The sequence below is a fragment of the Ranitomeya variabilis genome, chromosome 1 (genome assembly GCF_051348905.1).
Source record: "Ranitomeya variabilis isolate aRanVar5 chromosome 1, aRanVar5.hap1, whole genome shotgun sequence".
Classification (NCBI taxonomy): Eukaryota; Metazoa; Chordata; class Amphibia; order Anura; family Dendrobatidae; genus Ranitomeya; species Ranitomeya variabilis.
Window position 1 is genome coordinate 158,963,722 of NC_135232.1, and position 72,089 is coordinate 159,035,810.

The window sequence follows — 72,089 nt, forward strand, 5'->3', positions numbered from 1 at the left end:
CCTGTACATTTTCATACCCAAAAATAACACCTGCATCAAAATACATCTGCTCTTTAGTCTGCATCTAAAAAGGAGTGATCACACCTTGGAGAGCTGTTGTACCAAGTGGACTGACATGAATCATGGCTCCAACACGAGAGATATCAATTGAAACAAAGGACAGGGTTATCATATTCTTAAAAGAGGGTAAATCATCATGCAATGGTGCAAAAGATGTTGGTTGTTCACAGTCAGCTGTGTCTAAAATCTGGACCAAATACAAACAACATGGGAAGGTTGTTAAAGGCAAACATACTGGTGGACCAAGGAAGACATCAAAGCGTCAAGACCGGAAACTTCAAGCAATATGTCTCCAAAACAGGAAATGCACAACAAAACAAATGAGGAACGAATGGGTGGAAACTGAAGTCAACGTCTGTGACCGAACTGTAAGAAACCGCCTAAAGGAAATGGGATTTACATACAGAAAAGCAAAATGAAAGCCATCATTAACACCTAAACAGAAAAAAACAAGGTTACAATGGACTATGGAAAAGCAATCGTGGACTGTGGATGACTGGATGAAAGTCATATTCAGTGATGATTCGAGAATCTGCATTGGGCAAGGTGTTGATGCTGGAACTTTTCTTTGGTGCCGTTCCAATGAGATTTATAAAGATGACTGTCTGAAGAGAACATGCAAATTTCCACAGTGATTGATTATATGGAGCTGCATTTCAGGTAAAGGCACTGGGGAGATGGCTGTCATTACATCTTCAATAAATACACAAGTTTATGTTGATATTTTGGACACTTTTCTTATCCCATCAATTGAAAGGATGTTTAGGGATGATGAAATCATTTTTCAAGATGATAATGCTTCCTGCCATAGAGCAAAAACTGTGAAAACATTCCTTGAAAAAAGACACATAAGGTCAATGTCATGACCTGCAAATAGTCCGGATCTCAATCCAATTGAAAATCTTTGGTGGAAGTTGAAGAAAATGGTCCATGACAAGGCTCCAACCTGCAATGCTGATATGGCAACAGCAATCAGAGAAAGTGGGAGCTAGATTGATGAAGAGAACTGTTTGACACTCATTAAGTCCATGCCTCAGAGACTGCAAGTTCTAAAAGCCAGAGGTGGTGCAACAAAATACCAATTATTTTTTTTCGTCTGTTTGTTTTTCATGATTCCATAATTTTTTCCTCAGAATTGAGTGATTCCATAATTTTTTCCCTATGCTTGGCTTAAAAAAGTAACCATTACTAACTACCAAATTTTTTGTTCTTGATTTCTTTTAGTGTTTCTTAAAGCCAGAAAGTTGCCATTTGAAATTACTTTAGTTTTGTGCCATGACTGTGATCTGCTTTTTTTCTACAAAATTAAACAACTGAATGAACATCCTCCAAGGCCGGTGATTCCATAATTTTTGCCAGGGGTTGTATTCGCTTGTGTCTACTCATAACGACCTGGAGAATCATAATGGCAGGTCAGTTTTAGCATTTCGTGAACATGGTAAAAAAAAAAAAACCTTAAAAAAAAAACCTGTGGGATTGTACTTTTTTTGCAATTTCATCGCACTTTAGATTTTTTCCTGTTTTCCAGTACACGATATGTTAAAACCAATGGTGTCGTTCAAAAGTACAACTTGTCCTGCAAAAAATAAGCCTTCACATGGCCATATTTACAGAAAATAAGAAAAAGTTATGGCTCTGGGAAGAAGGGGAGCAAAAAACGAAAATGCAAAAACGGAAAATGGCCCAGGGATTAAGTGGTTCATAATATAATGATTATATTAATATTAAAATTGAGCAGCATAAATTTCAGCCTATTCATTCGGCCCTCCACAACAGTCCTGGTCTCTCATGTGGCTTCTCGGGAAAATGAATTGCCCACCCCTAGTTTGCCCCATTGTTTGCTACAGCATTACAAACTTCAATTTAGAGACTATTCACATCATGCTGCAACCAAATCCACCGTTTTCCTCAATATGTGCTTTTCTGTGTTCATATACCCTCCTAGTTCTGTGGGGTTTGGCGAGTTCTGTCTTGATTGTCTGCCATCCAGCATAGTCTGTTATCCAGGGTTTCATTGTTTCACATGCCTTCCAGTTTGCTATGCTAATGGCTTGCATCCTTATGTTCACTTTGACCTATGGCATCATGAATCCACCTCTACAAGCAAACTCAAACAAGGCTTGTTCATGCTAATCTATATTCCAATCCAAATATAAAGTATCTCCTGCTCAGGTCAAGCACAGCCTTTATTAATCAATTTTACACTATCTATCTACTGTATCTATTTATCTACCCCATATCAATCTATATCTTTGCACATCATACCAAAGAGAGACAAAAATGCATGAGTCAAAAATGCATGCAAAACCGCATACAAAAACACAAGGAAAAACGCAACTGAGCTGAGGTGCTGGATTCATCCTGAAATTCAGCTGCGCGAAAGCCTGAACAAACACTCATCGTTCGAACTTACCCTAAAACAAAAGTCCTTAGAAGGGTTACATACTGTCCTTTCTCTAGTAAAATAATGTTACCTGATTTCACTTGTTACGATAAAATCATCTTCCCCTTTTTTAAATGTCCATATAGGGTCGATCATTGCTTCCTCTTGCTGTAGGGCATTTCACAGAATGACTAATTTAAGACTGCATGTTGTGGCTAGGGTTGAGCGACCTTTAGTTTTTTAGGGTCGAGTCGGGTTTTGTGAAAGTTATGTCTTAAAAGTCGAGTCGAGTGAAATCGGCCGACCACTGTTAAAAGTCGTGTTTCGTCCGAAACACGAAACCCGATGAAGGAATTTAATTTTTTTTTTTTCCCTCCTCCTCCTCCTCCTCCTCCTCCTCCATCCCAGCACAGAAAATTTCGTATTGCACATTCCAAATCCCTACTGCGCACAAGCGAGAACATGACGATAGGTGTTCACTCCCCTAAGACCTATGTCATCACTCTGCCCACACTCATTCATTGGCTGAAAAAATGGTGCTAGACGCATCATACGACACGCGACTTTGCCGCCAAGATCGCGTACCGCATGGCCGACCCCCACAGGGATCGGGGTCGGGTTTCATGAGACGCCGACTTTGCCAAAAGTCGGCGACTTATGAAAATGCACGACCCGTTTCGCTCAACCCTAGTTGTGGCCCTTATACCTTTTCTGAACTATGGCAAAAAATGTACCGGTGTTTGAAAAAGGCAGGAAAATATTTGCTTTTGCGACCAAATCCACATCAGTTCCACAATTTGTAAACTCAACCTAACTGGAAAGTGTAAACAGGTATGCGAATGTAACAATGCAGAAGATGGAGACTCAGTAGTATCTTGAACCAATTGATTTACTTACTACAAACAATTTAGGTGAACAGAAATCAAAGGTCCAAAAGTTTAGGGATTTCCAAGATACTTTAAACTAGTTCACAGTACTAGGGATTATTAATCTAGGTATGCAGGACATAAATAATATCACACAAGCCCCACTAGAGCCAGTGCTGACACCAACACCAGAGGAGAGTATACAGGTGCTTCTCACAAAACTAGAATATCATCAAAAAGTTAATTTATTTCAGTTCTTCAATACAAAAATTGAAATTTATATATTATATAGAATCATTACAGAGTGATCTATTTCAAGTGTTTATTTCTGTCAATGTTGATGATTATGGCTTACAGCCAATGAAAACCCAAAAGTCATTATCTCAGTAAATTAGAATACTTTATAACACCAACTTGAAAAATGATTTTAAAACCTGAAATGTTGGCCTACTGACATGTTTATTCAGTAAATGCACTCAATACTTGGTCGGGGCTCCTTTTGCATCATCAATGCGGCATGGCATGGAGGCAATCAGCCCGTGGCACTGCTGAGGTGTCATGGAAGCCCAGGTTACTTTAATAGCAGCCTTCAGCTTGTCTGTATTGTTGGGTCTGGTGTCTCCCATCTTCCTATTGACAATACCCCATAGATTTTCTATGGGGTTAAGGTCAGGCGAGTTTGCTGGTCAATCAAGCACAGTGATACTGTTGTTTTTAAACCAGGTATTCGTACTTTTGGCAGTGTGGACAGGTGCCAAGTCCTGATGTAGAATGAAATTTACATCTCCAAAAAGCTTGTCGGCAGTGGGAAGCATGAAGTGCTCTAAAATTTCCTGGTAGACAGCTGTGCTAACTTTGGTCTTGATAAAACACAGTGGACTACACCAGCAGATGACATGGATCCCCAAACAATCACTGATTGTGTAAACTTCACATTAGACCTCAAGCAGCTTGGATTGTGTGCCTCTCCACTCTTCCTCCAGACTCTGGGACCTTGATTTCCAAATGAAATGCAAAATTTACTTTCATCTGAAAACAACACCTTGGACCACTCAACAACAGTCCAGTTCTTTTTCTCCTTGGCCAAGGTAAGACATTTCTGGCATTGGCTATTGTTCATAAGTGGCTTGACACAAGGAATGAGACACTTGTAGCCCATGTCCTGAATACATCTGTGTGTGATGGCTCTTGAACCAATGACTCCAGCAGCAGTCCACTCCTGAATCTCCCCCAAATTTTTGAATAGACTTTTCTTAACAATCCTTTCAAGGCTGCAGTTATCCCATTTGCTTGTGCACCTTTTTCTACCACACTTTTTCTTTCCACTCAACTTTCCATTAATATGCTTGGATACAGCACTCTGTGAACAGCCAGCTTCTTTAGCAATGAAATTTTGTGGATTACCCTTCTTTTGGAGAATGTCATTGACTGCCTTCTGGACATCTGTCAAGTCAGCAGTCTTCCCCAGACTAAGGGACCTTTTTAAACACTTAGGAAACTTCTGCAGGAGTTTTTTTTATTAGTTATTCTAATTTACTCAGATAGCTACATTTGGGTTTTCATTGATTGTAAGCCATAATCATCAACATAAACAGAAATAAACACGGGAAATAGATCACTCTGTTTGTAATGTCTCTATATATTGAGATGAAATTTTGGATAGTTAAAGTAATTCTTCCCTTGTATGATTCGGTATGCCATCCTTCCTTTCCACCTTGTCTAATATGTATGTGTTGTGTCTTTAATTGCTATTTTATTCTTTAACAGAATGAGGCTTGCATTTTAGACACTGTATTTTCATAATTTCATTACCAAGCATAAGATTATGGGAGTTGCCGCACAGTTGTTTGATTTGATATTTCCCGTTTCCAAGTTCATGTTGCCACTGGGTGTTGAAAATCCAACATCTTCTGCATATGCAGATGCCGGCTATTCCTTTATGTAATATTTGCCTCTACAATTTATAATTTTAATTCAGAATAATAACTTGAGGCAGAAATGTAGTGTTACACACAGTTATTGTGATGCTGACCTGGTAAGTCATTTGAGCAGGAAGCAGCCAGTATTGCAATAAAATGTAAATACATTTTATATCATAGAGCTTACATTCTCGGCTCTTGGCTTCCCTTTCATCACTCAAGCAGATTGTTTCTCTCTCTAAAGCCAAATACTGCAGCATAAGAAGGGGGGAGTACCCAGCCTAGCTACTTCTACTAAACTCCTTAAGGAAAATATAATAGTGTTTTGTTATCCTAACCCTCCCACAGCCAGAATGGTGCATAATCCTCAGAAACCTTTTTTCTTGCTGAGAAAGCTATAAGACGGAGGTATTAAAGAATTGCTGAAATAATGTAGAACTATGCACATCTTTGCATATGTTGGATTACAATAAAGTGACAAAAAAGAAATCTTAAATGGAAAATAGATACTACAAGGGCAAAGCTTGTGTTAATCTAGAAATACAGGAAAGATATATATATTGGTACCGTGTTAGCCAGTAGATAGAAAAATATTTAGAATTGAGAGTCCTCAGTGGTAACCACTGAGGACTCTAAAATCTAGAAATAGTCATTAGTAGAGATGAGCAAATATTTCAATGTTCGGGTTCGGATTACGATCGCCAAATGGGAGGCAAAAACAAACACATGCACAACACCTTATAAAGGCCCCAAATGCTGCCAAAACACATCAAATGAGGGACAGACACCAGGAAAGTGGCCTCAATTCACCCACAGTACAAATTGTAACATGGCACTGCAGCAATCAGCCAGGCATGAGGTATGGGGGTCTGGGCCAGGATTTACAGCTTTCAATCAAACGTTAAAGTAAGACGAGGTGGGTGACGGATCGGTGTAGGCCTGCTGTGCTACTAGCCTTAATACCACATGCAACAGCTGAACCTGCTTTCCTGCTCAGCCATACTCAGGTGACATAAATATCAGTTTTGTAGAGTACTATCGTCAGAAAAATCTAAGGATAGCAGTAACACTGGTAGTTGACTCAAAGGAAGTGGAGGCCTGATGGTCTTTGAGGCGTACTGCTACTGCTACAGGCAACACGCATGAAGTAGACCCACCCAGGAGTCTACACATTTACCAAAATTAATGGCAGACACCACTGAAGTGGCATCAATTTCACTAGAGTACAAATAGTATAATGGATAATTATATATTTTTCACTACATCCAAACCAGCAGATAGAAAGACACAATCAGGACTCTACTCTCCACATTTTCAAAAATTATTGCCAGACACCACCAATGTTGTTTCAATTTCACCACAATAGAAATAGTATAATCGGGACCCACAGGTCTTCCACTACATCCAACCCAGCAGATGGACACCCAACCAAAAATTATTGTCAGACAACTCCAAAGTGGCATTAATTTTACTAGAGTAGAAATAGTATAATAGGGATCGACATCTCTTCCACTACAGCCAACCCATTAAATGGACACTCAACCAGAAGTGTTCACATTTCCAAAAATTATTGGCAGACACCACCAAAGTGGCATCAATTTCACCACAGTAGAAACAGTATAAAAGCGACCGACAGGTCTTATACTACACCCAAACCAGCAGATGGAAACCCAACCAGGAGTGGTCACATTTACAAAAATTATTGTCAGACACCACTAAAGTGACATCAATTTCACAAAATTAAATATAGTATAATAGGGTCAAACAGGTTTTCCATAACACCTAGGCCAGCAAATGGACACCCAACCAGGAGTGTTCACATTTACAAAAACTAGGGCCTGACACCACTGAAGTGGCATCAATTTCACAAGAGTAGAAATAGTATCATAGGGACTGACATGTCATCCACTACAGCCTTCCCAGCAGATGTAGACCCAATCAGGAGTCTTCAAATTTCAAAAAATGAGGATCTGACACCACCAAAGTGGCATAAATTTCACAATAGTAGAAAAAGTATAATAGGGACGACACATCTTCCACTACATCCAACCCAGCAGATGTAGATTAACAATGACTGTTCACATTTCCACAAATTTATGTTAATATCTGCAGCAGCAGTAACAGCAGGCACAGAAGCCACACTAAAGATATAACAGAGTGCAGTTACTCAATATTAATGCAGCACACTAAAAAATGCAACATCGCCTAGTCTGTGCAGTCTGTAATTGAGGTGCAAAAGTCCTTTGAGATCCATGACTTCTTCAACTTGATGAAAGTTAGGTGGTCTGCACTATCAGGGGACAGGCAGCTGCACCCATCAGGATAACACCAGCAGCGCTGAAGATACGTTCTGAGGGAACGCTGGCTGCCGGGCATGATAAAACTTTCAAGGAGTGTGAGGCAAGCTCAGACCACTCATCCATTTTGGAAGACCAAAATGTGAAAGGGTCCAAACCCTCCCTGATGGTATTGATATTTAGTTCTAGATACTCCAGCACCATCCTCACCATTCATTCACTACGTGAAAGACTTGGACTCTGTTGTGCTGGTGCACGAGCTGGTCTAAAAAAAAGTGTCAAAGGAATCAGAGAAATTGCTTCTTCCACTTCCACTACTATAGCTGCTGCTGCTAATGTTTTGGCATCGACAAACTGATGTGCCGGAGGTCTGCTGTCTTAGGGAAAACGTTTCTTAAAGTTGTATAATAGGATGTTTCGATACTCCAGCATTTGCAGGTCCCTTTCCAGGGTGGGAAGCAACTGGTAAAATTTTGTCTTATAACGTGGCAAACCAGTAGTCAGCACTAGTTCAAATCAAAACTATGCGGGGATTATGTTGCAGATAGCAAGAAGTGTTGTGAACTGTATTTCTTGGCTCCCTCTTGTGATCACTAGCGGTATGACACTTGGATTGTCTTTCTCCAGGTTGGTACCCACCTGGTTTGTTAGGCCTTGGGTGTTCCTATTTAGACTTCCTGGAAACTCAGTCTAGTGCCTGGAATCGATGTAGTCAGTCTATGTCTGTTTGGTCCTGTCTCCTGGTCTCCTGCTTTTTGCAAGATAAGCTAAGTCCTGCTTTCTTATTTTTGTTTATTCGCATTACTGCTATTTTGTTCCAGCTTGTTACAATGTGATTCCTGATTTTTGCTGGAAGCTCTAGGGGGCTGATATTCTCCCCCCACACCGTTAGTCGGTGCGGGGATTCTTGGATATTCAGCGTGGATATTTTTGTAGGGTTTTTGCTGACCGCATAAGTCCTCTTCCTATTTTCTGCTATTAATTAGTGGGCCTCACTTTGCTAAATCTAGTTCATACTTATGTTGGTCTTTTCTTCTTACCTCACCGTTATTATTTGTTGGGGGCTTGTATCATAACTTTGGGGTCCTTTCTCTTGAGGCAAGTGAGGTCTTATTTCCTCTGAAAGGGTTAGTTAGTTCTCCGGCTGGTGCGAGACGTCTAGAATCAACGTAGGTACGTTCCCCGGCTACTTCTAGTTGTTGTGCTAGGATCAGATATACGGTCAGCCAAGTTACCACCTCCCTATGAGCTAGATTTTGTGTTTGCGGACTTAGCTGGAACTTCTGCGATCCTCTACCACTAGGATCATTCATAACAGTATTCCAGGCCACAAAGTGAATATTTAATGCATTGCAGAAGCGGGATTAAAAGAAAAGAAGTTCTGAGTTTTTTTTTTCTTCTTCCCCTTTTTCCTCTGAGTGGCTTGAAGCTCTGCTGCAGACATGAATGTTCAGACTCTGATTACTAGTGTGGATCAGCTTGCTGCACGAGTGCAGGGCATTCAGGATTTTGTTACTAGTAGTCCTATGTCAGAGCCTAAGATACCTATTCCTGAGCTTTTCTCTGGTGATCGATTTAAATTTAGGAATTTTAGGAATAATTGTAAATTGTTTCTATCTTTGAGACTGCGTTCGTCTGGAGACTCAGCTCAGCAAGTTAAAATTGTTATATCTTTCTTGCGTGGCGACCCTCAGGATTGGGCTTTTTCATTGGCGCCAGGAGATCCGGCATTGGCAAATATTGATGCGTTTTTTCTGGCGCTCGGATTACTTTATGAGGAGCCCAATCTTGAAATTCAGGCAGAAAAAGCGTTGCTGGCTATCTCTCAGGGCCAGGATGAGGCTGAAGTGTATTGCCAAAAATTTCGGAAATGGTCCGTGCTCACTCAATGGAATGAGTGTGCTCTGGCCGCAAATTTCAGAAATGGCCTTTCTGAAGCCATTAAGAATGTGATGGTGGGTTTTACCATTCCTACAAGTCTGAGTGATTCTATGGCTCTGGCCATTCAGATAGATCGGCGTTTGCGGGAGCACAAATCTGCTAATCCTCTGGCAGTGTTGTCTGAACAGACACCTGACTAAATGTTATGTGATAGAATTCAGACTAGAACTGAACGACAAAATCATAGACGTCAGAATGGGTTGTGTTTTTACTGTGGTGATTCTACACATGTTATCTCAGCATGCTCTAAACGCCTAACAAAGATGGTTAGTCCTGTCACCATTGGTAATTTGCATCCTAAGTTTATTTTGTCTGTAACTCTAATTTGCTCATTGTCTTCCTACCCTGTTATGGCATTTGTGGATTCAGGTGCTGCCCTGAGTCTTATGGACTTGTCGTTTGCCAAGCGCTGTGGTTTTGTCCTGGAGCCTTTAAAAAATTCCATTCCTCTTAGAGGAATTGATGCTACGCCATTGGCGGAGAATAAACCGCAGTATTGGACACAAGTGACCATGTGCATGACTCCTGAACATCGGGAGGTGATTCGTTTTCTTGTTCTGCATAAAATGCATGATTTGGTCGTTTTAGGTCTGCCATGGTTACAGACCCATAATCCAGTCTTGGATTGGAAGGCAATGTCTGTGTCAAGTTGGGGTTGTCAGGGAATTCATTGCGATTCTCCGTCGGTGTCTATTGCTTCTTCTACTCCTTCTGAAGTTCCGGAGTATTTGTTGGACTATCAGGATGTATTTAGTGAGTCCAGGTCCAGTGCCCTTCCTCCTCATAGGGACTGCGACTGCGCTATAGATTTGATTCCTGGTAGTAAATTTCCTAAGGGACGATTATTTAATCTATCTGTACCTGAACATGCCGCAATGCGTTCTTATATAAAGGAGTCTTTGGAGAAGGGACATATTCGTCCATCCTCTTCCCCTCTTGGTGCGGGATTCTTTTTTGTAGCCAAAAAAGACGGGTCTTTGAGACCTTGTATAGACTATCGGCTTCTGAATAAAATCACGGTCAAATTTCAGTATCCTTTGCCACTATTGTCGGACTTGTTTGCTCGGATTAAGGGTGCCAAGTGGTTCACCAAGATAGATCTTCGTGGTGCGTACAACCTTGTGCGCATTAAGCAGGGAGATGAATGGAAAACTGCGTTTAATACGCCCGAAGGTCATTTTGAGTACTTGGTGATGCCTTTTGGGCTCTCTAATGCTCCTTCAGTGTTTCAGTCCTTTATGCATGACATCTTCCGGAAGTATCTAGATAAATTTATGATTGTTTATCTGGATGATATTCTGTTTTTTTCTGATGATTGGGATTCTCATGTAAAGCAAGTCAGGATGGTGTTTCAGGTTCTGCGTGATAATGCTTGTTTGTGAAGGGCTCAAAGTGTCTCTTTGGAGTGCAGAAGGTTTCCTTTCTGGGTTTCATTTTCTCCCCTTCTACAGTGGAGATGGACCCAGTCAAGGTCCGAGCTATTCATGATTGGACTCAACCCACGTCTGTTAAGAGTCTTCAGAAGTTCTTGGGTTTTGCTAATTTCTACCGTCGTTTTATTGCTAATTTCTCTAGCGTTGTTAAACCTTTGACGGATATGACCAAGAAAGGTTCTGATGTGGCTAATTGGGCTCCGGCAGCCGTGGAGGCTTTCCGGGAGCTGAAGCGCCGGTTTACTTCGGTGCCTGTTTTGTGCCAGCCTGATGTCTCACTTCCCTTTCATGTTGAAGTGGACGCTTCTGAGATCGGTGCAGGGGCTGTTTTGTCGCAGAAAGGCTCTGGTTTCTCTGTGATGAGACCTTGTGCTTTTTTTTCTAGGAAATTTTCGCCTGCGGAGCGGAACTATGATGTTGGTAATCGGGAGTTGTTGGCCATGAAGTGGGCATTTGAGGAGTGGCGTCATTGGCTCGAGGGAGCTAAGCATCGTGAGGTGGTCTTGACTGATCACAAAAATTTGATGTATCTCGAGTCTGCTAAGCGCCTGAATCCTAGACAGGCTCGTTGGTCGTTGTTTTTCTCCCGTTTTGACTTTGTGGTCTCATACCTGCCTGGTTCGAAGAATGTGAAGGCTGATGCTCTTTCTAGGAGTTTTGTGCCTGACTCTCCGGGAGTCTCAGAGCCAGCTGGTATTCTTAAAGAGGGAGTAATCTTGTCGGCCATTTCTCCTGATTTGCGACGTGTGTTGCAGAGATTTCAGGCTGGTAGACCTGACCCTTGCCCACCTGATAGACTGTTTGTTCCTGATAGATGGACCAGCAGAGTTATCTCCGAGGTTCATTCCTCAGTGTTGGCAGGGCATCCTGGGATTTTTGGTACCAGAGATTTGGTAGCTAGGTCCTTTTGGTGGCCTTCCTTGTCGCGGGATGTGCGTTCTTTTGTGCAGTCCTGTGGGATTTGTGCTCGGGCTAAGCCTTGCTGTTCTCGTGCCAGCGGGTTGCTTTTGCCCTTGCCCGTCCCGAAGAGGCCCTGGACACACATTTCCATGGATTTCATTTCAGATCTTCTGGTGTCTCAAGGAATGTCTGTCATCTGGGTGGTGTGTGATCGCTTTTCCAAGATGGTCCATTTGGTGCCCTTGCCTAAATTGCCTTCCTCTTCCGATCTGGTTCCTTTGTTCTTTCAGAATGTGGTTCGTTTGCATGGCATTCCTGAGAATATCGTGTCTGACAGAGGATCCCAGTTTGTGTCCAGGTTCTGGCGATCTTTTTGTGCTAAGATGGGCATTGATTTGTCGTTCTCATCTGCCTTTCATCCTCAGACTAATGGCCAAATGGAGCGAACTAATCAGACGCTGGAGGCTTATTTGAGATGTTTTGTTTCTGCAGATCAGGATGATTGGGTGACCTTCTTGCCATTGGCTGAGTTTGCCCTCAATAATCGGGCTAGTTCCGCTACTTTGGTTTCGCCATTTTTCTGCAACTCTGGTTTTCATCCTCGTTTTTCCTCGGGTCATGTTGAATCTTCTGACTGTCCTGGGGTGGATTCCGTGGTGGATAGATTGCAGCGGATTTGGAATCATGTGGTGGACAACTTGAAATTGTCACAGGAGAAGGCTCAGCGTTTTGCCAACCGCCGCCGCGGTGTGGGTCCCCGACTTCGTGTTGGGGATTTGGTTTGGTTGTCTTCTCGGTATGTCCCTCTTAAGGTTTCCTCTCCTAAGTTTAAGCCTCGCTTTTTTGGTCCTTATAAAATTTTGGAAATCCTTAATCCGATTTCTTTTCGTTTGGATCTTCCGGTGTCGTTTGCCATTCACAATGTGTTCCATAGGTCTTTGTTGCGGCGGTACGTTGTGCCTGTGGTTCCTGCTGTTGACCCTCCTGCTCCGGTCTTGGTTGAGGGTGAGTTGGAGTACGTGGTAGAGAAGATCTTGGATTCTCGTCTCTCTAGACGGAGGCTTCAGTATCTGGTCAAATGGAAGGGCTATGGTCAGGAGGATAATTCCTGGGTGGTCGCCTCTGATGTTCATGCGGCCGATTTGGTTCGTGCTTTTCACGCTGCTGATCCTGATCGCCCTGGTGGTCTTGGTGAGGGTTCGGTGACCCCTCCTTAAAGGGGGGGTACTGTTGTGAACTGTATTTCTTGGCTCCCTCCTGTGATCACTAGCGGTATGACACTTGGATTGTCTTTCTCCAGGTTGGTACCCACCTGGTTCGTTAGGCCTTGGGTGTTCCTATTTAGACTTCCTGGAAACTCAGTCTAGTGCCTGGAATCGATGTAGTCAGTCTATGTCTGTTTGCTCCTGTCTCCTGGTCTCCTGCTTTTTGCAAGATAAGCTAAGTCCTGCTTTCTTATTTTTGTTTATTCGCATTACTGCTATTTTGTTCCAGCTTGTTACAATGTGATTCCTGATTTTTGCTGGAAGCTCTAGGGGGCTGATATTCTCCCCCCACACCGTTAGTCGGTGTGGGGGTTCTTGGATATTCAGCGTGGATATTTTTGTAGGGTTTTTGCTGACCGCATAAGTCCTCTTCCTATTTTCTGCTATTAATTAGTGGGCCTCACTTTGCTAAATCTAGTTCATACTTATGTTTGTCTTTTCTTTTTACCTCACCGTTATTATTTGTTGGGGGCTTGTATCATAACTTTGGGGTCCTTTCTCTTGAGGCAAGTGAGGTCTTATTTCCTCTGAAAGGGTTAGTTAGTTCTCCGGCTGGTTCGAGACGTCTAGAATCAACGTAGGTACGTTCCCCGGCTACTTCTAGTTGTTGTGCTAGGATCAGATATACGGTCAGCCAAGTTACCACCTCCCTATGAGCTAGATTTTGTGTTTGCGGACTTAGCTGGAACTTCTGCGATCCTCTACCACTAGGATCATAACAAAGAAGGCACTCATATGTCAGGATCTTCCATGAGATCAAAGCCCATACTATGTTGGTGGCTGGGTAACACTGATGTTTGTTTCCTCCATCCCCTCATGCCAACCATTAACAACAGAGAAGGGATGATTATCCTCTTTATCTCATGACAGTTGGTCGCCCATCACTTCTTCCTCCTACATTAGTTCCTCAGCTCTTGCACCTTCACTAACAGTTTGTCTATTATTACCAGCCCCCTCGATCAAAGTAACCCTCCCTTGGCACCTGCCTGTGTGACGACAGTCTAGAATTTTGAGAAAATGTTGTCCCTTCTGCATCCTCCTCTGCTTTCTCCTCTTCCTCTGGGACCACCACCTCCTCCCGCAGGCTATACAAAGTCTGCTCCAAAATATAGATGACTGGAATAGTGATGCTGATGATGGTTTCGTCAGTGCTAACCATCTTAGTAGCCATTTTGAAACTGTGCAGAAAGATGAACAGGTGCTTAATCTGTGCCCACTCTGTAAACATGGTATGCGCCACGTCCGCACTGCGTTGGCCCAGGCTATACATGACATACTGTGTCAGGGCTGGTTGCTGCTGCCACGGTCACTGCAACATGTTCAGAGTGGAATTCCACCATGTCAACACATCGCATATCAACCTGTTAACTGACATGGACAATGATCTTTGTATCAATGCAAGTCAATGACCTGAGGGGTGCAAACGGCGGAAGTGAGCACACAGCTTTCGTGCTTTCTGCAGCAGCTCACCCAGGCAAGAATAGTGGCGGAGAAAATGCTTTACCACCAAGTTGAAGACATGAGCCATGCAAGGCACATGTGTGAGCTTGCCTTGCTCTAGGGCCGACACCAAGTTCGCACTGTTATCGGACACACAGATATCTGAGTCTCATCAGGATCACCTACCCCCGGGGGTTAATGTCTGGTCACGAGGCTCAGGATGCTGCTCGCACCGTACTTCATCCTGCGCGGATCCAAGCTAAAGAAATTTGGGGCATCAATGCAGATTTCCTCCTCTTGACCCGGTGAAGCTTTTAAGTACACTTCTGATGCCAATGGCATAGAATGTGTAAACTACTCTTCAGAATTAACCATCTGTGGTTCCCTACAGTCAATTGCACGGTTGATGAGTTGTGACATGAGTTGAAAGTGAGAAATTCCCTACTGTATGACGTTAGTAAGAGATGAATTTCTGGGGGGACTCTAGATGAGTCCTCTATAACATAGATTAGATGCTAAAACAATTTACAAGTGAGATGTCCCCTACTGTATGACATTATTAAAAGAAGTTTTGGGGGCCTGTGGATAAGCCATCTATAACATAGATTAGATGCTAAAACAATTTGCAAGTGAGATGTCCCTTACTGTATGACGTTAGTAACAGAAAAATTTTGGGGGGCCTGTGGATGAGCCCTCTATAACATAGAGTAGATGCTACAAACAATTTGGAAGTGAGATGTCCCCTACTGTATGACGTTAGTAATAGAATAATTTTTTTGTTACTGTGGGTGACGCCTGTATAACCTAGAAGATATGCTCCAAATTCAAAATCGTATTTACCCTGCTGTATCACGTTTGTAAAACCCCCAAAAATGTTTTTTTCTTTATGTGCAACAGCTCTGCACACACAACAATTCCACAGCCACAAAATTACAATTTTGGATATGGCGGGCTGTATCACGTTTAGCAACAGAAAAAAATATATTTTTTGCATGTGCGTGAGGTCTACAGACAGCTTAATTTCAACACCAAAAAATTAAAACGTGGGATACAGCAGGCTGTATCATGTTTACCAACAGAAAAAAATAGTCTTTTCAAATGTGCTTGAGGTCTGCAGACACCTTCTGTCTGAACCCAGCAGCTCTTCTGCACCAGACAGCAGCTCTTCCCTCTGAGCAATTCAGCTCACTGGACAATTCTGTGCTAACCCAAATACTTGTACATTTGCTGTTGCTGATGTCTTCACCCTGGGTTCCTGTTGGTCACCACCTGAGTTTCTGATTGACACCATCCTGATTGAACGCCCATTTAAACCTAGCCTTAATCTCCTTTCCTTGCATGATTATTGAGTTACCAGCCTCTAGTAAAACTTTCTTCCACCTTCTGGGCCTTCAAATGACATTGCTGCTCCTGGTAATGACCACTGGCTTCCCTGACTATGATTCCTGCTTGTTCCTTCAAACAAAATTGCTGTTCCTGTGTACTGACTCTTTGGCTATCCCTGACTACACTACCTGCCAATGCTGCCTCTAGTAGTTGCAATATCACTACCCCAAACCAGGTCAGTCCATAACACCTTCATATCACCGCCACAAAATGACATTGTGGGATACGGCGACCTGTATCACATTTTGCAACAGAGAAAGCTATTAATTTTTTTAATGTGCATGAGCTATTCACACTGTGGAATTTCATCACCACTAAATAACAAGGTAAAATATTGCATGGTGAATCACGGAAGCAACTGTCCCCCCAAAAAATATTTCTTCATGCACAGCAGCTGAAATCACAGAACAATGTCACCACAGCACAAAGTGACAAAATGTGATATGGTATGCTGTTTCACATTTAGCTAGTGAAATAATAAGATTTAAAACAGTATACTCGTGCCGTGCTGTGTTTATTTGTGGGCTTCAGTAATGGCAAAAAAAATTGCTGGAAGGTCAATTTCACAGCCACACAGAACACTACCTAGCTAAACTATCTGAATAATAAGTGAACTGCCTAGCTAACTGCCTAAAATCTAGCTGATAACAGTACCAGCATCAGGAGCAGCCTCTCTGCACTGTTACATTGTCAAAATAGAGCTAAAACAAGATGTCCACTCTTTATATGGAGGGGGACATGTGATTTCAGCAGACAATGACACAAATTGTGTCAGGACATTGTGGATGTTTCCTGCGCCCTGATTGGCTAGCCGCAATGTGCACACATAAAGTTAGGGAAAAAATTACTGTTTACAAGCACGCTGCACCTCTGAGCTCTGCAATCCCCTCCCCTCATCAAATACGTGTCCCACGCTCATGATACGCCAAAGTGCTGAAAATACTTAAGTGGCAACTAGGGTTGAGCGACTTTCATTTTTTTAAGATCGAGTCGGGTTTTGTGAAACCCGACTTTGTCCAGAGTCGAGTCGAGTGCAGTCGGCCGATTATCGCTAAAAGTCGGGGATCGACCGAAACGCGAAACCCAATGCAAGTCAATGGGGAAGCATAGTCGGCAGTGAGTGGAGGCCAGGAAAACACCTACAGTGCCCATTTTAATGCCAAAAACATCCATTCTTGTTTCTGAAGCTTGTCAATCTTAATTAACTTTATAATAATAGTTGGGCATAGGAAATTGGGGGTCATTTGGCAAAAGTTGTGGGGGGAGTAGGGCTGGCTCAAGTTTTTCGTGGGCCCAGGAAATGCGGACTACGTCACGGCGGTGTTGCAGGGAGAGGTAAGTATTTCAACGTTGCAAGTGCTGTGATCCTGAGCAAGCAGGGGGGGCCCACTCGTTCGCATTGTCACTGGCACAGGGCCCCTCAAAGTACGGCAGTGTGTTTGCATGGCGGGGGCGCCTCCCACCAGCAGCGACACTTTTGCGTACTCAGAGGGGCCCTGTGCCAGTGACGTCGCCAACGAGTATGCCCCCCCACCTGATGAAGGAACCTGCACTTTCATCTGCACCTTCCTCTTTGTCCCTGTGTAAGGTGGTATAACATGCGGGAAGGGGAACCTTAGTTTCAGCAGGGTCAGATTCTGGCTGTGTAGAGTACAAGGGGAATGTAGTGGTCTAGGTCAATGTACCAGCAGACTCATCTAGCAGTGGCTGGGCAATGGGCAGGATGAGGAGGAAACAGATATAGGGCCAAAGAATAAAGTAGGCTAAATGCAGTTCAAAATTGGTAACAGGACTAAACAGGCGGCATTGCTTTGTTCAGTGGAGTAGCAAACCCAAGAGCAGCAGACACTGTTTCAAGGGCCTAACCACACTAGTAGGCCAAATGCAGTTTAATATCTGATAGTATAGGCCGAAAGCCAGAATGTGGAAGCTCAGCTTTGTTCAGTTGAGGACAACACCAGGCAGGGGCAGACACCTTTAGTAGGCCGGAACAGCCAATTTTTTTAAAAAACAGCAGTTAATAAGAGGCAGAAGGTAGAAGCTCAGCTTTATTCAGTTGAGGACAACACCAGGCAGGGGCAGACACCTTTAGTAGGCCGGAACAGCCAATTTCATTTTTAAAAATCGTAATTTGGAACAGAAGGTTGAAGCACAGCTTTATTCAGTTGAGGACAACACCAGGCAGGGGCAGACACCTTTAGTAGGCCGGAACAGCCAATTTTTTAAAAAAACAGCAGTTAATAAGAGGCAGAAGGTAGAAGCTCAGCTTTATTCAGTTGAGGACAACACCAGGCAGGGGCAGACACCTTTAGTAGGCCGGAACAGCCAATTTTTTAAAAAAACAGCAGTTAATAAGAGGCAGAAGGTAGAAGCTCAGCTTTATTCAGTTGAGGACAACACCAGGCAGGGGCAGACACCTTTAGTAGGCCGGAACAGCCAATTTCATTTTTAAAAATCGTAATTTGGAACAGAAGGTTGAAGCACAGCTTTATTCAGTTGAGGACAACACCAGGCAGGGGCAGACACCTTTAGTAGGCCGGAACAGCCAATTTCATTTTTAACAATCGTAATTTGGAACAGAAGGTTGAAGCACAGCTTTATTCAGTTGAGGACAACACCAGGCAGGGGCAGACACCTTTAGTAGGCCGGAACAGCCAATTTCATTTTTAAAAATCGTAATTTGGAACAGAAGGTTGAAGCACAGCTTTATTCAGTTGAGGACAACACCAGGCGGGGGCAGACACCTTTAGTAGGCCGGAACAGCCAATTTCATTTTTAACAATCGTAATTTTGAACAGAAGGTTGAAGCACAGCTTTATTCAGTTGAGGACAACACCAGGCAGGGGCAGACACCTTTAGTAGGCCGGAACAGCCAATTTCATTTTTAAAAATCGTAATTTTGAACAGAAGGTTGAAGCACAGCTTTATTCAGTTGAGGACAACACCAGGCAGGGGCAGACACCTTTAGTAGGCCGGAACAGCCAATTTCATTTTTAACAATCGTAATTTGGAACAGAAGGTTGAAGCACAGCTTTATTCAGTTGAGGACAACACCAGGCAGGGGCAGACACCTTTAGTAGGCTGGAACAGCCAATTTTTTTAAAAAACAGCAGTTAATAAGAGGCAGAAGGTAGAAGCTCAGCTTTATTCAGTTGAGGACAACACCAGGCAGGGGCAGACACCTTTAGTAGGCCGGAACAGCCAATTTTTTAAAAAAACAGCAGTTAATAAGAGGCAGAAGGTAGAAGCTCAGCTTTATTCAGTTGAGGACAACACCAGGCAGGGGCAGACACCTTTAGTAGGCCGGAACAGCCAATTTCATTTTTAAAAATCGTAATTTGGAACAGAAGGTTGAAGCACAGCTTTATTCAGTTGAGGACAACACCAGGCAGGGGCAGACACCTTTAGTAGGCCGGAACAGCCAATTTCATTTTTAACAATCGTAATTTGGAACAGAAGGTTGAAGCACAGCTTTATTCAGTTGAGGACAACACCAGGCAGGGGCAGACACCTTTAGTAGGCCGGAACAGCCAATTTCATTTTTAAAAATCGTAATTTGGAACAGAAGGTTGAAGCACAGCTTTATTCAGTTGAGGACAACACCAGGCGGGGGCAGACACCTTTAGTAGGCCGGAACAGCCAATTTCATTTTTAACAATCGTAATTTTGAACAGAAGGTTGAAGCACAGCTTTATTCAGTTGAGGACAACACCAGGCAGGGGCAGACACCTTTAGTAGTCCGGAACAGCCAATTTCATTTTTAAAAATCGTAATTTCGAACAGAAGGTTGAAGCACAGCTTTATTCAGTTGAGGACAACACCAGGCAGGGGCAGACACCTTTAGTAGGCCGGAACAGCCAATTTCATTTTTAACAATCGTAATTTGGAACAGAAGGTTGAAGCACAGCTTTATTCAGTTGAGGACAACACCAGGCAGGGGCAGACACCTTTAGTAGGCCAGAACAGCCAATTTCTTAAAAAAACAGCAGTTAATAAGAGGCAGAAGGTAGAAGCTCAGCTTTATTCAGTTGAGGACAACACCAGGCAGGGGCAGACACCTTTAGTAGGCCGGAACAGCCAATTTTTAAAAAAAACAGCAGTTAATAAGAGGCAGAAGGTAGAAGCTCAGCTTTATTCAGTTGAGGACAACACCAGGCAGGGGCAGACACCTTTGGTAGGCCGGAACAGCCAATTTTTTAAAAAAACAGCAGTTCATAAGAGGCAGAAGGTAGAAGCTCAGCTTTATTCAGTTGAGGACAACACCAGGCAGGGGCAGACACCTTTAGTAGGCCGGAACAGCCAATTTCATTTTTAAAAATCGTAATTTGGAACAGAAGGTTGAAGCACAGCTTTATTCAGTTGAGGACAACACCAGGCAGGGGCAGACACCTTTAGTAGGCCGGAACAGCCAATTTCATTTTTAACAATCGTAATTTGGAACAGAAGGTTGAAGCACAGCTTTATTCAGTTGAGGACAACACCAGGCAGGGGCAGACACCTTTAGTAGGCCGGAACAGCCAATTTCATTTTTAAAAATCGTAATTTGGAACAGAAGGTTGAAGCACAGCTTTATTCAGTTGATGACAACACCAGGCAGGGGCAGATACCTTTAGTAGGCCGGAACAGACAATTTCATTTTTAACAATCGTAATTTGGAACAGAAGGTTGAAGCACAGCTTTATTCAGTTGAGGACAACACCAGGCAGGGGCAGACACCTTTAGTAGGCCGGAACAGCCAATTTCATTTTTAACAATCGTAATTTGCAACAGAAGGTTGAAGCACAGCTTTATTCAGTTGAGGACAACACCAGGCAGGGGCAGACACCTTTAGTAGGCCGGAACAGCCAATTTTTTAAAAAAACAGCAGTTAATAAGAGGCAGAAGGTAGAAGCTCAGCTTTATTCAGTTGAGGACAACACCAGGCAGGGGCAGACACCTTTAGTAGGCCGGAACAGCCAATTTTTTAAAAAAACAGCAGTTAATAAGAGGCAGAAGGTAGAAGCTCAGCTTTATTCAGTTGAGGACAACACCAGGCAGGGGCAGACACCTTTGGTAGGCCGGAACAGCCAATTTTTTTAAAAAACAGCAGTTCATAAGAGGCAGAAGGTAGAAGCTCAGCTTTATTCAGTTGAGGACAACACCAGGCAGGGGCAGACACCTTTAGTAGGCCGGAACAGCCAATTTCATTTTTAAAAATCGTAATTTGGAACAGAAGGTTGAAGCACAGCTTTATTCAGTTGAGGACAACACCAGGCAGGGGCAGACACCTTTAGTAGGCCGGAACAGCCAATTTCATTTTTAACAATCGTAATTTGGAACAGAAGGTTGAAGCACAGCTTTATTCAGTTGAGGACAACACCAGGCAGGGGCAGACACCTTTAGTAGTCCGGAACAGCCAATTTCATTTTTAAAAATCGTAATTTGGAACAGAAGGTTGAAGCACAGCTTTATTCAGTTGATGACAACACCAGGCAGGGGCAGATACCTTTAGTAGGCCGGAACAGCCAATTTCATTTTTAACAATCGTAATTTGGAACAGAAGGTTGAAGCACAGCTTTATTCAGTTGAGGACAACACCAGGCAGGGGCAGACACCTTTAGTAGGCCGGAACAGCCAATTTCATTTTTAACAATCGTAATTTGCAACAGAAGGTTGAAGCACAGCTTTATTCAGTTGAGGACAACACCAGGCAGGGGCAGACACCTTTAGTAGTCCGGAACAGCCAATTTCATTTTTAAAAATCGTAATTTGGAACAGAAGGTTGAAGCACAGCTTTATTCAGTTGAGGACAACACCAGGCAGGGGCAGACACCTTTAGTAGGCCGGAACAGCCAATTTCATTTTTAACAATCGTAATTTGGAACAGAAGGTTGAAGCACAGCTTTATTCAGTTGAGGACAACACCAGGCAGGGGCAGACACCTTTAGTAGGCCGGAACAGCCAATTTTTTAAAAAAACAGCAGTTAATAAGAGGCAGAAGGTAGAAGCTCAGCTTTATTCAGTTGAGGACAACACCAGGCAGGGGCAGACACCTTTAGTAGGCCGGAACAGCCAATTTTTTTAAAAAACAGCAGTTAATAAGAGGCAGAAGGTAGAAGCTCAGCTTTATTCAGTTGAGGACAACAACAGGCAGGGGCAGACACCTTTATTAGGCCGGAACAGCCAATTTTTTAAAAAAACAGCAGTTAATAAGAGGCAGAAGGTAGAAGCTCAGCTTTATTCAGTTGAGGACAACACCAGGCAGGGGCAGACACCTTTAGTAGGCCGGAACAGCCAATTTCATTTTTAAAAATCGTAATTTGGAACAGAAGGTTGAAGCACAGCTTTATTCAGTTGAGGACAACACCAGGCAGGGGCAGACACCTTTGGTAGGCCGGAACAGCCAATTTCATTTTTAACAATCGTAATTTGGAACAGAAGGTTGAAGCACAGCTTTATTCAGTTGAGGACAACACCAGGCAGGGGCAGACACCTTTAGTAGGCCGGAACAGCCAATTTCATTTTTAAAAATCGTAATTTGGAACAGAAGGTTGAAGCACAGCTTTATTCAGTTGAGGACAACACCAGGCAGGGGCAGACACCTTTAGTAGGCCGGAACAGCCAATTTCATTTTTAACAATCGTAATTTGGAACAGAAGGTTGAAGCACAGCTTTATTCAGTTGAGGACAACACCAGGCAGGGGCAGACACCTTTAGTAGGCCGGAACAGCCAATTTTTTAAAAAAACAGCAGTTAATAAGAGGCAGAAGGTAGAAGCTCAGCTTTATTCAGTTGAGGACAACACCAGGCAGGGGCAGACACCTTTAGTAGGCCGGAACAGCCAATTTTTTTAAAAAACAGCAGTTAATAAGAGGCAGAAGGTAGAAGCTCAGCTTTATTCAGTTGAGGACAACACCAGGCAGGGGCAGACACCTTTAGTAGGCCGGAACAGCCAATTTCATTTTTAAAAATCGTAATTTGGAACAGAAGGTTGAAGCACAGCTTTATTCAGTTGAGGACAACACCAGGCAGGGGCAGACACCTTTAGTAGGCCGGAACAGCCAATTTCATTTTTAACAATCGTAATTTGGAACAGAAGGTTGAAGCACAGCTTTATTCAGTTGAGGACAACACCAGGCAGGGGCAGACACCTTTAGTAGGCCGGAACAGCCAATTTCATTTTTAAAAATCGTAATTTGGAACAGAAGGTTGAAGCACAGCTTTATTCAGTTGAGGACAACACCAGGCGGGGGCAGACACCTTTAGTAGGCCGGAACAGCCAATTTCATTTTTAACAATCGTAATTTTGAACAGAAGGTTGAAGCACAGCTTTATTCAGTTGAGGACAACACCAGGCAGGGGCAGACACCTTTAGTAGTCCGGAACAGCCAATTTCATTTTTAAAAATCGTAATTTGGAACAGAAGGTTGAAGCACAGCTTTATTCAGTTGAGGACAACACCAGGCAGGGGCAGACACCTTTAGTAGGCCGGAACAGCCAATTTCATTTTTAACAATCGTAATTTGGAACAGAAGGTTGAAGCACAGCTTTATTCAGTTGAGGACAACACCAGGCAGGGGCAGACACCTTTAGTAGGCCGGAACAGCCAATTTTTTAAAAAAACAGCAGTTAATAAGAGGCAGAAGGTAGAAGCTCAGCTTTATTCAGTTGAGGACAACACCAGGCAGGGGCAGACACCTTTAGTAGGCCGGAACAGCCAATTTTTTAAAAAAACAGCAGTTAATAAGAGGCAGAAGGTAGAAGCTCAGCTTTATTCAGTTGAGGACAACACCAGGCAGGGGCAGACACCTTTAGTAGGCCGGAACAGCCAATTTCATTTTTAAAAATCGTAATTTGGAACAGAAGGTTGAAGCACAGCTTTATTCAGTTGATGACAACACCAGGCAGGAGCAGACACCTTTAGTAGGCCGGAACAGCCAATTTCATTTTTAACAATCGTAATTTGGAACAGAAGGTTGAAGCACAGCTTTATTCAGTTGAGGACAACACCAGGCAGGGGCAGACACCTTAAGTAGGCCGGAACAGCCAATTTTTTAAAAAAACAGCAGTTAATAAGAGGCAGAAGGTAGAAGCTCAGCTTTATTCAGTTGAGGACAACACCAGGCAGGGGCAGACACCTTTGGTAGGCCGGAACAGCCAATTTTTTAAAAAAACAGCAGTTCATAAGAGGCAGAAGGTAGAAGCTCAGCTTTATTCAGTTGAGGACAACACCAGGCAGGGGCAGACACCTTTAGTAGGCCGGAACAGCCAATTTCATTTTTAAAAATCGTAATTTGGAACAGAAGGTTGAAGCACAGCTTTATTCAGTTGAGGACAACACCAGGCAGGGGCAGACACCTTTAGTAGGCCGGAACAGCCAATTTCATTTTTAACAATCGTAATTTGGAACAGAAGGTTGAAGCACAGCTTTATTCAGTTGAGGACAACACCAGGCAGGGGCAGACACCTTTAGTAGTCCGGAACAGCCAATTTCATTTTTAAAAATCGTAATTTGGAACAGAAGGTTGAAGCACAGCTTTATTCAGTTGATGACAACACCAGGCAGGGGCAGATACCTTTAGTAGGCCGGAACAGCCAATTTCATTTTTAACAATCGTAATTTGGAACAGAAGGTTGAAGCACAGCTTTATTCAGTTGAGGACAACACCAGGCAGGGGCAGACACCTTTAGTAGGCCGGAACAGCCAATTTCATTTTTAAAAATCGTAATTTGGAACAGAAGGTTGAAGCACAGCTTTATTCAGTTGAGGACAACACCAGGCAGGGGCAGACACCTTTAGTAGGCCGGAACAGCCAATTTCATTTTTAACAATCGTAATTTGGAACAGAAGGTTGAAGCACAGCTTTATTCAGTTGAGGACAACACCAGGCAGGGGCAGACACCTTTAGTAGGCCGGAACAGCCAATTTTTAAAAAAAACAGCAGTTAATAAGAGGCAGAAGGTAGAAGCTCAGCTTTATTCAGTTGAGGACAACACCAGGCAGGGGCAGACACCTTTAGTAGGCCGGAACAGCCAATTTTTAAAAAAAACAGCAGTTAATAAGAGGCAGAAGGTAGAAGCTCAGCTTTATTCAGTTGAGGACAACACCAGGCAGGGGCAGACACCTTTAGTAGGCCGGAACAGCCAATTTCATTTTTAAAAATCGTAATTTGGAACAGAAGGTTGAAGCACAGCTTTATTCAGTTGAGGACAACACCAGGCAGGGGCAGACACCTTTGGTAGGCCGGAACAGCCAATTTCATTTTTAACAATCGTAATTTGGAACAGAAGGTTGAAGCACAGCTTTATTCAGTTGAGGACAACACCAGGCAGGGGCAGACACCTTTAGTAGGCCGGAACAGCCAATTTTTAAAAAAAACAGCAGTTAATAAGAGGCAGAAGGTAGAAGCTCAGCTTTATTCAGTTGAGGACAACACCAGGCAGGGGCAGACACCTTTAGTAGGCCGGAACAGCCAATTTTTTAAAAAAACAGCAGTTAATAAGAGGCAGAAGGTAGAAGCTCAGCTTTATTCAGTTGAGGACAACACCAGGCAGGGGCAGACACCTTTAGTAGGCCGGAACAGCCAATTTCATTTTTAAAAATCGTAATTTGGAACAGAAGGTTGAAGCACAGCTTTATTCAGTTGAGGATAACACCAGGCAGGGGCAGACACCTTTAGTAGGCCGGAACAGCCAATTTCATTTTTTACAATCGTAATTTGGAACAGAAGGTTGAAGCACAGCTTTATTCAGTTGAGGACAACACCAGGCAGGGGCAGACACCTTTAGTACTCCGGAACAGCCAATTTCATTTTTAAAAATCGTAATTTGGAACAGAAGGTTGAAGCACAGCTTTATTCAGTTGAGGACAACACCAGGCAGGGGCAGACACCTTTAGTAGGCCGGAACAGCCAATTTCATTTTTAACAATCGTAATTTGGAACAGTAGGTTGAAGCACAGCTTTATTCAGTTGAGGACAACACCAGGCAGGGGCAGACACCTTTAGTAGGCCGGAACAGCCAATTTTTTAAAAAAACAGCAGTTAATAAGAGGCAGAAGGTAGAAGCTCAGCTTTATTCAGTTGAGGACAACACCAGGCAGGGGCAGACACCTTTAGTAGGCCGGAACAGCCAATTTTTTTAAAAAACAGCAGTTAATAAGAGGCAGAAGGTAGAAGCTCAGCTTTATTCAGTTGAGGACAACACCAGGCAGGGGCAGACACCTTTAGTAGGCCGGAACAGCCAATTTCATTTTTAAAAATCGTAATTTGGAACAGAAGGTTGAAGCACAGCTTTATTCAGTTGAGGATAACACCAGGCAGGGGCAGACACCTTTAGTAGGCCGGAACAGCCAATTTCATTTTTTACAATCGTAATTTGGAACAGAAGGTTGAAGCACAGCTTTATTCAGTTGAGGACAACACCAGGCAGGGGCAGACACCTTTAGTACTCCGGTACAGCCAATTTAATTTTTAAAAATCGTAATTTGGAACAGAAGGTTGAAGCACAGCTTTATTCAGTTGAGGACAACACCAGGCAGGGGCAGACACCTTTAGTAGGCCGGAACAGCCAATTTCATTTTTAACAATCGTAATTTGGAACAGTAGGTTGAAGCACAGCTTTATTCAGTTGAGGACAACACCAGGCAGGGGCAGACACCTTTAGTAGGCCGGAACAGCCAATTTTTAAAAAAAACAGCAGTCAATAAGAGGCAGAAGGTAGAAGCTCAGCTTTATTTAGTTGAGGACAACACCAGGCAGGGGCAGACACCTTTAGTAGGCCGGAACAGCCAATTTCATTTTTAAAAATCGTAATTTGGAACAGAAGGTTGAAGCACAGCTTTATTCAGTTGAGGACAACACCAGGCAGGGGCAGACACCTTTAGTAGGCCGGAACAGCCAATTTCATTTTTAACAATCGTAATTTGGAACAGAAGGTTGAAGCACAGCTTTATTCAGTTGAGGACAACACCAGGCAGGGGCAGACACCTTTAGTAGTCCGGAACAGCCAATTTCATTTTTAAAAATCGTAATTTGGAACAGAAGGTTGAAGCACAGCTTTATTCAGTTGAGGACAACACCAGGCAGGGGCAGACACCTTTAGTAGGCCGGAACAGCCAATTTCATTTTTAACAATCGTAATTTGGAACAGAAGGTTGAAGCACAGCTTTATTCAGTTGAGGACAACACCAGGCAGGGGCAGACACCTTTAGTAGGCCGGAACAGCCAATTTCATTTTTAACAATCGTAATTTGGAACAGAAGGTTGAAGCACAGCTTTATTCAGTTGAGGACAACACCAGGCAGGGGCAGACACCTTTAGTAGGCCGGAACAGCCAATTTCATTTTTAACAATCGTAATTTGGAACAGAAGGTTGAAGCACAGCTTTATTCAGTTGAGGACAACACCAGGCAGGGGCAGACACCTTTAGTAGGCCGGAACAGCCAATTTCATTTTTAACAATCGCAATTTGGAACAGTAGGTTGAAGCACAGCTTTATTCAGTTGAGGACAACACCAGGCAGGGGCAGACACCTTTAGTAGGCCGGAACAGCCAATTTAAAAAAAAAAACAGCAGTTAATAAGAGGCAGAAGGTAGAAGCTCAGCTTTATTCAGTTGAGGACAACACCAGGCAGGGGCAGACACCTTTAGTAGGCCAGAACAGCCAATTTTTTTTAAAAAACAGCAGTTAATAAGAGGCAGAAGGTAGAAGCTCAGCTTTATTCAGTTGAGGACAACACCAGGCAGGGGCATACACCTTTAGTAGGCCGGAACAGCCAATTTCATTTTTAACAATCGTAATTTGGAACAGAAGGTTGAAGCACAGCTTTATTCAGTTGAGGACAACACCAGGCAGGGGCAGACACCTTTAGTAGGCCGGAACAGCCAATTTCATTTTTAACAATCGTAATTTGGAACAGAAGGTTGAAGCACAGCTTTATTCAGTTGAGGACAACACCAGGCAGGGGCAGACACCTTTAGTAGGCCGGAACAGCCAATTTCATTTTTAACAATCGTAATTTGGAACAGAAGGTTGAAGCACAGCTTTATTCAGTTGAGGACAACACCAGGCAGGGGCAGACACCTTTAGTAGGCCGGAACAGCCAATTTCATTTTTAACAATCGTAATTTGGAACAGAAGGTTGAAGCACAGCTTTATTCAGTTGAGGACAACACCAGGCAGGGGCAGACACCTTTAGTAGGCCGGAACAGCCAATTTCATTTTTAACAATCGTAATTTGGAACAGAAGGTTGAAGCACAGCTTTATTCAGTTGAGGACAACACCAGGCAGGGGCAGACACCTTTAGTAGGCCGGAACAGCCAATTTTTTTAAAAAAACAGCAGTTAATAAGAGGCAGAAGGTAGAAGCTCAGCTTTATTCAGTTGCAGCTTCTTGGCAATAATATAAAGAAGACGCGACAGGACAACACTCGGTGGATGCCATATCTGTGTTTTCAATGGAAAAAAACCTTTCAGTTAACTACTTGCAGGAGAAAGTTTTTGTAGCTGGTGGCCAATTTTTTTTAAAAAAAGCAGTTAATAAGAGGCCGAAGGTAGAAGCTCAGCTTTATTCAGTTGCAGCTTCTTGGCAATAATATAAAGAAGACGCGACAGGACAACACTCGGTGGATGCCATATCTGTGTTTTCAATGGAAAAAAACCTTTCAGTTAACTACTTGCAGGAGAAAGTTTTTGTAGCTGGTGGCCAATTTTTTTTAAAAAAAGCAGTTAATAAGAGGCAGAAGGTAGAAGCTCAGCTTTATTCAGTTGCAGCTTCTTGGCAATAATATAAAGAAGACGCGACAGGACAACACTCGGTGGATGCCATATCTGTGTTTTCAATGGAAAAAAACCTTTCAGTTAACTACTTGCAGGAGAAAGTTTTTGTAGCTGGTGGCCTATTTTTTTTAAAAAAAGCAGTTAATAAGAGGCAGAAGGTAGAAGCTCAGCTTTATTCAGTTGCAGCTTCTTGGCAATAATATAAAGAAAACGCGACAGGACAACACTCGGTGGATGCCATATCTGTGTTTTCAATGGAAAAAAACCTTTCAGTTAACTACTTGCAGGAGAAAGTTTTTGTAGCTGGTGGCCAATTTTTGTACTGTACCATTTTTTTGTTGTATGTGTTTTTGTTTTTAATGTTAAAATGTCTGCATTTGATATCTCTCCAGTATTTTCTTTTTTATAAGCAAAATACTGCAGTTTTACATCGGTTACATGGATACACAGGCAGCTTGGTGGTCAGTGGAGGAGTATTTAAAGTAGGGACCGCAGACAGGCTATCAAAGGCCTAAAATAACAAACAATAGGCTCATGGCAGTTTTACATCGGTTACATGGATACACGGGCAGGCAGCTTGGTGGTCAGTGGAGGAGTATTTAAAGTAGGGACCGCAGACAGGCTATCAAAGGCCTAAAATAACAAACAATAGGCTCATGGCAGTTTTACATCGGTTACATGGATACACAGGCAGCTTGGTGGTCAGTGGAGGAGTATTTAAAGTAGGGACCGCAGACAGGCTATCAAAGGCCTAAAATAACAAACAATAGGCTCATGGCAGTTTTACATCGGTTACATGGATACACAGGCAGCTTGGTGGTCAGTGGAGGAGTATTTAAAGTAGGGACCGCAGACAGGCTATCAAAGGCCTAAAATAACAAACAATAGGCTCATGGCAGTTTTACATCGGTTACATGGATACACAGGCAGCTTGGTGGTCAGTGGAGGAGTATTTAAAGTAGGGACCGCAGACAGGCTATCAAAGGCCTAAAATAACAAACAATAGGCTCATGGCAGTTTTACATCGGTTACATGGATACACGGGCAGCTTGGTGGTCAGTGGAGGAGTATTTAAAGTAGGGACCGCAGACAGGCTATCAAAGGCCTAAAATAACAAACAATAGGCTCATGGCAGTTTTACATCGGTTACATGGATACACGGGCAGGCAGCTTGGTGGTCAGTGGAGGAGTATTTAAAGTAGGGACCGCAGACAGGCTATCAAAGGCCTAAAATAACAAACAATAGGCTCATGGCAGTTTTACATCGGTTACATGGATACACGGGCAGCTTGGTGGTCAGTGGAGGAGTATTTAAAGTAGGGACCGCAGACAGGCTATCAAAGGCCTAAAATAACAAACAATAGGCTCATGGCAGTTTTACATCGGTTACATGGATACACGGGCAGGCAGCTTGGTGGTCAGTGGAGGAGTATTTAAAGTTTGGACCGCAGACAGGCTATCAAAGGCCTAAAATAACAAACAATAGGCTCATGGCAGTTTTACATCGGTTACATGGATACACAGGCAGCATTGTGGTCAGTGGAGGAGTATTGCAAGGAGTGTCTGTCCCAGTACTCCCAAAATATAAATAGATGTTAATGTCTCGCAAAACAACCAAAAAAAAAAAAAGGTGGCATACTTAGGTACAGGGGTGGGCTCATCTGCTGAGTTTCTGACATAGTAATTTGGCAGTAACTATTTATTGGTGCCAATATAGGACACAGACACAGACTACTTTAAGTTGCATCATAGATGTCTACAAATTTGTATTGTCAGTGCCAGACATTGAATGATGTCAGCGAATAGACTAAAGATTGGTGGAGCTGTGCGACATAATTTTGCACGTGGTAGAGCACAGTTTGAGCTGGGGGAGGGGGGAACTCTCTTGAGGCCGGCGGGACCGCCCCAGGGCCCCTCATGTTACAACGGTGTGTCTGACGTTGGGTGCGCACCACCACCGCCAGAGACACTACATTGTACTATGAGGGACCCAGTAGCAATGCCGTCAACCAAAAGCGAGCACACCCACCTCTTCAGACAAACAGCAGTCTCACGGGTGCTTGCGCCAAGTCGCGATACCACGGCCCCGTGTGGGGAGTTTGGCCATTTAGGGAGGTGTAAACATGTCGTATGCTGTACAATCAGCTGCAGCAAATTAGACATTAGAAAAGTAATTCACAGGCAAGAGCTTTTCATAGGAAAGCTAGGTGTCGGCCGGGCAAGGTGGGGCAAAAGATTTCGAAATCCAGTTGTGGTTCATTTTAATGAATGTTAGATCGTCAACATTTTGGGTAGCCAGACGAGTCCTTTTTTCGGTTAATATTGAACCTGCAGCACTGAATACTCTTTCTGATAGGACACTTGCTGCCGGGCAAGCAAGCTCCTGCAATGCATATTCTGCCAATTCTGGCCAGGTGTCTAATTTTGATGCCCAGTAATCAAATGGGAATGACGGTTGAGGGAGAACATCGATAAGGGATGAAAAATAGTTAGTAACCATACTGGACAAATGTTGTCTCCTGTCACTTTCAATTGATGCAGCAGTACCTGTCCTGTCTGCGGTCATAGCAAAATCACTCCACAACCTGGTCAGAAAACCCCTCTGTCCAACGCCACTTCTGATGTGTGCACCCCTAACACTCCTAGTCTGCTGCCCCCTGGAGCTCGTGTGAGAACGATCACGTGCGCTGTGTGCTGGGAATGCCTGAAGCAAACGGTCAACAAGAGTTGATTGTTTGGTTGCTAATATTAGTTCCAAGTTCTCATGTGGCATAATATTTTGCAATTTGCCTTTATAGCGTGGATCAAGGAGGCAGGCCAACCAGTAATCGTCATCATTCATCATTTTCGTAATGCGTGTGTCCCTTTTTAGGATACGTAAGGCATAATCCGCCATGTGGGCCAAAGTTCCAGTTGTCAAATCTCCGGTTGTGATTGGTTGAGGGGCAGTTTCAGGCAAATCTACGTCACTTGTGTCCCTCAAAAAACCAGAACCCGGCCTTGCCACGCAACCAATTTCCAGTGCCCCCGGGAAAGCTTCCGCATTAAAAATATACTCATCCCCATCATCCTCCTCGTCCTCCACCTCCTCTTCGCCCGCTACCTCGTCCTTTACACTGCCCTGACCAGACAATGGCTGACTGTCATCAAGGCTTTCCTCTTCCTCTGGTGCAGACGCCTGCTCCTTTATGTGCGTCAAACTTTGCATCAGCAGACGCATTAGGGGGATGCTCATGCTTATTACGGCGTTGTCTGCACTAACCAGCCGTGTGCATTCCTCAAAACACTGAAGGACTTGACACATGTCTTGTATTTTGGACCACTGCACACCTGACAACTCCATGTCTGCCATCCTACTGCCTGCCCGTGTATGTGTATCCTCCCACAAAAACATAACAGCCCGCCTCTGTTGGCACAGTCTCTGAAGCATGTGCAGTGTTGAGTTCCACCTTGTTGCAACGTCTATGATTAGGCGATGCTGGGGAAGGTTCAAAGACCGCTGATAGGTCTGCATACGGCTGGCGTGTACAGGCGAACGTCGGATATGTGAGCAAAGTCCACGCACTTTGAGGAGCAGGTCGGAGAACCCAGGATAAGTTTTCAATAAGCACTGCACCACCAGGTTTAAGGTGTGAGCCAGGCAAGGAATGTGTTTCAGTTGGGAAAGGGAGATGGCAGCCATGAAATTCCTTCCGTTATCACTCACTACCTTGCCTGCCTCAAGATCTACTGTGCCCAGCCACGACTGCGTTTCTTGTTGCAAGAACTCGGACAGAACTTCCGCGGTGTGTCTGTTGTCGCCCAAACACTTCATAGCCAATACAGCCTGCTGACGCTTGCCAGTAGCTGGCCCATAATGGGACAACTGGTGTGCAACAGTGTCATCTGCCGATGGAGTGGTTGGCCGACTGCGGTCTGTGGAAGAGCTGTAGCTTCTGCAGGAGGACGAGGAGGAGGAGGAGGAGGGGGTGCGAACGCCTACAGCCAACTGTTTCCTAGACCGTGGGCTAGGCACAACTGTCCCGAAATTGATGTCCCCTGTGGACCCTGCATCCACCACATTCACCCAGTGTGCCGTGATGGACACATAACGTCCCTGGCCATGCCTACTGGTCCATGCATCTGTAGTCAGGTGCACCTTTGTACTCACAGATTGCCTGAGTGCATGGACGATGCGCTGTTTAACGTGCTGGTGCAGGGCTGGGATGGCTTTTCTTGAAAAAAAGTGTCGACTGGGTAGCTCGTATCGTGGTTCAGCGTACTCCATCAGGGCTTTGAAAGCTTCGCTTTCAACTAACCGGTAGGGAATCATCTCTAACGAGATTAGTCTAGCTATGTGGGCGTTAAAACCCTGTGTACGCGGATGCGAGGATAAGTACTTCCTTTTTCTAACCAGAGTCTCATGTAGTGTGAGCTGAACTGGAGAGATGGAGATCGTGGAACTTGCGGGTGTGCCGGTGGACCTGGCAGACTGAGAGACGGTTGGAGACGGTATTGTTTCCGCCGGTGCCCTAGATGCAATATTTCCTCCTACAAAACTGGAGATTCCCTGACCCTGACTGCTTTTGGCTGTCAAAGAAACCTGCACAGATACTGCCGGTGGTGCGGAAAATGGTGGCCTTACAGTGCCGGAAGGGATGTTGCGTTGCTGACTAGCTTCATTGGCCGAGGGTGCTACAACCTTAAGGGACGTTTGGTAGTTAGTCCAGGCTTGAAAATGCATGGTGGTTAAGTGTCTATGCATGCAACTAGTATTGAGACTTTTCAGATTCTGACCTCTGCTTAAGCTAGTTGAACATTTCTGACAGATGACTTTGCGCTGATCAATTGGATGTTGTTTAAAAAAATGCCAGACTGCACTCTTCCTAGCATCGGATCCCTTTTCAGGGATTGCAGACTGAGCTTTAACCGGATGGCCACGCTGTCCTCCAACAGGTTTTGGCTTTGACACGCGTTTTGGGCCAGATACGGGCCCGGCAGATGGAACCTGTTGCGATGTTGATGCCTGCTGCGGCCCTTCCTCCACCTCCGCTTCTGAACTACTGCCGCCTGCACCCTGTTCCCCCAATGGCTGCCAATCGGGGTCAACAACTGGGTCATCTATTACCTCCTCTTCGAGCTCGTGTGCAACTTCGTCTGTGTCACTGTGTCGGTCAGTGGTATAGCATTCGTGGCGGGGCAACATAGTCTCATCAGGGTCTGATTGCGGATCAGTACCCTGAGAGGGCAATGTTGTGGTCTCAGTCAAAGGAGCAGCATAGTACTCTGGCTGTGGCTGTGCATCAGTGCACTCCATGTCAGAATCTACTTGTAATGGGCATGGCCTGTTAAGTGTTTCACTTTCTAAGCCAGGGACGGTATGTGTAAAGAGCTCCATGGAGTAACCCGTTGTGTCGCCTGCTGCATCCTTCTCTCTTGTTGTTGTTTTTGCTGAGGAGGACAAGGAAGCGACTTGTCCCTGACCGTGAACATCCACAAGCGACGCGCTGCTTTTACATTTACCAGTTTCAGAAGAGGAGGCAAAAGAGCTAGAGGCTGAGTCTGCAATGTAAGCCAAAACTTGCTGTTGCTGCTCCGGCTTTAAAAGCGGTTTTCCTACTCCCAGAAAAGAAAGCTTTCGAGTCCTTGTGTAGCCAGACGACGAAACAGCCTCCACAGCTCCAGACTTAGGTGGAATATTTTTATCCCCACGACCACCTGATGCTCCACTACCACTACCATCATTACCAGCTGACAATGAACGCCCACGGCCACGACCTCTTGCACCAGACTTCCTCATTGTTTGAAAAACTTAACCAAATTAACTTTATTTGTTGCTGTCAAACAACTTACACGTTGAGCTATAACTTCAGTATGATTTCAATATCCCTTAACAGGTTGGTGAGACCACAAGGAAAATCAGGCACAATGTTACACACTCTGTTTTCTGTGGCACCAAATCACAGAGATGACACACACGCAGGACTGTCACTCAAGCACAAATGTCAATATTAATCTCCCACCTATTTTTTTTTTACTCAGGGAGACTTTAGAAACCAAATAAGATAAAATGTTTTTTTCAGGGAGACTTTAGAAACCAAATAAGAAAAAAAATAATAAAAAAAAAAAGGCTTTCTATGGCCCACTGAATGAGAGATAGCACACACAGGAGTGGCACACAAGCCCTGACTGAGGCCAATATTTTTCTCCCACTGATTGATGTAGTGTTTTTTTTTAAGGTAGATTTTAGAACCCAAATCAAGCAAAAAAATAAAAAGGCTTTCTATGGCCCACTGAGTGAGAGATGGCACACACAGGAGTGACACACAAGCCCTGACTGAGGCCAATATGTTTCTCCCACTGATTGATGTAGTGTTTTTTTTTAAGGTAGATTTTAGAACCCAAATCAAGCAAAAAAATAAAAAGGCTTTCTATGGCCCACTGAGTGAGAGATGGCACACACAGGAGTGACACACAAGCCCTGACTGAGGCCAATATTTTTCTCCCACTGATTGATGGAGTGTTTTTTTTTAAGGTAGATTTTCGAACCCAAATCAAGGAAAAAAATAAATAGGCTTTCTATGGCCCACAATTTGAGAGAGAGAGGTGGCACACCCAGGAGTCAAGACTGGCACACAAGCTGAAAGGGCAATATTAATCTCCCACTGTTTTTTTTTTATTTTATTTTTTTTCAGGGAGACTTTAGAAACCAAATAATAATAATAAAAAAAAGGCTTTCTATGGCCCACTGAATGAGAGATGGCACACACAGGAGTGGCACACAAGCCCTGACTGAGGCCAATATTTTTCTAACACTGATTGATGTAGTGTTTTTTTTTCAGGTAGATTTTCGAACCCAAATCAAGGAAAAAAATAAATAGGCTTTCTATGGCCCACTGAGTGAGAGATGGCACACACAGGGATGGCACTCTAGCAGAAATGCCAATCTTAATCTCCCACAAAAAAAAAAAAAAAAAAAACAGGGACTGTCCTACAATTATTATCTCCCTGCAGTAATCTCAGTCAGGTATGGCAGGCAGCAATAGGAGTGGACTGATGCACAAATTAAATAAAAAGTGTGGACAAACAAAAAAGATAACTGTGCAGAAAGGAAGGAACAAGAGGATATGTGCTTTGAAAAAAGCAGTTGGTTTCCACAGTGGCGTACACACAGCAATACAGCTATCACGGAGCCTTCTAGGGCAGCCCAATGAGCTACAGCGCTGAGAGAAAAAAAAAAAATGTAGCTTCCACTGTCCCTGCACACCGAAGGTGGTGTTGGACAGTGGAAATCGCTACAGCACAAGCGGTTTGGTGGTTTATGGACCCTGCCTAACGCTCTCCCTGCTTGTGACGAAGCGGCAGCAACCTCTCCCTAAGCTCAGATCAGCAGCAGTGAGATGGCGGTCGGCGGGAACGCCCCTTTATAGCCCCTGTGATGCTGCAGACAGCAAGCCAATCACTGCAATGCCCTTCTCTAAGATGGTGGGGACCAGGACCTATGTCATCACGCTGCCCACACTCTGCGTTCACCTTCATTGGCTGAGAAATGGCGCTTTTCGCGTCATTGAAACGCGACTTTGGCGCAAAAGTCACGTACCGCATGGCCGACAAGCACAGGGGTCGGATCGGGTTTCATGAGACGCCGACTTAGCCAAAAGTCGGCGACTTTTGAAAATGAACGACCCGTTTCGCTCAACCCTAGTGGCTAGGGTTGAGCGAAACGGGTCGTTCATTTTCAAAAGTCGCCGACTTTTGGCTAAGTCGGCGTCTCATGAAACCCGATCCGACCCCTGTGCTTGTCGGCCATGCGGTACGCGACTTTCGCGCCAAAGTCGCGTTTCAATGATGCGAAAAGCGCCATTTCTCAGCCAATGAAGGTGAACGCAGAGTGTGGGCAGCGTGATGACATAGGTCCTGGTCCCCACCATCTTAGAGAAGGGCATTGCAGTGATTGGCTTGCTGTCTGCGGCGTCACAGGGGCTATAAAGGGGCGTTCCCGCCGACCGCCATCTCACTGCTGCTGATCTGAGCTTAGGGAGAGGTTGCTGCCGCTTCGTCACAAGCAGGGAGAGCGTTAGGCAGGGTCCATAAACCACCAAACCGCTTGTGCTGTAGCGATTTCCACTGTCCAACACCACCTTCGGTGTGCAGGGACAGTGGAAGCTAAATTTTTTTTTTTCTCTCAGCGCTGTAGCTCATTGGGCTGCCCTAGAAGGCTCCGTGATAGCTGTATTGCTGTGTGTACGCCACTGTGGAAACCAACTGCTTTTTTCAAAGCACATATCCTCTTGTTCCTTCCTTTCTGCACAGCTATCTTTTTTGTTTGTCCACACTTTTTATTTCATTTGTGCATCAGTCCACTCCTATTGCTGCCTGCCATACCTGGCTGAGATTAATGCAGGGAGATAGTAATTGTAGGACAGTCCCTGTTTTTTTTTTCTTTTTTTGTGGGAGATTAAGATTGGCATTTCTGCTAGAGTGCCATCCCTGTGTGTGCCATCTCTCACTCAGTGGGCCATAGAAAGCCTATTTATTTTTTTCCTTGATTTGGGTACGAAAATCTACCTGAAAAAAAAACACTACATCAATCAGTGGTAGAAAAATATTGGCCTCAGTCAGGGCTTGTGTGCCACTCCTGTGTGTGCCATCTCTCATTCAGTGGGCCATAGAAAGCCTTTTTTTTTATTTATTTTTTTTATTTGGTTTCTAAAGTCTCCCTGAAAAATAAAAAATAAAAAAAAAAACAGTGGGAGATTAATATTGCCCTTTCAGCTTGTGTGCCAGTCTTGACTCCTGGGTGTGCCACCTCTCTCTCTCAAATTGTGGGCCATAGAAAGCCTATTTATTTTTTTCCTTGATTTGGGTTCGAAAATCTACCTTAAAAAAAAAACACTCCATCAATCAGTGGGAGAAAAATATTGGCCTCAGTCAGGGCTTGTGTGTCACTCCTGTGTGTGCCATCTTTCACTCAGTGGGCCATAGAAAGCCTATTTATTTTTTTGCTTGATTTGGGTTCTAAAATCTACCTTAAAAAAAACACTACATCAATCAGTGGGAGAAACATATTGGCCTCAGTCAGGGCTTGTGTGCCACTCCTGTGTGTGCCATCTCTCACTCAGTGGGCCATAGAAAGCCTATTTAGGCTAGGTTCACATTGCGTTAGGGCAATCCGTTTAGCGCTAGCGGATTGCGCTAATGCAATGTATTTTTATGGATCGCGTTTGGGGGTCGCGTTAACGTCCCCGCTCTCGCAGATCCCCAATCTGCGAGAGCGGGGAACGGACCTCGGGCGCGCCGCGGACGCTGCAAGCAGCGTCCGAGGCGCGTCACAGAAGAACGGCACATCACTAGCGTGAGCCGAAAAAGGCACGCGCTAGTGATGCGCTGCTGGCGAAATTAACATTGCTGTCAATGGGTGCGCTAACGGACCCGTTGCACGGCGTTAATTGCGACATTTTCGCCGTGCAACGCTGTCCGTTAGCGATCACCCATTAACGCAATGTGAACCTAGCCTTATTTTTTGCTTGATTTGGGCTCTAAAATCTACCTTTAAAAAAATCACTACATCAATCAGTGGTAGAAAAATATTGGCCTCAGTCAGGGCTTGTGTGCCACTCCTGACTCCTGTGTGTGCCATCTCTCACTCAGTGGGCCATAGACAGCCTTTTTTTTTTTTTTTTTTTTTTATTATTTGGTTTCTAAAGTCTCCCTGAAAAAAAATAAAAAAAATAAAAAAACAGTGGGAGATTAATATTGCCCTTTCAGCTTGTGTGCCAGTCTTGACTCCTGGGTGTGCCACCTCTCTCTCTCAAATTGTGGGCAATAGAAAGCCTATTTATTTTTTTCCTTGATTTGGGTTCGAAAATCTACCTTAAAAAAAAAAAACTCCATCAATCAGTGGGAGAAAAATATTGGCCTCAGTCAGGGCTTGTGTGTCACTCCTGTGTGTGCCATCTCTCACTCAGTGGGCCATAGAAAGCCTATTTATTTTTTTCCTTGATTTGGGTTCGAAAATCTACCTTAACAAAAAAACACTACATCAATCAGTGGGAGAAAAATATTGGCCTCAGTCAGGGCTTGTGTGCCACTCCTGTGTGTGCCATCTCTCACTCAGTGGGCCATAGAAAGCCTATTTATTTTTTTCCTTGATTTGGGTTCGAAAATCTACCTGAAAAAAAAACACTAAATCAATCAGTGGTAGAAAAATATTGGCCTCAGTCAGGGCTTGTGTGTCACTCCTGTGTGTGCCATCTCTCATTCAGTGGGCCATAGAAAGCCTTTTTTTTTAATTTTATTATTTGGTTTCTAAAGTCTCCCTGAAAAAAAATAAATAAATAAAAAAACAGTGGGAGATTAATATTGCCCTTTCAGCTTGTGTGCCAGTCTTGACTCCTGGGTGTGCCACCTCTCTCTCTCAAATTATGGGCCATAGAAAGCCTATTTATTTTTTTCCTTGATTTGGGTTCGAAAATCTACCTTAAAAAAAAAACACTCCATCAATCAGTGGGAGAAAAATATTGGCCTCAGGCAGGGCTTGTGTGTCACTTCTGTGTGTGCCATCTCTCACTCAGTGGGCCATAGAAAGCCTATTTATTTTTTTCCTTGATTTGGGTTCGAAAATCTACCTTAACAAAAAAACACTACATCAATCAGTGGGAGAAAAATATTGGCCTCAGTCAGGGCTTGTGTGCCACTCCTGTGTGTGCCATCTCTCACTCAGTGGGCCATAGAAAGCCTATTTATTTTTTTCCTTGATTTGGGTTCGAAAATCTACCTTAACAAAAAAACACTACATCAATCAGTGGGAGAAAAATATTGGCCTCAGTCAGGGCTTGTGTGCCACTCCTGTGTGTGCCATCTCTCACTCAGTGGGCCATAGAAAGCCTATTTATTTTTTTCCTTGATTTGGGTTCGAAAATCTACCTGAAAAAAAAACACTACATCAATCAGTGGTAGAAAAATATTGGCCTCAGTCAGGGCTTGTGTGCCACTCCTGTGTGTGCCATCTCTCATTCAGTGGGCCATAGAAAGCCTTTTTTTTTTTTTAATTTTATTATTTGGTTTCTAAAGTCTCCCTGAAAAAAAAAAATTAAAAAAAACAGTGGGAGATTAATATTGCCCTTTCAGCTTGTGTGCCAGTCTTGACTCCTGGGTGTGCCACCTCTCTCTCTCAAATTGTGGGCCATAGAAAGCCTATTTATTTTTTTCCTTGATTTGGGTTCGAAAATCTACCTTAAAAAAAAAACACTCCATCAATCAGTGGGAGAAAAATGTTGGCCTCAGTCAGGGCTTGTGTGTCACTCCTGTGTGTGCCATCTCTCACTCAGTGGGCCATAGAAAGCCTATTTATTTTTTTGCTTGATTTGGGTTCTAAAATCTACCTTAAAAAAAAACACTACATCAATCAGTGGGAGAAACATATTGGCCTCAGTCAGGGCTTGTGTGCCACTCCTGTGTGTGCCATCTCTCACTCAGTGGGCCATAGAAAGCCTATTTTTTTGCTTGATTTGGGTTCTAAAATCTACCTTTAAAAAAATCACTACATCAATCAGTGGTAGAAAAATATTGGCCTCAGTCAGGGCTTGTGTGCCACTCCTTACTCCTGTGTGTGCCATCTCTCACTCAGTGGGCCATAGAAAGCCTTTTTTTTTATTATTATTATTTCGTTTCTAAAGTCTCCCTGAAAAAAAATAAAAAAAATAAAAAAACAGTGGGAGATTAATATTGCCCTTTCAGCTTGTGTGCCAGTCTTGACTCCTGGGTGTGCCACCTCTCTCTCTCAAATTGTGGGCCATAGAAAGCCTATTTATTTTTTTCCTTGATTTGGGTTCAAAAATCTACCTTAAAAAAAAAAAACTCCATCAATCAGTGAGAGAAAAATATTGGCCTCAGTCAGGGCTTGTGTGTCACTCCTGTGTGTGCCATCTCTCACTCAGTGGGCCATAGAAAGCCTATTTATTTTTTTCCTTGATTTGGGTTTGAAAATCTACCTTAACAAAAAAACACTACATCAATCAGTGGGAGAAAAATATTGGCCTCAGTCAGGGCTTGTGTGCCACTCCTGTGTGTGCCATCTCTCACTCAGTGGGCCATAGAAAGCCTATTTATTTTTTTCCTTGATTTGGGTTCGAAAATCTACCTTAACAAAAAAACACTACATCAATCAGTGGGAGAAAAATATTGGCCTCAGACAGGGCTTGTGTGCCACTCCTGTGTGTGCCATCTCTCACTCAGTGGGCCATAGAAAGCCTATTTATTTTTTTCCTTGATTTGGGTTCGAAAATCTACCTGAAAAAAAAACACTACATCAATCAGTGGTAGAAAAATATTGGCCTCAGTCAGGGCTTGTGTGCCACTCCTGTGTGTGCCATCTCTCATTCGGTGGGCCATAGAAAGCCTTTTTTTTTTAATTTTATTATTTGGTTTCTAAAGTCTCCCTGAAAAAAAAAAAAATAAAAAAAAAAACAGTGGGAGATTAATATTGCCCTTTCAGCTTGTGTGCCAGTCTTGACTCCTGGGTGTGCCACCTCTCTCTCTCAAATTGTGGGCCATAGAAAGCCTATTTATTTTTTTCCTTATTTGGGTTCGAAAATCTACCTTAAAAAAAAACACTCCATCAATCAGTGGGAGAAAAATATTGGCCTCGGTCAGGGCTTGTGTGTCACTCCTGTGTGTGCCATCTCTCACTCAGTGGGCCATAGAAAGCCTATTTATTTTTTTCCTTGATTTGGGTTCGAAAATCTTCCTTAACAAAAAAACACTACATCAATCAGTGGGAGAAAAATATTGGCGTCAGTCAGGGCTTGTGTGCCACTCCTGTGTGTGCCATCTCTCACTCAGTGGGCCATAGAAAGCCTATTTATTTTTTTCCTTGATTTGGGTTCGAAAATCTACCTTAAGAAAAAAACACTACATCAATCAGTGGGAGAAAAATATTGGCCACAGTCAGGGCTTGTGTGCCACTCCTGTGTGTGCCATCTCTCACTCAGTGGGCCATAGAAATCCTGTTTATTTTTTTCCTTGATTTGGGTTCGAAAATCTACCTGAAAAAAAACACTACATCAATCAGTCGTAGAAAAATATTGGCCTCAGTCAGGGCTTGTGTGCCACTCCTGTGTGTGCCATCTCTCACTCAGTGGGCCATAGAAAGCCTATTTATTTTTTTCCTTGATTTGGGTTCGAAAATCTACCTGAAAAAAAAACACATCAATCAGTGGTAGAAAAATATTGGCCTCAGTCAGGGCTTGTGTGCCACTCCTGTGTGTGCCATCTCTCATTCAGTGGGCCATAGAAAGCCTTTTTTTTTTTTTTTTTTTTTTATTATTTGGTTTCTAAAGTTTCCCTGAAAAAATAAATAAATAAAAAAAAAACAGTGGGAGATTAATATTGCCCTTTCAGCTTGTGTGCCAGTCTTGACTCCTGGGTGTGCCACCTCTCTCTCTCAAATTGTGGGCCATAGAAAGCCTATTTATTTTTTTCCTTGATTTGGGTTCGAAAATCTACCTTAAAAAAACACTACATCAATCAGTGGGAGAAACATATTGGCCTCAGTCAGGGCTTGTGTGCCACTCTTGTGTGTGCCATCTCTCACTCAGTGGGCCATAGAAAGCCTATTTATTTTTTGCTTGATTTGGGTTCTAAAATCTACCTTTATAAAAATCACTACATCAATCAGTGGTAGAAAAATATTGGCCTCAGTCAGGGCTTGTGTGCCACTCCTGACTCCTGTGTGTGCCATCTCTCACTCAGTGGGCCATAGAAAGCCTTTTTTTTTTTTTTTATTATTTGGTTTCTAAAGTCTCCCTGAAAAAAAAAAAACAGTGGGAGATTAATATTGCCCTTTCAGCTTGTGTGCCAGTCTTGACTCCTGGGTGTGCCACCTCTCTCTCTCAAATTGTGGGCCATAGAAAGCCTATTTATTTTTTTCCTTGATTTGGGTTCGAAAATCTACCTTAAAAAAAAAACACTACATCAATCAGTGGGAGAAAAATATTGGCCTCAGTCAGGGCTTGTGTGCCACTCCTGTGTGTGCCATCTCTCACTCAGTGGGCCATAGAAAGCCTATTTATTTTTTGCTTGATTTGGGTTCTAAAATCTACCTTTAAAAAAATCACTACATCAATCAGTGGGAGAAAAATATTGGCCTCAGTCAGGGCTTGTGTGCCACTCCTGACTCCTGTGTGTGCCATCTCTCACTCAGTGGGCCATAGAAAGCCTATTTATTTTTTGCTTGATTTGGGTTCTAAAATCTACCTTTAAAAAAAACACTACGTCAATCAGTGGGAGAAAAATATTGGCCTCAGTCAGGGCTTGTGTGCCACTCCTGTGTGTGCCATCTCTCATTCTGTGGGCCATAGAAAGCCTTTTTTTTTTTTTTTTTTATTATTTGGTTTCTAAAGTCTCCCTGAAAAAAACATTTTATCTTATTTGGTTTCTAAAGTCTCCCTGAGGAAAAAAAAAAAAAAATAGGTGGGAGGTTAATATTGACATTTGTGCTTGAGTGACAGTCCTGCGTGTGTGTCATCTCTGTGATTTGGTGCCACAGAAAACAGAGTGTGTAACATTGTGCCTGATTTTCCTTGTGGTCTCACCAACCTGTTAAGGGATATTGAAATCATACTGAAGTTATAGCTCAACGTGTAAGTTGTTTGACAGCAACAAATAAAGTTAATTTGGTTAAGTTTTTCAAACAATGAGGAAGTCTGGTGCAAGAGGTCGTGGCCGTGGGCGTTCATTGTCAGCTGGTAATGATGGTAGTGGTAGTGGAGCATCAGGTGGTCGTGGGGATAAAAATATTCCACCTAAGTCTGGAGCTGTGGAGGCTGTTTCGTCGTCTGGCTACACAAGGCCTCAAAAGCTTTCTTTTCTGGGAGTAGGAAAACCGCTTTTAAAGCCGGAGCAGCAACAGCAAGTTTTGGCTTACATTGCAGACTCAGCCTCTAGCTCTTTTGCCTCCTCTTCTGAAACTGGTAAATGTAAAAGCAGCGCGTCGCTTGTGGATGTTCACGGTCAGGGACAAGTCGCTTCCTTTTCCTCCTCAGCAAAAACAACAACAAGAGAGAAGGATGCAGCAGGCGACACAACGGGTTACTCCATGGAGCTCTTTACACATACCGTCCCTGGCTTAGAAAGTGAAACACTTAACAGGCCATGCCCATTACAAGTAGATTCTGACATGGAGTGCACTGATGCACAGCCACAGCCAGAGTACTATGCCGCTCCTTTGACTGAGACCACAACATTGCCCTCTCAGGGTACTGATCTGCAATCAGACCCTGATGAGACTATGTTGCCCCGCCACGAACGCTATACCACCGACCGACACAGTGACACTGACGAAGTTGCACACGAGCTCGAAGAGGAGGTAATAGATGACCCAGTTGTTGACCCCGATTGGCAGCCATTGGGGGAACAGGGTGCAGGCGGCAGTAGTTCAGAAGCGGAGGTGGAGGAGGGGCCGCAGCAGGCATCAACATCGCAACAGGTTCCATCTGCCGGGCCCGTATCTGGCCCAAAACGCGTGTCAAAGCCAAAACCTGTTGGAGGACAGCGTGGCCATCCGGTTAAAGCTCAATCTGCAATCCCTGAAAAGGGATCCGATGCTAGGAAGAGTGCAGTCTGGCATTTTTTTAAACAACATCCAATTGATCAGCGCAAAGTCATCTGTCAAAAATGTTCAACTAGCTTAAGCAGAGGTCAGAATCTGAAAAGTCTCAATACTAGTTGCATGCATAGACACTTAACTACCATGCATTTTCAAGCCTGGACTAACTACCAAACGTCCCTTAAGGTTGTAGCACCCTCGGCCAATGAAGCTAGTCAGCAACGCAACATCCCTTCCGGCACTGTAAGGCCACCATTTTCCGCACCACCGGCAGTATCTGTGCAGGTTTCTTTGACAGCCAAAAGCAGTCAGGGTCAGGGAATCTCCAGTTTTGTAGGAGGAAATATTGCATCTAGGGCACCGGCGGAAACAATACCGTCTCCAACCGTCTCTCAGTCTGCCAGGTCCACCGGCACACCCGCAAGTTCCACGATCTCCATCTCTCCAGTTCAGCTCACACTACATGAGACTCTGGTTAGAAAAAGGAAGTACTTATCCTCGCATCCGCGTACACAGGGTTTTAACGCCTACATAGCTAGACTAATCTCGTTAGAGATGATGCCCTACCGGTTAGTTGAAAGCGAAGCTTTCAAAGCCCTGATGGAGTACGCTGAACCACGATACGAGCTACCCAGTCGACACTTTTTTTCAAGAAAAGCCATCCCAGCCCTGCACCAGCACGTTAAACAGCGCATCGTCCATGCACTCAGGCAATCTGTGAGTACAAAGGTGCACCTGACTACAGATGCATGGACCAGTAGGCATGGCCAGGGACGTTATGTGTCCATCACGGCACACTGGGTGAATGTGGTGGATGCAGGGTCCACAGGGGACATCAATTTCGGGACAGTTGTGCCTAGCCCACGGTCTAGGAAACAGTTGGCTGTAGGCGTTCGCACCCCCTCCTCCTCCTCCTCCTCGTCCTCCTGCAGATGCTACAGCTCTTCCACAGACCGCAGTCGGCCAACCACTCCATCGGCAGATGACACTGTTGCACACCAGTTGTCCCATTATGGGCCAGCTACTGGCAAGCATCAGCAGGCTGTATTGGCTATGAAGTGTTTGGGCGACAACAGACACACCGCGGAAGTTCTGTCCGAGTTCTTGCAACAAGAAATGCAGTCGTGGCTGGGCACAGTAGATCTTGAGGCAGGCAAGGTAGTGAGTGATAACGGAAGGAATTTCATGGCTGCCATCTCCCTTTCCCAACTGAAACACATTCCTTGCCTGGCTCACACCTTAAACCTGGTGGTGCAGTGCTTATTGAAAACTTATCCTGGGTTCTCCGACCTGCTCCTCAAAGTGCATGGACTTTGCTCACATATCCGACGTTCGCCTGTACACGCCAGCCGTATGCAGACCTATCAGCGGTCTTTGAACCTTCCCCAGCATCGCCTAATCATAGACGTTGCAACAAGGTGGAACTCAACACTGCACATGCTTCAGAGACTGTGCCAACAGAGGCGGGCTGTTATGTTTTTGTGGGAGGATACACATACACGGGCAGGCAGTAGGATGGCAGACATGGAGTTGTCAGGTGTGCAGTGGTCCAAGATACAAGACATGTGTCAAGTCCTTCAGTGTTTTGAGGAATGCACACGGCTGGTTAGTGCAGACAACGCCGTAATAAGCATGAGCATCCCCCTAATGCGTCTGCTGATGCAAAGTTTGACGCACATAAAGGAGCAGGCGTCTGCACCAGAGGAAGAGGAAAGCCTTGATGACAGTCAGCCATTGTCTGGTCAGGGCAGTGTACAGGACGAGGTAGCGGGCGAAGAGGAGGTGGAGGACGAGGAGGATGATGGGGATGAGTATATTTTTAATGCGGAAGCTTTCCCGGGGGCACTGGAAATTGGTTGCGTGGCAAGGCCGGGTTCTGGTTTTTTGAGGGACACAAGTGACGTAGATTTGCCTGAAACTGCCCCTCAACCAATCACAACCGGAGATTTGACAACTGGAACTTTGGCCCACATGGCGGATTATGCCTTACGTATCCTAAAAAGGGACACACGCATTACGAAAATGATGAACGATGACGATTACTGGTTGGCCTGCCTCCTTGATCCACGCTGTAAAGGCAAATTGCAAAATATTATGCCACATGAGAACTTGGAACTAATATTAGCAACCAAACAATCAACTCTTGTTGACCGTTTGCTTCAGGCATTCCCAGCACACAGCGCACGTGATCGTTCTCACACGAGCTCCAGGGGGCAGCAGACTAGGAGTGTTAGGGGTGCACACATCAGAAGTGGTGTTGGACAGAGGGGTTTTCTGACCAGGTTGTGGAGTGATTTTGCTATGACCGCAGACAGGACAGGTACTGCTGCATCAATTGAAAGTGACAGGAGACAACATTTGTCCAGTATGGTTACTAACTATTTTTCATCCCTTATCGATGTTCTCCCTCAACCGTCATTCCCATTTGATTACTGGGCATCAAAATTAGACACCTGGCCAGAATTGGCAGAATATGCATTGCAGGAGCTTGCTTGCCCGGCAGCAAGTGTCCTATCAGAAAGAGTATTCAGTGCTGCAGGTTCAATATTAACCGAAAAAAGGACTCCTCTGGCTACCCAAAATGTTGACGATCTAACATTCATTAAAATGAACCACAACTGGATTTCGAAATCTTTTGCCCCACCTTGCCCGGCCGACACCTAGCTTTCCTATGAAAAGCTCTTGCCTGTGAATTACTTTTCTAATGTCTAATTTGCTGCAGCTGATTGTACAGCATACGACATGTTTACACCTCCCTAAATGGCCAAACTCCCCACACGGGGCCGTGGTATCGCGACTTGGCGCAAGCACCCGTGAGACTGCTGTTTGTCTGAAGAGGTGGGTGTGCTCGCTTTTGGTTGACGGCATTGCTACTGGGTCCCTCATAGTACAATGTAGTGTCTCTGGCGGTGGTGGTGCGCACCCAACGTCAGACACACCGTTGTAACATGAGGGGCCCTGGGGCGGTCCCGCCGGCCTCAAGAGAGTTCCCCCCTCCCCCAGCTCAAACTGTGCTCTACCACGTGCAAAATTATGTCGCACAGCTCCACCAATCTTTAGTCTATTCGCTGACATCATTCAATGTCTGGCACTGACAATACAAATTTGTAGACATCTATGATGCAACTTAAAGTAGTCTGTGTCTGTGTCCTATATTGGCACCATTAAATAGTTACTGCCAAATTACTATGTCAGAAACTCAGCAGATGAGCCCACCCCTGTACCTAAGTATGCCACCTTTTTTTTTTTTTGGTTGTTTTGCGAGACATTAACATCTATTTATATTTTGGGAGTACTGGGACAGACACTCCTTGCAATACTCCTCCACTGACCACAATGCTGCCTGTGTATCCATGTAACCGATGTAAAACTGCCATGAGCCTATTGTTTGTTATTTTAGGCCTTTGATAGCCTGTCTGCGGTCCCTACTTTAAATACTCCTCCACTGACCACCAAGCTGCCTGTGTATCCATGTAACCGATGTAAAACTGCCATGAGCCTATTGTTTGTTATTTTAGGCCTTTGATAGCCTTTTTGCGGTCCCTACTTTAAATACTCCTCCACTGACCACCAAGCTGCCTGCCCGTGTATCCATGTAACCGATGTAAAACTGCCATGAGCCTATTGTTTGTTTTTTTAGGCCTTTGATAGCCTGTCTGCGGTCCCTACTTTAAATACTCCTCCACTGACCACCAAGCTGCCCGTGTATCCATGTAACCGATGTAAAACTGCCATGAGCCTATTGTTTGTTATTTTAGGCCTTTGATAGCCTGTCTGCGGTCCCTACTTTAAATACTCCTCCACTGACCACCAAGCTGCCTGCCCGTGTATCCATGTAACCGATGTAAAACTGCCATGAGCCTATTGTTTGTTATTTTAGGCCTTTGATAGCCTGTCTGCGGTCCCTACTTTAAATACTCCTCCACTGACCACCAAGCTGCCTGTGTATCCATGTAACCGATGTAAAACTGCCATGAGCCTATTGTTTGTTATTTTAGGCCTTTGATAGCCTGTCTGCGGTCCCTACTTTAAATACTCCTCCACTGACCACCAAGCTGCCTGCCCGTGTATCCATGTAACCAATGTAAAACTGCCATGAGCCTATTGTTTGTTATTTTAGGCCTTTGATAGCCTGTCTGCGGTCCCTACTTTAAATACTCCTCCACTGACCACCAAGCTGCCTGCCCGTGTATCCATGTAACCGATGTAAAACTGCCATGAGCCTATTGTTTGTTATATTAGGCCTTTGATAGCCTGTCTGCGGTCCCTACTTTAAATACTCCTCCACTGACCACCAAGCTGCCTGTGTATCCATGTAACCGATGTAATACTGCCTTGAGCCTATTGTTTGTTATTTTAGGCCTTTGATAGCCTGTCTGCGGTCCCTACTTTAAATACTCCTCCACTGACCACCAAGCTGCCTGTGTATCCATGTAACCGATGTAAAACTGCCATGAGCCTATTGTTTGTTATTTTAGGCCTTTGATAGCCTGTCTGCGGTCCCTACTTTAAATACTCCTCCACTGACCACCAAGCTGCCTGCCCGTGTATCCATGTAACCTATGTAAAACTGACATGAGCCTATTGTTTGTTATTTTAGGCCTTTGATAGCCTGTCTGCGGTCCCTACTTTAAATACTCCTCCACTGACCACCAAGCTGCCTGTGTATCCATGTAACCGATGTAAAACTGCCATGAGCCTATTGTTTGTTATTTTAGGCCTTTGATAGCCTGTCTGCGGTCCCTACTTTAAATACTCCTCCACTGACCACCAAGCTGCCTGTGTATCCATGTAACCGATGTAATACTGCCTTGAGCCTATTGTTTGTTATTTTAGGCCTTTGATAGCCTGTCTGCGGTCCCTACTTTAAATACTCCTCCACTGACCACCAAGCTGCCTGAGTATCCATGTAACCGATGTAAAACTGCCATGAGCCTATTGTTTGTTATTTTAGGCCTTTGATAGCCTGTCTGCGGTCCCTACTTTAAATACTCCTCCACTGACCACCAAGCTGCCTGCCCGTGTATCCATGTAACCGATGTAAAACTGACATGAGCCTATTGTTTGTTATTTTAGGCCTTTGATAGCCTGTCTGCGGTCCCTACTTTAAATACTCCTCCACTGACCACCAAGCTGCCTGTGTATCCATGTAACCGATGTAAAACTGCCATGAGCCTATTGTTTGTTATTTTAGGCCTTTGATAGCCTGTCTGCGGTCCCTACTTTAAATACTCCTCCACTGACCACCAAGCTGCCTGTGTATCCATGTAACCGATGTAAAACTGCCATGAGCCTATTGTTTGTTATTTTAGGCCTTTGATAGCCTGTCTGCGGTCCCTACTTTAAATACTCCTCCACTGACCACCAAGCTGCCTGCCCGTGTATCCATGTAACCGATGTAAAACTGCCATGAGCCTATTGTTTGTTATTTTAGGCCTTTGATAGCCTGTCTGCGGTCCCTACTTTAAATACTCCTCCACTGACCACCAAGCTGCCTGCCCGTGTATCCATGTAACCGATGTAAAACTGCCATGAGCCTATTGTTTGTTATTTTAGGCCTTTGATAGCCTGTCTGCGGTCCCTACTTTAAATACTCCTCCACTGACCACCAAGCTGCCTGTGTATCCATGTAACCGATGTAAAACTGCAGTATTTTGCTTATAAAAAAGAAAATACTGGAGAGATATCAAATGCAGACATTTTAACATTAAAAACAAAAACACATACAACAAAAAAATGGTACAGTACAAAAATTGGCCACCAGCTACAAAAACTTTCTCCTTAACTGAAAGGTTTTTTTCCATTGAAAACACAGATATGGCATCCACCAAGTGTTGTCCTGTCGCGTCTTCTTTATATTATTGCCAAGAAGCTGCAACTGAATAAAGCTGAGCTTCTACCTTCTGCCTCTTATTAACTGCTTTTTTTAAAAAAAATAGGCCACCAGCTACAAAAACTTTCTCCTGCAAGTAGTTAACTGAAAGGTTTTTTTCCATTGAAAACACAGATATGGCATCCACCGAGTGTTGTCCTGTCGCGTCTTCTTTATATTATTGCCAAGAAGCTGCAACTGAATAAAGCTGAGCTTCTACCTTCTGCCTCTTATTAACTGCTTTTTTAAAAAAAAATTGGCCACCAGCTACAAAAACTTTCTCCTGCAAGTAGTTAACTGAAAGGTTTTTTTCCATTGAAAACACAGATATGGCATCCACCGAGTGTTGTCCTGTCGCGTCTTCTTTATATTATTGCCAAGAAGCTGCAACTGAATAAAGCTGAGCTTCTACCTTCAGCCTCTTATTAACTGCTTTTTTTTCAAAAAAATTGGCCACCAGCTACAAAAACTTTCTCCTGCAAGTAGTTAACTGAAAGGTTTTTTTCCATTGAAAACACAGATATGGCATCCACCGAGTGCTGTCCTGTCGCGTCTTCTTTATATTATTGCCAAGAAGCTGCAACTGAATAAAGCTGAGCTTCTACCTTCGGCCTCTTATTAACTGCTTTATTTAAAAAAAATAGGCCACCAGCTACAAAAACTTTCTCCTGCAAGTAGTTAACTGAAAGGTTTTTTTCCATTGAAAACACAGATATGGCATCCACCGAGTGTTGTCCTGTCGCGTCTTCTTTATATTATTGCCAAGAAGCTGCAACTGAATAAAGCTGAGCTTCTACCTTCTGCCTCTTATTAACTGCTGTTTTTTTAAAAAATTGGCTGTTCCAGCCTACTAAAGGTGTCTGCCCCTGCCTGTTGTTGTCCTCAACTGAATAAAGCTGAGCTTCTACCTTCGGCCTCTTATTAACTGCTGTTTTTTTAAAAAATTGGCTGTTCCGGCCTACTAAAGGTGTCTGCCCCTGCATGGTGTTGTCCTCAACTGAATAAAGCTGTGCTTCAACCTTCTGTTCCAAATTACGATTGTTAAAAATGAAATTGGCTGTTCCGGCCTACTAAAGGTGTCTGCCCCTGCCTGGTGTTGTCCTCAACTGAATAAAGCTGTGCTTCAACCTTCTGTTCCAAATTACGATTTTTAAAAATGAAATTGGCTGTTCCGGCCTACTAAAGGTGTCTGCCCCTGCATGGTGTTGTCCTCAACTGAATAAAGCTGTGCTTCAACCTTCTGTTCCAAATTACGATTGTTAAAAATGAAATTGGCTGTTCCGGCCTACTAAAGGTGTCTGCCCCTGCCTGGTGTTGTCCTCAACTGAATAAAGCTGTGCTTCAACCTTCTGTTCCAAATTACGATTGTTAAAAATGAAATTGGCTGTTCCGGCCTACTAAAGGTGTCTGCCCCTGCCTGGTGTTGTCCTCAACTGAATAAAGCTGTGCTTCAACCTTCTGTTCCAAATTACGATTTTTAAAAATGAAATTGGCTGTTCCGGCCTACTAAAGGTGTCTGCCCCTGCCTGGTGTTGTCCTCAACTGAATAAAGCTGTGCTTCAACCTTCTGTTCCAAATTACGATTTTTAAAAATGAAATTGGCTGTTCCGGCCTACTAAAGGTGTCTGCCCCTGCCTGGTGTTGTCCTCAACTGAATAAAGCTGAGCTTCTACCTTCTGCCTCTTATTAACTGCTGTTTTTTAAAAAAATTGGCTGTTCCGGCCTACTAAAGGTGTCTGCCCCTGCCTGGTGTTGTCCTCAACTGAATAAAGCTGAGCTTCTACCTTCTGCCTCTTATTAACTGCTGTTTTTTAAAAAAATTGGCTGTTCCGGCCTACTAAAGGTGTCTGCCCCTGCCTGGTGTTGTCCTCAACTGAATAAAGCTGAGCTTCTACCTTCTGCCTTTTATTAACTGCTGTTTTTTTAAACAATTGGCTGTTCCGCCCTACTAAAGGTGTCTGCCCCTGCCTGGTGTTGTCCTCAACTGAATAAAGCTGAGCTTCTACCTTCTGCCTCTTATTAACTGCTGTTTTTTTTTTAAATTGGCTGTTCCGGCCTACTAAAGGTGTCTGCCCCTGCCTGGTGTTGTCCTCAACTGAATAAAGCTGAGCTTCTACCTTCTGCCTCTTATTAACTGCTGTTTTTTTTTAAAAATTGGCTGTTCCGGCCTACTAAAGGTGTCTGCCCCTGCCTGGTGTTGTCCTCAACTGAATAAAGCTGTGCTTCAACCTTCTGTTCCAAATTACGATTGTTAAAAATGAAATTGGCTGTTCCGGCCTACTAAAGGTGTCTGCTCCTGCCTGGTGTTGTCCTCAACTGAATAAAGCTGTGCTTCAACCTTCTGTTCCAAATTACGATTTTTAAAAATGAAATTGGCTGTTCCGGCCTACTAAAGGTGTCTGCCCCTGCCTGGTGTTGTCCTCAACTGAATAAAGCTGTGCTTCAACCTTCTGTTCCAAATTACGATTGTTAAAAATGAAATTGGCTGTTCCGGCCTACTGAAGGTGTCTGCCCCTGCCTGGTGTTGTCCTCAACTGAATAAAGCTGTGCTTCAACCTTCTGTTCCAAATTACGATTTTTAAAAATGAAATTGGCTGTTCCGGCCTACTAAAGGTGTCTGCCCCTGCCTGGTGTTGTCCTCAACTGAATAAAGCTGAGCTTCTACCTTCTGCCTCTTATTAACTGCTGTTTTTTTAAAAAATTGGCTGTTCCGGCCTACTAAAGGTGTCTGCCCCTGCCTGGTGTTGTCCTCAACTGAACAAAGCTGAGCTTCCACATTCTGGCTTTCGGCCTATACTATCAGATATTAAACTGCATTTGGCCTACTAGTGTGGTTAGGCCCTTGAAACAGTGTCTGCTGCTCTTGGGTTTGCTACTCCACTGAACAAAGCAATGCCGCCTGTTTAGTCCTGTTACCAATTTTGAACTGCATTTAGCCTACTTTATTCTTTGGCCCTATATCTGTTTCCTCCTCATCCTGCCCATTGCCCAGCCACTGCTAGATGAGTCTGCTGGTACATTGACCTAGACCACTACATTCCCCTTGTACTCTACACAGCCAGAATCTGACCCTGCTGAAAGTAAGGTTCCCCTTCCCGCATGTTATACCACCTTACACAGGGACAAAGAGGAAGGTGCAGATGAAAGTGCAGGTTCCTTCATCAGGTGGGGGGGCATACTCGTTGGCGACGTCACTGGCACAGGGCCCCTCAGAGTACGCAAAAGTGTCGCTGCTGGAGGCGCCCCCGCCATGCAAACACACCGCCATACTTTGAGGGGCCCTGTGCCAGTGCCAATGTGAACGAGTGGGCCCCCCCTGCTTGCTCAGGATCACAGCACTTGCAACGTTGAAATACCTCTCCCTGCAACACCGCCGTGACGTAGTCCACATTTCCTGGGCCCACGAAAAACTTGAGCCAGCCCTACTCCCCCCACAACTTTTGCCAAATGACCCCCAATTTCCTATGCCCAACTATTATTATAAAGTTAATTAAGATTGACAAGCTTCAGAAACAAGAATGGATGTTTTTGGCATTAAAATGGGCACTGTAGGTGTTTTCCTGGCCTCCACTCACTGCCGACTATGCTTTCCCATTGACTTGCATTGGGTTTCGCGTTTCGGTCGATCCCCGACTTTTAGCGATAATCGGCCGACTGCACTCGACTCGACTCTGGACAAAGTCGGGTTTCACAAAACCCGACTCGATCTTAAAAAAATGAAAGTCGCTCAACCCTAGTGGCAACGCAAACATTTTCATGCACTTTCTACTGAATATTACTGATTTTTTTCCAATTTTATAAAATTTAGCTTGTGTTTCAGATCATGAATCCGAATGTGCCATATTCATCGCAAATTCATGTTTGGTGATCGTTTTTCGCACAAATTCGCTCATCACTAGAAATTAGAAGCTAATACAGACACTGTGTACTGAGTGGTTTAATACAGTTATACAATTTTAAGCCACTGAAAAAATACAGTGATCTAATATCATTCTATCAATAAATTATTAATTAATATTAATAATTCAGTTATAATTTATAGTTTGACACTGAATGTTGGATAGGGTCTTGGTCAGCAAAACCATGGCATTTGTTGGCCCATGTTAGCAGTAAGTGAACAGCTGTGTAGACTTAGGTGTCAGGAAGAGTCCATGGACATCAGTACTTTCGGGAGCTTAGTTTTGTAACATGGTGCAGGGCTATAGTCGTGGATGAGAGAAGCATCATCCATGCGCCACCACTCTACAGGAAAATGGGGGTCATGGCTGGGTGTGTGTGCTGTTGTTGCCTTGGCAATATACCTCTGGAGACCGCATGCTGTTTGGCAGGCTAGGACCAGATGAGTTAGATAAATGAGGGAGACCAAAGTCCAAAAAAACCCCTTTTCTTTACTTAAGAAGAACTTTTTGAGAGTTTGTACGTCAGATAAATCAGATAGCAGGCATAGCACTTAATGAACTTTTTTTTGCATTATGCAGAGGCAGGAACTTTATGGTTAAACGTGGTGGTCCTTTACTTTTGCTACATGTTACAATAGTCCAGTAAACCATTATGGGAAGTTCTATCTTCCCCTGTGATGACCGCACATGTCAGGGTGTAACGTTATGGTCCCCACAGCTACTCACAGCTCTTAGGCTAGGTTCACATTAACATTTGAGTCCACAACGTTTCATCTGCACTCGCAAAATGATGCAAAAATGCATATAAACGCATTCATACGCTGCATTTTTTATCCACATCATCTTACGCATGATGGAAAAATCCACTGAGTGTGCATGCATTTCTGCATGTGATTGCGTTGTTTATGCCCATGCATTTGATATTTCCAATGTTTTCCAGTAGCTTTTCCTTGACATTAGACACCTAACGGGTGTGTCTAATGGGATTTCTCTATATATAGGCACACTGCACTGAGGAAATCCTCGTCTTTGGCTGCTGTATCCAGCTGCAAGATGGATCTTGACATGGAGAGCTTCTATGCTAATCTTGATTTACAATTTAAATTGGCTGTTGCCTTTGCTTTTGCTTGTCAAGAAGAAAGAAGAAGACAAAGAATGAGAAGACGTCGTCGTCGATACTGGCAATACACCATCCTTGAACTCCAAGAGAGCCATGGAGCCTACCACTCATTGTACACCGAGCTGCATGCAAACCCTCAGAAGTTTTTTTGACTACACAAGGATGTCTGAACAGAGTTTCGATGACTTGCTGCAACGTGTCCGAGATCCATTACCAGGCATGACACACAACTCTGTAGAGCAATTCCTGCTAAGGAACGCCTGTTGGTGACCCTGAGGTACATAATTGTGAAAAGCAAACACATGTTCATAGTATTATTGTTAGAACCCATGTATTAATTTTTTATTTCCATTTTCTGTTCAGCAGATTCCTTGGTGACTGGAGAGACCTTATCAACTCTCCATTTCCAGTTCCGGATTGGAGTGTCCACCCTTTCTGGGATTGTTGGAGACACCTGCAGGGCTTTATGTGACTTTCTCCATCAAGAATTCCTCCCCCAACCCACAACTGAACTCTGGCTTGAAAATGTTGAAAAATTCCAGGACATTTGAAATTTTCCTAACTGTGTGGAGGCTGTGGACGGCAAACACATTCAGACTATGAAACCTGCTGGAAGTGGAACCAAGTATTTTAATTACAAAAAATAATTTTCTATTGTTCTCATGGCGATTTCAGATGCTGAATGTCGATTGTTGCCGTGGACGTTGACTCATTTGGATGAGGAAATGACTGTCAGACTTTCAAAAACTCTGTCATGGGCCAATGTTTGTATAATAATAATTTCAATTTTCCACACCCACAATCTCTTCCCAACACTGAAGGCCCGCCAATGCCATTTGTTGTGTTTGGGGATGAGGCCCTTCAAATGTGTGCCAACCTCATAAAACCATACTCAAGTCGGGACTTGAATCACACCAAATGGATTTTCAACTACCGAATGACAAGGGCACGAAGAACTGTGAAGTGTGCCTTTGGCTTGCTGGTATCTAAATGGCGCATTTTGGAAACACCAATCAATCTAAAAAATGAGACAATTGATGAGGCTGTGAAAACGTGTGTTGTTATGCACAATTACATCCTGGAAAAAGAGCGAACCAACTTAGAACCTGAGGAACCTGTTACATTGCATGATTACCAAGATCACCCTCTGAGGACTACAGTGGAAGTTGCCCAGATGAGGGATAAGTTTGCTGCATACTTTATTTCTGATAATGGACGTGTAGCATGTGGAATAGTTTAAGCCGCTAAGTATGTACCTGTAATGTTTGCTGAATTAAATCATAAAATACCTGTAGTAAAACACCAGTTACAAGTTCTCTCAACAATACAATGCATACATGTGTGTATTTACGGCGGTAGCTCTTAAAAAAACAAAGAAAACACAGATATTGTGCAAAGAAAATAAACATTTATTTAACAAAAAAATAATTGGGTTTAGGATCGGGGTTTATCTGAGGGTCAGATGGGGTGGACCTTGGGGATGTGGAGCTGTGAGGAATGGGTGGTAGTTGATGAGGAAGGGGTTACAGGGAAGGGGCAACAAATTAAAGGATTGGATCATGGATGGAATTATGGAAATGGATAGACAAACTGGAAGGGACAGACACAAGGGAAGGTACTGACACATTTGACAACAGAGACACATTGGTACGTGAGAGTGGAGGTTGTGGGTCCAATTTTGGCAGGGTTTTTTGCTTCTATGTCTTCATCCTGGCGGGAATGTGTTTAGTTTAGGACCTTTGTTTTCTTGGCCGAGTGGGAGTGGTGGCCTCACAGTATCCTTTTCTCTCTGTCTATCAAGTTTAGTATTGGCCTCCTTTGCTGAAATCTGATTTCATTTCTGTGTACGTCATTTCCCTCTCCACTCACAGTCAATATTTGTGGGGCGCTGTCTTTCCTTTGGGGGTTTTCTCTGAGGCAAGATAGCTTTCTATTTCCTACTTTAGGGGTAGTTAGCTCTTAGGCTGTGACGAGGTGTCTAGGGAGAGTAAGGAACATCCCACGGCTATTACTAGTGTTGTTGTTAGGATTAGGAACTGCGGTCAGTAGAGATACCACCTCCTCAGAGCTCATCCCATGTTGCGTTTTAGCCACCAGGTCATATCAGTGTGGCCTCTAAACCACCAGGTCATAACAGTACAGCTGGCCCACAATGTGTTAAATGCATCTCAAAAGAGGGAAAAGAAAGTTCTGAGTCATTTTTTTTCCTTTGTAGCTTGTTTTGTCTTTTTTTTCCCCTTAATCTCTGGGTGGTTCAGGATTTTGGTGCTGATATGGAGGTTCAGGGTCTGTCCTTGCGTGTGGATCAACTCGCTGCAAGGGTACCTCAGGAGTTTCAGGCTGATAAACCTGACCGCTGTCCAGTGGGGAGACTGTTTGTTCCTGATAGATGGACTAGCAGGGTAATTTCTGAGGTTCATTGTTCGGTGTTGGCTGGTCACCTTGGGATTTTCGGTACCAGAGATTTGGTGGCTAGGTCCTTTTGGTGGCCTTCCTTGTCGCGGGATGTGCATTCGTTTGTGCAGTCCTGTGGGACCTGTGCTCGGGCTAAGCCTTGCTGTTCCCGTGCCAGTGGGTTGCTGCCTTTGCCTATTCCTGAGAGGCCCTGGACGCATATTTCCATGGATTTTATTTCTGATCTTCCTGTTTCTCAGAAGATGTCTGTCATCTGGGTGGTTTGTGACCGTTTTTCTAAGATGATCCATTTGGTACCGTTGCCTTAGTTGCCTTCCTCCTCTGATTTGGTTCCATTATTTTTTCAGCATGTGGTTCGTTTACATGGTATTCCGGAGAATATTGTGTCTGACAGAGGTTCCCAGTTCGTTTCTAGGTTTTGGCGGTCCTTTTGTGCTAGAATGGGCACTGATTTGTCTTTTTCTTCAGCATTCCATCCTCAGACAAATGGCCAAACGGAGCGAACCAATCAGACCTTGGAAACCTATTTGAGATGCTTCGTGTCTGCTGATCAGGATGATTGGGTGACCTTTTTGCCGTTGGCCGAGTTTGCCCTTAATAATCAGGCTAGTTCGGCTACCTTGGTTTCGCCTCTTTTTTGTAACTTTGGTTTTCATCCTCGTTTTTCTTCTGGGCAGCTTGAGCCTTCTGACTGTCCTGGTGTGGATTCTGTGGTGGACAGGTTGCAGCAAATTTGGACTCATGTGGTGGACAATTTGACGTTGTCTCAGGAAAAGGCTCAACGTTTTGCTAACCGTCGTCGGTGTGTTGGTCCCCGGCTTCGTGTTGGGGATTTGGTCTGGTTGTCTTCTCGTCATGTTCCTATGAAGGTTTCTTCCCCTAAGTTCAAGCCTCGCTTTATTGGGCCTTATAAGATTTCTGAAATTATCAATCCGGTGTCTTTTTGTTTGGCCCTTCCAGCTTCTTTTTCCATTCATAATGTGTTCCATAGATCCTTGTTGCGGAGATATGTGGTACCTATGGTTCCCTCCGTTGATCCTCCTGCTCCGGTGTTGGTTGAGGGGGAATTGGAATATGTGGTGGAGAAGATTTTGGATTCTCGTTTTTTGAGGCGGAAGCTCCAATATCTGGTCAAGTGGAAGGGGTATGGCCAGGAGGATAATTCTTGGGTTGTTGCCTCCGATGTTCATGCTGCCGATTTGGTTCGTGCTTTCCATTTGGCTCATCCTGATCGGCCTGGGAGCTCTGGTGAGGGTTCGGTGACCCCTCCTCAAGGGGGGGTACTGTTGTGAATTCCGTTCTGGAGCTCCCTCCTGTGGTTGCTAATGGTATTTTTGTGAGTTCTGCCCTTGGGCTCCCTCTGGTGGTTTCGAGTGGAACTGCTGCTCCTTTAGGTAGCTGTAGCAGCTGCCTCCACTTATCGCCTTGCCTGGGTTTGTTATTTAAACCTGCTCTGGGCTTTAGTTCATGCCAGCTGTCAATGTTCTTGGTTGGATTTGGTTCTCTCCTTGGATTTCTCATATGGCCTGTCCTTGTCAGCAAAAGATAAGTTTTTGCTAGTTTTTGTTTGTCCATTTGTTTGGACTCTATTGCTCTGCAAATATGTCTCTTTTTGTCCAGCTTGTCACTATGTCATATTCAGGCTAGCTGGAAGCTCTGGGAAAGCAGATTTGCCCCTCCACACCATGAGTCGGTGTCGAGTTAATTTTTGTAAACTCTGCGTGGATTTTGTAGTTTTTAATACTGACAGCACAGTATCCTTTTCTGTCTGTCTATCAAGTTTAGTATTGGCCTCCTTTGCTGAAATCTGATTTCATTTCTGTGTACGTCATTTCCCTCTCCACTCACAGTCAATATTTGTGGGGGGCTGTCTTTCTTTTGGGGGTTTTCTCTGAGGCAAGATAGCTTTCTATTTCCTACTTTAGGGGTAGTTAGCTCTTAGGCTGTGACGAGGTGTCTAGGGAGAGTAAGGAACATCCCACGGCTATTACTAGTGTTGTTGTTAGGATTAGGAACTGCGGTCAGTAGAGATACCACCTCCTCAGAGCTCGTCCCATGTTGCGTTTTAGCCACCAGGTCATATCAGTGTGGCCTCTTAACCACCAGGTCATAACAGTACAGCTGGCCCACAATGTGTTAAATGCATCTCAAAAGAGGGAAAAGAAAGTTCTGAGTCATTTTTTTTCCTTTGTAGCTTGTTTTGTCTTTTTTTTCCCCTTAATCTCTGGGTGGTTCAGGATTTTGGTGCTGATATGGAGGTTCAGGGTCTGTCCTTGCGTGTGGATCAACTCGCTGCAAGGGTACCTCAGGAGTTTCAGGCTGATAAACCTGACCGCTGTCCAGTGGGGAGACTGTTTGTTCCTGATAGATGGACTAGCAGGGTAATTTCTGAGGTTCATTGTTCGGTGTTGGCTGGTCACCTTGGGATTTTCGGTACCAGAGATTTGGTGGCTAGGTCCTTTTGGTGGCCTTCCTTGTCGCGGGATGTGCATTCGTTTGTGCAGTCCTGTGGGACCTGTGCTCGGGCTAAGCCTTGCTGTTCCCGTGCCAGTGGGTTGCTTTTGCCTTTGCCTATTCCTGAGAGGCCCTGGACGCATATTTCCATGGATTTTATTTCTGATCTTCCTGTTTCTCAGAAGATGTCTGTCATCTGGGTGGTTTGTGACCATTTTTCTAAGATGATCCATTTGGTACCGTTGCCTTAGTTGCCTTCCTCCTCTGATTTGGTTCCATTATTTTTTCAGCATGTGGTTCGTTTACATGGTATTCCGGAGAATATTGTGTCTGACAGAGGTTCCCAGTTCGTTTCTAGGTTTTGGCGGTCCTTTTGTGCTAGAATGGGCACTGATTTGTCTTTTTCTTCAGCATTCCATCCTCAGACAAATGGCCAAACGGAGCGAACCAATCAGACCTTGGAAACCTATTTGAGATGCTTCGTGTCTGCTGATCAGGATGATTGGGTGACCTTTTTGCCGTTGGCCGAGTTTGCCCTTAATAATCAGGCTAGTTCGGCTACCTTGGTTTCGCCTTTTTTTTGTAACTTTGGTTTTCATCCTCGTTTTTCTTCTGGGCAGCTTGAGCCTTCTGACTGTCCTGGTGTGGATTCTGTGGTGGACAGGTTGCAGCAAATTTGGACTCATGTGGTGGACAATTTGACGTTGTCTCAGGAAAAGGCTCAACATTTTGCTAACCGTCGTCAGTGTGTTGGTCCCCGGCTTCGTGTTGGGGATTTGGTCTGGTTGTCTTCTCGTCATGTTCCTATGAAGGTTTCTTCCCCTAAGTTCAAGCCTCACTTTATTGGGCCTTATAAGATTTCTTTTTCCATTCATAATGTGTTCCATAGATCCTTGTTGCGGAGATATGTGGTACCTATGGTTCCCTCCGTTGATCCTCCTGCTCCGGTGTTGGTTGAGGGGCAATTGGAATATGTGGTGGAGAAGATTTTGGATTCTCGTTTTTTGAGGCGGAAGCTCCAATATCTGGTCAAGTGGAAGGGGTATGGCCAGGAGGATAATTCTTGGGTTGTTGCCTCCGATGTTCATGCTGCCGATTTGGTTCGTGCTTTCCATTTGGCTCATCCTGATCGGCCTGGGAGCTCTGGTGAGGGTTCGGTGACCCCTCCTCAAGGGGGGGTACTGTTGTGAATTCCGTTCTGGAGCTCCCTCCTGTGGTTGCTAATGGTATTTTTGTGAGTTCTGCCCTTGGGCTCCCTCTGGTGGTTTCGAGTGGAACTGCTGCTCCTTTAGGTAGCTGTAGCAGCTGCCTCCACTTATCGCCTTGCCTGGGTTTGTTATTTAAACCTGCTCTGGGCTTTAGTTCATGCCAGCTGTCAATGTTCTTGGTTGGATTTGGTTCTCTCCTTGGATTTCTCATATGGCCTGTCCTTGTCAGCAAAAGATAAGTTTTTGCTAGTTTTTGTTTGTCCATTTGTTTGGACTCTATTGCTCTGCAAATATGTCTCTTTTTGTCCAGCTTGTCACTATGTCATATTCAGGCTAGCTGGAAGCTCTGGGAAAGCAGATTTGCCCCTCCACACCGTGAGTCGGTGTCAAGTTAATTTTTGTAAACTCTGCGTGGATTTTGTAGTTTTTAATACTGACCGCACAGTATCCTTTTCTGTCTGTCTATCAAGTTTAGTATTGGCCTCCTTTGCTGAAATCTGATTTCATTTCTGTGTACGTCATTTGCCTCTCCACTCACAGTCAATATTTGTGGGGGGCTGTCTTTCCTTTGGGGGTTTTCTCTGAGGCAAGATAGCTTTCTATTTCCTACTTTAGGGGTAGTTAGCTCTTAGGCTGTGACGAGGTGTCTTGGCAGAGTCAGGAACATCCCACGGCTATTACTAGTGTTGTTGTTAGGATTAGGAACTGCGGTCAGTAGAGATACCACCTCCTCAGAGCTCATCCCATGTTGCGTTTTAGCCACCAGGTCATATCAGTGTGGCCTCTTAACCACCAGGTCATAACACTGGAGACAACCAGTCTAAAGAAATAGAAATAAAAATTAAGAGAGACAGACATTTTCAAAGGTTCTATACTTACATAGCCAGTGTTGTCCTTACCAGGACGGCAGCACCAGGACAGATGCCAGCACCAGCAGAGACAGCAACACAAGGACAGACGGCAGAACCAGGAGAGACACCAGCACCAGGAGACAACCAGTCTAAAAGGAACAGAAAAAAATAGTACAAAGTACAGACAGCAGTGAGAGAGAAAGACATTTGCAGTTTCCACAATTCCTTTCATCAGCTTTGTTTTGGGGGTGTTAACATCAGTTCCTGGACATGATTAGTGTGAAGTACGCATGAGTATCGAACGCATGCGTACGCATGTCGTTGCGTTTCAATGCGTTCCCATAGACAGTAATGTTTTTTATTGACGTAATCATTTACAATCGTCCACATGTGGACGATTGTGCAATATTTGATGCCTCCAAAAATCCAACATGTTGCGTTTGCCGCGCCCCGCCGCACACCGCGAAACGACGCATGCATACACAAAAGCATGCAAATGCATGTCCATGCGTACACCATGTTAAATATATGTACGCATGACGCATGCGGATCTGGGCCGATCAAACGCTGTGCACAAAGACGCAAATGTGATACCAGCCTTAGTTGATTTCTGGGGACCTCCTGGTCTGCAGCTAACTAGCTGTTACTAGCAGAAAATCGATGAAACATCCTTTAACACATAGCAATGCATTATATAACCACAAGGTGTTCCAGGAGGAGGGTGGGCAGCTTTTCCACTCCCTCAAAGCTTTGCAACATGAAAGCTGTAACACCAGCATAGGATCCCTTTCTTGTTTAAGGATTTATTGCAATATTATGGACAATACATAGGTGGCAATAGCGTTGTAGTAAGTTATGTACATGCTCTTTGTTTATGTGTGTATGTAGCTCATACTTGGCAGCAGTTAGACAAGTATTAGCACTGCAAACTCCTTCCAAAAATAGATGCTATTTATGTCTTCCCTATTCTTTGGCAAATTAAAGCCTGGTTAACATTTATGCTGTGCGTTGTATTGAAAAACGGGATTCAGATACAAACCCTGATGGAGCCATTAACTATAATGAAACAGACAGAGTCACTTTTTTGTCCCTCTGGCTTTTGTTTTGTTCTGTTGGCACCTGTATTTTTTTAGGTGAATACAAAATCATTTTCTACAACACTTTTGTTACCACCAAAAAAATACAGACATTGGCAGTACAGAGGCTAGATCAAAAACACACTTGTCTGATTCATTATAGTGAATGGTTCCATTGGGGATGCCATCTGAATCTCCTTGTTCAGGATTCTAAGCGGAAACCCTGCTCAACATAGAGCAGAGTAACAATTAGTCCTAGCCCAAAGGTAAACTTGAACAGGAACACAATTAGAAGTAGTGCAGAAAATCTAATTTTAAGTCAGGTTTGCTACATTCTCTATAGTTACTGTAGTTAGGTAAAATGGTTAAAGAGAATCTCCACTACTAGGATAACCCCTTCTTAAACTAAATGTTTGGCCCCAATAAAATAATAAAGCCTATGCTCACCTCTTGTGACAGCGCCGTTCCCATGGTGTCAGCACTCCCCGGGGCTGTAATGCGGTGTTGTGACACATGACTCCGGTGCTCAATCAGCGCTGGTGTCACTGTCTCCTCCTTAAAAATTATATACTTCGTGCATAAAGTAAATTTCCAGTGTGTGGAGACACGAAGGGTCAGTGGGCGCCCTGGTCCTCTAGCTGAAACCACATGGACCAGGCATCATCCCTCCGAATGCCCGCTCTCCTTTCACCATGGGCCTAACGATACTCAGACAACATAGGGTGAAGGTAAAACAGTGTGGCAATGCTTTAGTGAATCACAAAACAGGCGTATAAGGCTACTTTCACACTAGCGTTAACTGCAATACATCGCAAATGCGTCGTTTTGCCGAAAAAACGCATTCTGCAAAAGTGCTTGCAGGATGCGTTTTTTCTGCATTGACTAACATTAGCGACGCATTTTACGATGCATTGACACACGTCGCAACCGTCATACGACGGTTGCGCCGTGTTGTGGCGGACCGTCGGGAGCAAAAAACGTTACATGTAACGTTTTTTGCTCCCGACGGTCCGCTTTTTCCGACCGCGCATGCGCGGCCGGAACTCTGCCCCCACCTCCACGCACTTCCCCGCACCTCACAATGGGGCAGTGGATGTGCTGGAAAAATGCATCCGCTGCCCCCGTTGTGCGGCGGAGACAACGCTAGTGTCGGGGACCTCGGCCCGACGCACTGCGACGGACCGAGCCCGACGCTAGTGTGAAAGAAGCCTAACATGTAGAACAGTCCCATCAAAATACCCAAGATCAAGCACATTATAGAGTCTCATCCTTCTGCTGCCTCACAGGGATAAGAGCAGCTGTTACTACAGAGCTTCCAGGGCCGACTACCCCCACCTGTGGCACACACAGAGAGGAGGTAACAACAAGCTTAAGAAGATTACAGCCCATTCAGGTACAAGGCCAGTTGACGTTGACCAGAGGGTCACAACCTGGCTTCACCAAACACCTCCATGGAGCCAGGCGACCAGTGGGTCTCTTTACTGATTTTCACAAACCCATTCATGGTTCAACGATGGTCAATAGAGCAGATCTGTATTCTTTCAGCTGTGTAGAGGTCCACTAAGCTGGCTACCTGTAGAATGACAAATCTGTGTCCCTCGTGATGGAGCCATGATGTCTTGGCTGCTGTCCTGTAGAGAGTCTCTGGTTCTTTGGATCTCTGGATGTCTTGGCTGAATATCTGTCTCATCATACAGAGGCATGTAACCTCTTTTTATAGTTAACAAGTGTCCTTCAAGACATCATTCACAGATAAAGGAGAAGAATGGTGATAAGGCTAACTGGTATTGTTTGATTATGTAATCTATTTTCAGAGTTTTTCCTCCTTTATTTTGCAAGTGAACAAACTGGCTGGCCTGGACATTGTGTAATCAAAATATCAGCAAACATCATTGTTCCATGGCCCTGTATCACTAGTCATTTAGGATAAGAGCACATAAACACATAAATTCAAAAGTCAACATATAGATCACAGTCTATTCCTGACGGCTTGCTGAAAATAGAAGTCCAGTTAATTAAGATAAAATGCTGTATCATCACACAGTGGATTCTAATAAAGTCAGTGCTTTTAGCAAAGTGTCAGATATTGTAGAGACACACCTACATCAAGTAACACCCAGTTATTAATATATTTAAAAAAAATTGAAGTAGGAACGTAAAATATATAAAAGATGCTCCACAATTGTTATATTATGGGAAATATAAATATCAAGTATTTACTGTTATACTACCCCAGCCACTGTTCCTTCCCTGAAAAGAAGCATCATAAGTGACACAGTCTCAGGGCTGGACTAGTCTCTGCTCTACTAAGCATATGACATCACTTCCAGAGGCAGCGCTGATCTTTTTATGCTGGGTATTTTTCCTACAAGCATGCACTGTGTGCTTTCTTGCCAGCTTGTTATTTCTGATCAGAGCTGGCGAGAGAGTGCACGGTCACTATGCATATTGCACAGTGACAAGAATCTACTGAGCATATGTTGGAATTGATAACCATCACATGCTTAGTAGAGCAGGAGCTAGGCCTGCCCCTGAAACAGGCGTTACTGATGATGCTTCGTTTAAGTGTCTGACCCCTGATGACGACTAGCTTGATTATCCCAGCATGCACTGGGATTCTCAAACGCAGTGACATCAATGAAGAAATAGAAATAAAGCAGGTAGAGAAGAGAAGGAATGTTATGGAATTTTTAGTTAAAGGATATTAGAAAAGAGATTAGATTATGACATTAAATATATAGGTATTTTAAGGAAAATAAATGTTAATTCCAGACCACCCATTTAAATTGTCTCTAAACCTCAAAGGCTAGTATATGCACATCCATATTGATCTTCTGTACTGTAGCAATGAGCTAATAGGGCTTAAATATAAAGGCAAATACAGATGAGGAATGCACAGATTTGCTTTCTGAGGTTACGTCAAGAAAACAGAAATTTGCTCATTGCAACTATCAAATTCCCCAGCAGGCAGTATTTCGATGGCAATTCTACATGATACTGCACACACTATAAAAGCCAGAATATTCAATGTACCAATTGCAAGCTAAAACTATAAATAAGTTGCTAGTTTTCGGGTTTCACCCCTCTGAAGGCATTACTAACCGTAATATCTCAAGAGCCTCTAAACACATTAGAAACAAACATATAAGTAATGTAATGGAAGTGACTGTTGTCAAGGACCAAGGGATAACACAACCAGACACTTAGACACGGTGGAGATTGGAAAATGTTTTTTCTTCAGCAGTGGCATAACTTGAAGTTTGTGGGCTCCAATATATAATCTCCTAAGGCCCCAACTATTACAGGTCTTTAACCCCTTAGTGACTGAGCCAATTTGCTACTTAATGACCAAGCCAATTTTTACAATTCTGACCATTGTCACTTTATATGGTTAGAACTGTGGAACGCTTTAACGGATCCCACTGATTCTGAGAATGTTTTTTTTTTGTGACATATTGTACTTAATGCTAGTGGTAAAATTTCTTCAATATGACTTGCGTATATTTATAAAAAAAACAGAAAGATGGCGTAAATGTTGAAAATTTTGCAATTTTGAAACTTTGAAATTTTATGCCCTTAAATCAGAGAGTGGTGTCACACAAAATGCTTAAAAAATAACCCACGTTTACTTTACATCAGCACAATTTTGGAAACAAAATATTTTTTGTTAGGATGTTATAAGGGTTAAAATTTGACCAGCAATTTCTAATTTTTTCAACGAAATTTACAAAACCATTTTCTGTTGGGACCACCTCACATTTGAAGTGACTTTGGGGAGTCAATATAACAGAAAATACCCAAAAACAACACAATTTTAAAACCTGCACCCCTCAAGGTGCGCAAAACCACATTCAAAAAGTTTATTAACCCTTCTGGTGCTTTATGAGAACTAAAGCAATGTGGAAGGAAAAAAACGAACATTTTACTTTTTTCACAAAAAAATTACTTTAGAACCAATTTTTTTATTTTCACAAGGGTATCAGGAGAAAATGGACCACAAAATTTGTTGTGCAATTTCTCCTGAGTACGCTGATACCCCATATGTGGGGAAAAGCCACTCTTTGGGCACATGGCATGGCTCTGAAGGGAGGGAGCACCGTTTGACTTTTTGAAAGCAAAATTGGCTGGAATCAATGGTGGCACCATGTCACGTTTGAAGACCCCCTGATGTACCTAAACATTGAAAAAAAAAACAATTCTAACTTCAATCCTAACCCCAACACACTTCTAACCCTAATCGCAATCCTAACCATAACCCTAACCCCAAACCTAACCCTAGCACACCCCTAGCCCTAACTCCAACCCTAACCATAACCCTAACCACAAACCTAACCCTAACACATCATTAACCCTAATCCCTACCCTAACCATAACCCTAAACACAACCCTAACCCCAACACACCCCTAACCCTAATCCCAACCCTAACCACAACCCTAACCCCAACATACCCCTAACCCTAATCCTGATCCTAACCATAACCCTAATCACAAACCTAAACCCAACACACCACTAATCCTAAACCTAACCATAACCCTAGTCACAAACCTAACCCTAACCACACCCATAACCCTAATCCCAACCCTAAGCCTAACCCTAGCAATAGCAATAACCCTAACCTTAACTTTAGCCAACTCTAACCCTAACGGAACAATGGAAATACATATTTTTTTCATTATATTTCCCTAAATAAGGGGGTGATGAACGGGGTTTTTATTCACTATTTTTTTTATTTTGATCGCTGTGACAGGGTCTATCACAGTGATCAAAATGAACCAATAGGACAAATCATCTATTGTTGTCAGGTGCCGGCCAGCAGATCTTGGCGGGTGCACTGAGCATGCACCCATTTTCTTCCCAGAAGAAGATGCAGCAGCCATGGGGGGATGCAGGAGGGTCCAGGGTCACCAAGGGGTAATCCGGGGACCCTATTTCTCTCTCCTCCTATTTTCTCTCTCTTCTCTCTCCAAAGGGTTTGGATTACGTTTATGGCTGAGATTAGATGCAGGGTTGGGATTAGGGTTAGGGGTGTGTCAGGGTTAGGGGTGTGGTAAGGGTAATGGTTAGGGTTGGGATTAGGGTTGGGGGTATGTTGGGGTTAGTAGTGTGTTGGGGTTAGGGTTGTGGTTAGGGTTGGGATTAGGGTTAGGGGTGTGTTGGGGTAAGGGGTATGTTGGGGTTAGGGTTGGGATTAGGGTTAAGGGTGTGTTTGGGTTAGGGGTGTGGTTATGGTTAGGGTTGGGATTAGGGTTAGGGGTGTGTTGGGGTTAGGGTTGGAGTTAGAACTGGGGGGTTTCCACTGTTTAGGCACATCAAGGGCTCTCCAAATGCGACATGGTGTCCGATCTCAATTCCAGCCAATTCTGCGTTGAAAAAGTAAAAAGGTGCTCCTTCTTTCTGAGCTTTGCCGTGCGCCCAAACAGTGGTTTACCCCCACATATGAGGTATCAGTGTACTCATGACAAATTGGACAACAACTTTAGCAGGCCAATTTCTCCTGTTACCCTTGGGAAAATAAAAATTTGGGGGTTAAATAATCATTTTTGTGGGAAAAAAATATTTTTTATTTTCACTGTTCTGCGTTATAAACTTTAGTGAAACACTTGGGGGTTCAAAGTTCTCTCAACACATCCAGATAAGTTCCTTGGGGAGTGTAGTTTCCAAAATAATGTCACTTGTGTTTTTTTACTGTTTAGGCACATCAGGGGCTCTGCAAATGGAAAATGATGCCTGCAGACCATTCCATCAAAGTCTGCATTCCAAAACATCACTACTTCCCTTCTGAGCCCCGATGTGTGCCCAAACAGTAGTTTCCTCCCACATAAGGGGTATCAGAATACTCAGGATAAATTGGACAACAACTTTTGGGGTCTAATGTTGCCTGTAACCCTTGGAAAAATACAAAATTGGGGCCTAAAAAATCATTTTTGTGGAAAAAAATATTTTATTTTCACAGCTCTGCGTTATAAACTTTAGTGAAACACTTGGGGGTTCAAAGTTCTCACAACACATCTAGATAAGTTCCTTAGGGGGTCTACTTTCCAAAATGGTGTCACTTGTGGGGGGTTCCACTGTTTAGGCACATCAGGGGCTCTCCAAATGCGACATGGCGTCCAATCTCAATTCCAGCCAATTTTGCATTGAAAAGTCAAATGGCACTCCTTGCCTTCTGAGCTCTGCCATGCACCCAAACAGTGGTTTACCCACACATATGGGGTATCAGTGTACTCAGGACAAATTGCACAACAACTTTTGTGGTACAATTTCTCCTGTTACCCTTGAGAAAATAAAAAATTGGGGGCAAAAAAATCATTTTTGTGAAAAAAATATGATTTTTTATTTTTCCGGCTCTACATTATAAACTTCTGTGAAGCACTTTGGGGTTCAAAGTGCTCACCACACATCTAGATAAGTTCCCTAGGGGGTCTACATTCCAAAATGGTGTCACTTGTTGGGGGCTTCCCCTGTTTAGGCACATCAGGGCTCCCCAAACGCGACATGGCGTCCGGTCTCAATTCTCAATTTTGCACTGAAAGTCAAAGGGCGCTCCTTCCCTTCCGAGCTCTGCCATGCACCCAAACAGTGGTTTACCCCCCCATTTGGGGTATCAGTATACTCAGCATAAATTGCACAACAACTTTTGGGGTCCAGTTTCTCCTGTTACCCTTAGTAAAATAAAACAAATTGGACCTGAAATAAATTTTTTGTGAAAAAAGTTAAATGTTCATTTTTTTTAAAACATTCCAAAAATTCCTGTGAAGCACCTGAAGGGTTAATAAACTTCTTGAATGTGGTTTTGAGCACCTTGAGGGGTGCAGTTTTTAGAATGGTGTCACTTTTGGATATTTTCCATCATTTAGACCCCTGACAGTGACTTCAAATGTAATGTGGTCCCTAAAAAAAAATTGTGTTGTAAAATGGAGAAATCGCTGGTCAAATTTTAATCCTTATAACTCCCTAACAAAAAAAAAATTGGCTGCAATATTGTGCTGATGTAAATTAGACATGTGGGAGATGTTACTTATGTATTTTGTGTGACATATCTGTGCGATTTAAGGGCATGAAAATTCAAAGTTGGAAAATTGCAACATTTTCAACATTTTCGACAAATTTCCATTTTTTTCACAAATAAACGCAAGTCATATCAAAGAAATTTTACCACTATCATGAAGTACAATATGTCTCGAGAAAACTGTGTCAGAATCACCAGGATCCGTGGAAGCGTTCCAGTGTTATAACCTCATAAAAGGACAGTGGTCACAATTGTAAAAATTAGCCCGGTCACTAACGTACAAACCACCCTCGGGGTAAAGGGGTTAATGGGAATTTGTCAGTAAAGCCAGGTTCACATTACACACGTACACACGTTTTTGGTGTCTGTTAGATGGACTATGTTACACCGCAGCATAATGCGGTGTAATGTAGTCCGTTAGCGCCGCCATTTAGTCCAATGTCGGATGCATTGCTAGCGCACGCCCACAATGGGCGTGCACTAGCGATGTGCCGTCACTGCGTAAAGGACCCTGGGACGCGGGCTGCAGCATTTCCGGGTCCGTCACTATTAGCACAGATGGAGCATCTGCTAGCTCTATCTGCGCTAGCGCGACGACATATCGGCAGTTGCGTTAACAGCAGCCCTTTAACGCATGTGTTGAACGGGCTGCTGTTAATGCAATGTGAACCTAGCCTAAGACTATCCTTCCTAAGTCATCTATATGGGTATGTAGATCATAGGAAATGGAATAAAATGATACCTTGATATCTGCAATACTTGGTATTTTATTCCAGAGAAATCTACATTTTTCCCATATGTAAATGAGCTGTTCAAGACTATGTGCAGTTGATTTGTATGACAATCTGCCTCCAGAGCTTATTTTAAATAAAGGGAGCAGTTATCTGTGAGACATGTAATGGCTGCTGTCTGCTCTCCTGGTCTCACTTCAGAGCTGTGTGCGATTATACCTGACACAGCTGCATGTTCTTCTCAGCTTCAGCTTCCATCTCACAGGCAGACAGGGTTACAATATTTTGCAATATAGTAGAGCTGTGAGAGCTGTAGCTGCTAATGTGCTTGTTGCGAGACAAAGTTGAGATTTACGTTTCAGAAAGGCCGTACTGGGCCTCCGGCCCTCAGGGGAGGCCGCCATGACAGGGTGATGTGGGACAATAGGGAGCTCATAGGAAGGTTGGGGGTTATAGGGTTAACAGGAGCAGAGGGGAGGGACGGAGTTTTTTGAATTTGAAAAGGAAGGAGGGGTTGGACACAGGGCAAGGGGGAGGGACCTTATAAAAGGTAGTGGCCACGTAAAGGGGGCAACCATTTTGGGTACTCACCAGCCAGTGAAGAGAAGCTCCCACCCACCCTCCCTTTGTAGTTACGGTTTTAAAGTTAGAATCGGTGATGGTTATTACGAAGTCAGTGCTTGGTTTCTTAACACTATGAATATACTTATGTACAATTTTCGTATTGAAGATATTATGTCGCGGCAGCATGGCAGGGGGTGGTGGTCCTCGAAGTTGGTGGAGGTGGAAAATGGCGGATTGATGGGGGGGGGATCTCAATAGGTCCTGGACTCCCCGGGGTGATTGGAAATCGGAAAAGTGGTATCGATAATCCCGTGGAGGTGATTATTAGGGGACCCACAAGCAGGTGTGCGGTTTTGGCCTGGCGGGTGGAGTTTGCCTCTGAGCTGGTGCATAGCGGCTGGGGGTAAGGCGGATATAAGGCCAAAATAGGTGGGACGGTTGGCAAAAATATTTAATACAGTTTTTCGGACTTCGAGGATCATCCACTTCCAGGGTTTATTGTTATATCATTTTTGTATGTTAAATGTTAATAAACGGCTGCTGTGGCCAATTAATCCAACCTATTTGTCGTGTGTTTTAATAGGGGGTATTCTTTGGCCGCAAGAAAGGGGGAGGTGGCCGTTATCCCGGGGGTGTCATAAGGTAAGGTAAAAG